Raw genomic sequence first — 72,089 nt, 5'->3', positions numbered from 1 at the left:
TGGTAGCTTCGAGAACACTGTCCAACCATCTCGTCCTCTGTCATCCCCTTCTCCTTGTGCCCTCAATCTTTCCCAACATCAAGGTCTTTTCTAGGGAGTCTTCTCTTCTCATGAGGTGGCCAAAGTATTGGAGCCTCAGCTTCAGGATCTGTCCTTCCAGTGAGCACTCAGGGCTGATTTCTTTGAGAATGGATAGGTTTGATCTTCTTGCAGTCCATGGGACTCTCAAGAGTCTCCTCCAGCACCATAATTCAAAAACATCAATTCTTCAGCGACCAGCCTTCTTTATGGTCCAGCTCTCACTTCCATACATCACTACTGGGAAAACCATAGCTTTAACTATACGGACCTTTGTCGGCAAGGTGATATCTCTGCTTTTTAAGGTGCTGTCTAGGTTTGTCATTGCTTTTCTCCCAAGAAGGAGGTGTCTTTTAATTTCATGACTGCTGTCACCATATGCAGTGATCATGGAACCCAAGAAAGTAAAATCTCTCACTGCCTCCATTTCTTCCCCTTCTCTTTGCCAGGAGGTGATGGGACCAGTGGCCATGATCTTAGTTTTTTTGATGTTGAGCTTCAGACCATATTTTGCGCTCTCCTCTTTCAGCCTCATTAAAAGGTTCTTTAATTCCTCCTCACTTTCTGCCATCAAGGTTGTGTCATCAGCATATCTGAGGTTGTTGATATTTCTTCCGGCAATCTTAATTCCATCTTGGGATTCATCCAGTCCAGCCTTTCGCATGATGAATTCTGTATATGTTAAATAAGCAGGGAGACAATATACAGCCTTGTCGTACTCCTTTCCCAATTTTGAACCAATCAGTTGTTCTATATCCAGTTCTAACTGTAGCTTCTTGTCCCACATAGAGATTTCTCAGGAGACGGATGAGGTGATCAGGCACTCCCATTTCTTTAAGAACTTGCCATAGTTTGGTGTGGTCAACACAGTCAGTCAAATGCTTTTGCATAGTCAATGAAGCAGAAGTAGATGTTTTTCTGGAACTCTCTAGCTTTCTCCATAACCCGGCTCATGTTTGCAATTTGGTCTCTGGTCAGGGGCAGAGGAAGCCGCCTGGCTAACCAGGGTGGCAAACCCGGAAGCACCGTGGGGGGGGGGTTTCGCTCCCAGCATGCATGCGCAGCGTGCGTTTGGCACATGCGTCGGACGCACGCTGCGCATGCGTGCTGGGAGAGGCGTGCCTGGCATTGGGTGAGCCACGGGCAGGGCGGCCTCGCTTTGCGGCTTGCTCAGTGCCCGCCAGCGGTGCACAGCTCTCTATAGCGGCGCGCTGCCAGCAGGAGAGCCCCGAGCAAGCCCATCTGGGGCTGGCCCGCCGGCAGCGCGCTGCTCCAGTGTGCAGGCGCATGAGCGGTGCACTGCCAGTGGGAGAGCCTGGGACAGGATTGTTCGGGGCCCACCAGTGGTACACAGCACTCCGTAGCGGCACGCTGCCAGCAGGCGAGCCCCTGCGCACTGGGAGTGACGAGCTGCCACTGGGTAAGCCTGGGATGGGTTTGCTTGGGGTCCTCCGGCAGCACGCAGTAATCTGTAGTAGTGCGCTGCCGGTGGGTGAGCCCCGAGCAAGCCCGTCCGGGCAGAGGCAAGCCAGGGAGGGGCGCCCAAAGTGTCACCATCTCCAGGGTGGTACCTGGGGCTCCCCGCCCCCTTCGCCCCCTCCCTACGCCACTGTCTCTGGTTCCTCTGCCCCTTCGAAATCCAGTTTGCACTTCTGGGAGTTTCTCGGTCCACATACTGCTTAAGATTTAAAAGATGCCAAATGCAAACCCCACTTTAAGAGGGCTCATCCATACTGCCGGTTAATCTGGATACTAAACTTCATGTAGCTCCATTAATTCTCTGTTGTTATGGAGTTGGGAGGTGAACCCAAGGGTCATCTAGTCCAACCCCCTGCAAGGCAGGAATCACAGCTAACAAATCCCTGACAGGTAGCCAATCAGGTGCTGCTTTAAAATCTCCAAGGAAAGAGAGTCTGCCACCTTCCGAGGGAGTCCATTCCACTGTTGCACAGCTCTCACCATCAGAAAGTTCTTCCTAATGTTTAGTTGTAATCTCTTTTCATGTCTTTTGAAACCATAGGTTCAGGTCCTACCCTCCAGTGCAGGAGAAAACCTTCATCCATCTTCCATGTGACAGCTCTTGAGATATCTGAAAATGGCTACCATATCTACTAGTCTCCTCTTTCCTAAGCTAAACATATCCAGCTCCTTCAACCGTTCCTCGTAAGACTTGGTTTCCAGACCCTTGGTTCCAGACCCTCCTCTGCACACATTGTAGCTTGTTCATATCCATCTTAAACTGTGGGACAAAGTACTCCAGATGCGGTCTGACCAAGGCAGAAGAGTGTGGTGTTATCTCTTCCCTTGAACTGGTCACTAGACTTCCATTGATGGCAGCCTAGATTAGCACTCACCATTTTGGCTGCAGCATCACACTCATGCTAAGTTTGTGGTCTACTATAACCCTTAGATCCTTCTCACATGTACTGTTTTCCACATGGTGCTCTCCTGCAAGTCACTGCCTTCCTATATGTTCCCCTCCCTTGGTCCCGATTCCCCCCCCCCATACCAGGGATACTCTGAAAAAGAGAGTAGTATGAGAAAATCTATATTGAAGGACAGGAAGGTGTGAGAACTAGAAGGCAGCAATTTGGAGGAGAATGTAACATCGACAACAGATGATTAATGGAGGTACAGAAAGCTTATTAGTTATATTAAATGAAAGTATGGAAGAGCTCTTAACACTCATGCCCCAAGCCTGTATACACACACACACACACACACACACACACACACACACGTATATATTTTTATGTGTACATTGAGATGAAATGTGGTTTTCAAGGTAGATAAAATTATGTGGGTTGCTATCCAGCTAAGTTCTACCCAGTGCAGACCTATTGAACTTGATGGACCTAAGTTAGCTGCTGCAATAAATTTATTCTGCATAGGACTAGCATTGCATACAACCCCAAATAATTAAGTACAAATTTTCATGTGGATTTTAAAACCCAGAACCTCAGATTAATGCAGAAACAAAACAGGTATATGAACCCATGTAAAATTAACACAGAGCAAGTGTGGTGTAGTAACGTGTTGGATTAGGGCCTAAGAGACCAGGGTTCAAATCCCCCACTCAGCCATGAAGCTCATTAGCTCAGTCACTGCCTCTCAGTCCAACCTACATCACAGGGTTTCTGTAAGGATAAACTGGGGAGAGGGAGAGCCATGTATGCCACCTTGAGCTCCTTGGAGAAAAGGTGGAGTATGAATGCAAAATAAATTAATTTTCCCATTGCTTCAAGTTTCTCCCCCTGAAATCTCCTCTTCTAGATGACTGTTAAAAATGCAGCAACTCTGCCTTCCTTTGCATCTTGCTGCTCAAGTCATGAAAGGGCAGCAGATTTTAAGTCCTTTAATTTATCATAATTGTCATGTTTACTCCCCAGGGAGAAGCGCTTGTGGGATTCTCTGCTTCAGGTGCCAAAATAATTCAGCCAGCCTTTAGTTAACTCCATGTACCTTGACTTGGCATGAGGGAGGAGAGGCATCATTTCCTGCTCTGCCTCAGCCAACAAAATGTGTTTAATTCTGTTCCATCTAGAAATTTGAGGCACTTTTCTCCGAAAAGACACATTTGTTTGTTTTTTAGCATGCCATTTCCTCTAACCTGCACATTTTTGCACATGAATTTCCACTAATGTAATACATTTTGTGTCTGCCATTTTAAGAACATACGGTGACCCTGGGTTCTGGATAAGGCCAGTGGCCCACCTCACCTGGCATCTTGTTCTCACAGTGGTCAGACAGATGCTTCAGGACAGGTACACAAGAGCATTCTCTCCTCCTGTGGTTTCCAGCAACTGGCATTCAGAACCATTACTCTTTTTAATTTTTTATTGATTTGCTAAGGAAAAAAAAGTTCAAACATAAGAAAAAGAAAGAAAACAAATAACCTTTCTCAAAAAGATATCTCATAAAACTAAAAGTATCTAAAGGGCAGAGCTTGAATGACTGTTTTTCAATACGTGACATGATTTTATTTCCTATACAAATGCTGAGGCGCATGGTCAATCAGTGCCATCTGTACATGCAAATATCTGGCTCATTTAAGGCTATATAGAACAATAATGATGGAAATCACAAGTGGACAATACATTTATTTTTTTATAAATATTTCTTATTTGTAAAAGAAATCTTTGGATGGGTTGATACTTTATTAACCCTTTGGAGCCACACTGTGTCTTGGTGCACAGTGGCTGCACCACTTTATAGTTTAAAAACTGAAAAGCCTCTGAGCATAGAGGCAGAGCATAACCATCGCAGCTAGTAGCAGTTGACAGCCTCACTGTCCATGAATTTGCAATATATTTCCAGTGCAAAGCAACCTAAATTTTCCCACTGAGAACTTCCTAGAAAAACCTGCCCGTTGTGTTGGAGCCTGCCTCATGAAGCCAGGCTACTCCAAGTCGTCAGAATTCCAGAGGCAAATATCTTGGAGAGAGTGAACCTGCCAAATACATCCTCCACATCTTTCAATGTCTGCTTCTGCATGAAAAGGGGAGCCTGCTCCGTGTTGCATGATACTGTTCAGGGATGCAATAGCTTGGTAAATGACATCACTGAAGTTAAAAATTTAAAGCAAGGGCATTTGTAACTTGATGCACTCTCCGTTGTGTAATGTGCTACTGTTCTGCTCCTTGTAATATCATAAGATTGGGAAGAGGAGAGCACTGCTGTGATATTTTAGTTGATCTAAGACAGGAAAAACATCAGAAAAACCCTGTTGCATCAGGCCACTGGCCCATGTAGTCCAGCACCCTATTCTTGCAGTAGCACACCAGATGCCCCAGTGGGAAGCTCACACGCAGCACCTGGGCACAAAAGCAACTCACTCATCACTTGTGATTCCCAGGAACTGGTATTCAGTGGCTGGCTGCCTCTGACAGTGGAAGTAGACCATCAGAAGAGCCTTGCTAGATCAGGCCCCTCCAGTCCAGCATTCTGTCCTCACAAAGTCCAGCCAGATGCCTGTGGAAACCCCACAAACAGGACCCAAGCATAAGAGCCCCCTCCCTTCCTGCTGCTTCCAGCAACTGTTTCCAGAAGCATGTGGAGAGCATGACCATCATGATAGTAGCAATCAACAGCCCTATACTTCATGAATTTGCCTAATCCTCTCTTAAAGTCAACTAAGCCATACCAGCCAACATTTATCTGATGAAAATAGGGATGTCCTAAGCAAAAGGAGAACATTCTGGGATCAATTCAGAAACCGGGATGGCTTCTGTAAATCTAGGACTGTCCCTGGAAAATAGGGGCACTTGGAGGGTCTTGCCTCCCCATTCTGAAGGAGGAGCCAGAGTGTCCAGCTTTAGTGGGGAGGCTGTTGTCAAGGCAACCATGACTCACCCCGTCCAGCCTATGTGACATCACTCACTGCTGGATTCAAAGGCACCAACTGCAACTAATCAGCAGTTGGGAGTGATGAGCAGAAGTGAAAGAGTTGGCAGTGAGTTTGAAGCCCTGGCCCCCAAGGCAATGATCAGGTCCATTGCTGCGGCCCTCCTCTGCCTCATTTGGACTTCCCTGAGGTGGACTGGGCAGAGAGAGGGGCTGGTCCAAGGTCAACTTGTGAGCATGGTGGTGGAAGGATGTCTTGAACCCTGGGCTCCAGTTTCTCAATTTCTCCCTGTTCTCTCCTAGCTTCAAGAGGCTGTGGAAGCTGCTGGGCAACTGCTGCAAGAGGAACAAGTTCCACCTCTTTGTCCCCAAGGAGGATCCAGCCCTTGTGAGTGGCCAGGGGGTGGAAACAGGAGAGTCTGGGGGTCCAGGTGAGCTATTGTGAGGCCTATAAGACTCTGACGATAATGGAGTCAGGAGGAGGCTGACCTCTGCTTCAAGGAAACTTGGAGGAAGGCAGAGGTGGTTAGTTTGTATTTTACTTTCTTTCCAACCTTTTCCCTTTGTTTCACATGCAGAGTTGCCAGCCCAGGGCTCACTGTTGGAGCTCCACTCTTTGAGGAGATTCACAGTGGAGCCCTTTGGGAAGATGATCTTCATGTGGCCGGGCGAACTTGGGAAGGGTACTTCAGCCTCCATCATCTTTTTCATTTAAAGCCAAGCTCTGGAAGGCAGGGGAGCAGTCCTTCGATAGGACATGCCAACGTGCCACCCAAGGGCACCCTGGGGAGACCGCCTCTGGCGCCCACAGGTCCACCTCTCACCCCCACCGAAATCAGGCTTGAAATAAATATCTTTTGGTAGCCAACAGAATAGGGGCAGTTTGGGCTTGGGAGGGTGGGATGTGGCATCTCCAGGGGTTTCCCATCCCTTAAGTGGTCGTTCTCTTCTTTCCCTTTCCCTTCCACCCAGGTGGAGTCATCATCAAAGACCTTGAGACAGGGGAGAGGGAGATTTTGCCAAGTTAAGTCTGGCCACAAAGAGTGACAACCATGGGCGTAGCCAAGATTTTGGTTAGGGGGGCAGGCCTTTCGGTTTTTTGGGGGGGCAGAACCTCAGTTTGCTATGTATTTTTATTGATGGGGTCAGCTTCCCGCCCTGCTATGACTATGGTGACAAGAGTCTTCCCAGGCAAGTTCAGATACAAGAATAAGATGGGAGAAAGTTCCACTCCCAAGGTCCCCACAGAGATCTCTTTTGGCTCAAACCAGGGACCTCTCCCTGCAAATAGCACATGGTTGCTATTTGACATCACAATGAATTTACTTTGTACACATAGGGGTGCCTCCTTGCCATGCCAGGATCCTGACCCCCACATGCATATCTGCACCAAACAAAGGCTCCTGGACCAAAGTATTTTCTGAGAGCTTTTTTGAAAGCTGGGCAAACAATTCAGCCTTCCCCTTGTCTGGCTCTTTTGAATTTGTATGTTTGGATTGTGACCTTAATAACAAAGAACTGATTTTGTATCTATTGACACTGGCTGGGACGACAACTGCCAAATTTTGGAAGACCTCAGCAGGGCAGATTCCTTTCTCCTTCCCAAAGATGAGACTGTCAAGGCCCTTCCTCTGTGGAGATCAGGAATGGGAACCGGAGTCCCTGGGACCAAACTGCCCTCCTGAGACAAATCAGCTTGTCTAAGCCACAAACATGTCTTGAGGAACTGGATTTCTTGAAGACTCCCTCCTCCCTCTGAAGCCCAACTGCCTTTAACTGCCACACACACACCTGTCCTGTCACCTGCCTGTCACACTCAATCCTCAGCCAATCAGCACATAGCACACCCCAAGGTTCCATCCTCCTCTCACGGCCCACCCACTGCTCTCAATTTACCTTATATCCCACAAATGTTTCTCTACACAACATTTTACCACATGTCTCTTAATATACAAGTCAGTTAACAATGACAAACACCACACACACACACACACACACACTCCTGATTTGGGTCTGGCACCTCCTCTTGCCTTGGAGGATTTTAAGCCGAGGGTGGATGGCCATCTGTCAGGGATTATTGCGGTGGGATTCCTGCATCGCAGGGGGTTGGACTAGATGACCGTTGGGGTTTCCTTCCAGCTCTATTATTCTGTGATCACGGATGCATAGAGACATTTGCAGAAGGGGGTGAGCCAGAGGAAGTGGGGCAAGCTGAGAAGCCCCCTTGCAAAGGGTTTAGGAGATCTAGCAGAAAGCAAGGAGGGTGGAGGGAAGAGAAACCAGGCAAGGGGAATCCTCTCTGGATCACAGGAGAACCATGCAGGGAACAGCTCAGTCCAAAATTGCCTGGCTCTGTGCAGGTCTGGAGCCATTGTGAGCCTAACAGGGGTTGACTTCCCTGAATAGCCTCTGTTTAGCGGTCACAAAGAATGGCATTGCCCAGACCTGGAGACTCTGTGGCTTATTGAGTCTGGGGTGGGGGACCTCAGGGACCCAAATGCACCCCTTGGGCTTCTCTGTCTGGTCCCAGACCCCAATTCTCCCATTCACTGGGTGTTGCTGTCCTTGACTCGGACAATGTCTCTCGCTGGCCTGCATGGAGGATCGAGAGCGGGGGGGGGGGTGCAGAACCTAGACGGTTGCACAGAGGTGACATTTTACATCCATTGTCCTACTCACTTTGCCTCTGGCTCCACCCATTGCTAGCATGTAGCCCCCAGAAGGTTTTGCAGACAGGAAAGCAGCCCTCAGCTGCAAAATGTTCCCCACATCCCTGTCCCATAACATCCAGAGGCGTAGGAAGGTCAGGTGGCACCCGGTGCAGAAAATTTCTTGTCACAAACACCCATTGACACCCCCCCCCCCCGCAAAAATGGTTTTACATTATTTCTTATTTTCTTACAAAGGAATAATAAGTAATAATAATAATAAACTTTTATTTATATCCCGCCCTCCCCGGCTGAAGTCGGGCTCAGGGTGGCTAACATCAGATACATAACATTGGTATAAAATCAAACAATAATTAAATTACCTCATAAAAACATCTCAAAATCAAATTAAAGTCTAATTAGATGGCTTTCCACAGGGTTAGGGTTGGGAACAGTAAGTGCCCCACTGAACTGAAATTTCAGCCTTCACAACATTGGAAAACAGCCAAGTAAACAGCTATTTTGGTGGAGGAGGGTCAAGATATTAACTGATATGCATGAAATTTCATATATAGCTATATAATCCCTAGTATAGTAAGCCTTTGGAGCAGGCATTTTAAAAAAAAAAGTTTTTGAACCGCCCTAGTAGGGCAGTAATTGTTCCTTGATAATTTGTCACCCCCTCCATTATGGAACCTGGAGCAATCTGCCCCCTACGCCCCCCTTGCTACGCCCCTGCATCCTTTCCCATCCCTTTCTCAGAGTCACCTCACCCCGCTCCTGATTTTTCAGTATCTCATTGTTGGTGAGGAATCTTCAGAGGCCACTCTGCAAGCAAGGACAGCCTTATTACCCTACCCATCTAACTGGGTTGCCCCAACTACTCTGAGTGGCTTCCAACATATAAAAAAACTCAATTAAACATTAAAAACTTCACTTTACAGGGCTGCCTTGAGATAGCTCGGGGGTAAGATAACTCCATACCTTCCAACATTTCTCCGATGAAAATAGGGATGCCCTAAGGAAAAAGGGGGGACATTCCAGTATCAAATAAGAAACTGGGACGACTTCTGTAAATCTGGGACTGTCCCTGGAAAATAGGGACACTTGGGGGGTCTACTGGCCATCACAGCCTCCTGTGGGAGGGAGTTCCATAGTTTGTGCTTCAGGAAGAAGCCCTGAATCATCTTAATTGGATGATCACAAGTTCTATTGTTACGAGAGAGTGATCAAAACTTTTCTCTATCTACTTTTTCAGTGCAATGCAAAATTTTATAAACTACCATAATGTCACCTCTTACTAGCCCTCAAAGAAGCATAGAGAACTCAAGGCCAATCCCCTAGCCCTAGTAGTCTAGAAATGGCTGAAGTTAGGGAAATAGGAGTCTAGATTTGTTTACCTTTAGAAAACTAGTTTCAAGAGCTGACCTCATCTATTCCACCCTTTGTGAGATGGAACACCCACTCGAGGAAAAATATTCCTTGACGAATGAATGACTGAATGAATGAATGAAAAAATGAATAAGCTTTCTTCTGAACACAGTAGCAGACTTTGGGCTCTCAAATTTCAATGTGACACTAAAATTCAACACACACACACACACACACACACACACACACCGCTACCTCTCATACTCCCTTCTACGGCACTGTTGTGGCACCCCCTGCAGTGTACCACCCAGTGCAGCCGAACCAGTCTTGCTACCCTAAAACCACCTCCGCTGAATGCGGCAACAGGTTTCCTTGAGTACTTACTTTTCTGCTTCTACTAGATTGACTGCTCCGTCCAGGTGGGAAAGTAGGATGTGCATGAGGTGCCCGTGTCTCCCTTTCTTTAAATAAGACCCCTCATTAAACGGACACCTTCCCCTCCCCTCTGATAAGATTATTGCTCTGCATTCCAGAGCCTAGGATTCCATTGTGGAGCCTGAAGCCTGGGGGGGGGGGGAACATGGATCTGACTGGGCTTCTTTGAGGGCAAAAGAGTCTTTTTGATTAGCTGTTCACACTCCCCCCTTTAAAAAGTGCATTTAATTCATTTGTTATTTTTCTTTAGATCCCAAAGCAGGCCCAGGACCATATCGTTAATTAGCACTGAGTCACCCGTGAGTGACGGGGAAGATGGTGATGCTGATTATCATAGTATAGCATCATAGAGTTGGAAGAGATCCCTAAGGGTCCTCTAGTCCAACCCCCTGCGACCACAGCTAAGGGGCCCCCTAAGGAGTTCAGCAATGTAATAAAAAAGTAGTTAGTGCTGAAGACACATATAGTGGATGAGGACATTGTGAAGCCAAAGGAGGGAAGGAAGAGGTGAAGATAATTGCTTTTAATGACCATGTGCTGGAGCTAATAGGTAAGGTGAGTCGTCTTTCGATATTTTGGACAAGTAACTAAACCAACCACCATTTGACTTAGGCAGCAGCTAATTGGCTGCTTCAGAAGAACCGTGTGAGCAGAAAGCTGTTAATGAAAGGGGCAAGAGCCCTCAATATATACAATGGATGGCTTCAAGAGAAAGGGCCTTCTCCATATGATCCCTACCTCAATTTATGCCTGCAGGCACGAGGAATACTAGGCTTCAGTGCTTTTATGCATGCATGATATCTGATATGAGTATTTTCATCTTGGGCTCCCTACTGAGCACTTATTTGCTTTATCCTTTATACTGATTTATATACAGTTATATCGATATTTCTTTTCCTGGTAGTGTTTGTATGGTTTTGTCATGGCCTTTGGCTAGTACAATAAAGCATATCTTGCTTTGATTTGCTTTATAATACTCTTGTCTTCAAAGCTGGCACTCAAACACAGACACTTTGTCAAGAGAAGAGCTGGACACTACAAGGAGAGTGATCCTGTTAAATGTTGATTTGAAGTTCTACATCTGCCCAACCCCTGCAGGCAATAACCATTTTTAGAAAAAAAAACCAGACACAATGTTGTTCCTGGATAAGGGAGACATAACAACACATATAGAGAGGAGGGTATTGGTTTGTGGTGTTTGTTTTTGTTTTGTTCTTGTTTTTATAATGTATTTTGTGCTTTGACGTTGCATTTTTATGTTGTGAACTGCCCTAAGATCTGCAGATGAAAGGCAGTATACAAATTTAATAATTAATAATAATAATAATAATAATAATAATAATAATAATAATAATAGCCTTGCTGGCTAGATGCCCCAATAGGAAACCAGAAAGCAAAACATGAGCACAAGAGGACTCTCCTCTTCTGATGTTTCCAGCAACTGGGATTCAGACGCATTACTGTCTCTGACTGTGGAGGAAGAGCATAGCCATTATGGCTACCAGTTATTGATGACCTAAGCCATCCTAGTAGGTGACCTTCACTGCCTCCTGTGGAAGCAAGTTCCACAGTTCATGCACTACGTGAATGTCCTTTTGTTTATCTCTCCTGAATCTTCCAACATTCAGCTTCATTGGATGTCCACACTCTAGTGCTATGTGGGAGGAAGAAAAAACTTCCCTCTGCCCACTCTTTCCAGGCCATGCATAATTGTATAATCTTTTATCATGTCGCCTCTTAATTGCCTGTCTCTGAACTAAAAAGTCCCAAATGCTGCAACCTTTCCTCAGAGGAGAGTTGCTCCATTGTCTCTGATGGTGCATGACAACTCACTTGAGGATCTTGGGCAAGCCACCCACTCCTTCCCGAGCCTAATCTACCTCACAGGGTTGTTTTGAATTGGGGCAGTAGCCTTCATGTTCACCTTTGAGGAAAAGCAGTAAACCAAACAACGCATAATAATGAGTTCCTTTTTATTAAGGTTTTGCAAGTCCACACATTATGTTTTTGGACACCAATCACACACTAGTAATCTACTTCACTGGGATGGCGGATGGGCACATGATCTGCCCAGCAGTTCAGACATGAATAGGCAGTATCCTATACCCAGCTCCCTTGCTGACCTTCACACACCCTTAACTGACCCATGCAAAATACATGAAAGTCACGTCTCTCTTCCCCCACCCTTCCTTTATCACTGAACTTCCAGATCAATGAAATGCAGAAGTGGCAAACTCTCCCTGCTTTGTATAATTCCTTCCTTGTCATTGTCAAGATCAAACAGTGCATGAAAGTGAATTGATGGCTCACTGGAAAGCATCGTTGGAAAGGTCAGGCCAGCCACTGTTCAAGTAGTTGTTCAGAGCAGCATCTAACCATCAAGGATCAGCCTTTGAAGGAGCACATCTTAGATCCAGAAACACCCATGTCAAGTAGCTGCCTTGTTCATCTTCTGTAGCATCCTGCCCTGGCTTCTTGTGCACAGAAAACCCAGAAATACATCACACAATACATTTTAATAAGCCATACAGTGTTAAGAATTGCAAGACTGTAACACCTTTAAGTTGGAGGAACATAAGAGAAGCCAAAGACCCATCTAGTCCAGCATCTTGTTCTCACAGTGGCCAACCAGATGCCCCAAAGGAAACCCCAAGCAGGACCTGAGCACAACAGCACTCTCCCCTCCTGTGGTTCTCAGCAACTGGTATTCAGAAGGATTGCTGCCTCCAGAAGTGGAGGCAGAACATAGCTATTGTGGCTGGCAGCCATCTATAGTTTCTCCATGAGAGCCATCTTCAAATATCTTAAGGGAAAGCTTGTTTTCTTCTGCTCTGAAGGGTAGGACCAAAACAAGGAGATTCCAACTAAACATCAGGAAGAACTTTCTGGAAAAGCTGTTCGACAGTGGAACAGACGCCCTTGGGAGGTGATGGACTCTCCTTCATTGGAGGCTTTTAAGCAGAGGTTGGATGGTCATCTGTCATGGATTCTTTAGTTGAGACTCCTGCATTGCAGAGGGTTGGACTAGATGGGTGTCTCTTCCAACTCTATGATTGTATGATTCCCATCAGCCTTAGCTGCTGTGACCAGTGATCATGGATGATGGGGATTGTGGTAGATACAGAGAAAGTGAGTCATGTTTATGTCCCACTGCTGTGAACAGAACTTCAACCAATTTCTACTAACATATCTCAGTAATTTTACTGGGACTTAACATCACAATTTTTCTCTAGATTGGAAAATATTAAAACTTGCATTGGCTCCTCTGATTCATCTTTAACCACCCATGTTTCTTATACTTTAAATTCTTACCTCTCTTCACACCCCCCCCCCCAAAGTGGAGTTAAAATCTGCTCTGTGAGCACTTTTCATTGCAGGACTTACACTGGGGTAGACCTGCAACATAGTCCTCCTTGATGACCATCACCTGTGTAGTAGCAAACAATGTCCCTGAATTTCAACAGCTTGCCATTTATCATTTTTGTTCTGTAAACAAAAAATGCTAAAGGTTCCAAAATAGCCAACATAACCTATTCAGTTTTGCCATTTTGTTGTTTTTTCATCTCAGCAAAAGTATTGGGTTTAAAAAGAAGTTTCATATGGTTTTTCAAATGAAAACTGATCCAGGGAAAATGGTTAAAGTGCTCTTCTCCTGATGCAATACACTCAGCTTTATTTTGGAACATTTTACCACCCTGAGATGCACTGTAATTCTGCTCAGGGTATAAAGATGCCCAATAAAATTGCCCCCCCCCCAAAATGCTTGGTTTCTGACTAGGAGGGCTAAGGTGCGACAAGACTCTTCCTTGTTCTTGGTGGAAGAGGCTAACCTGGCTGGCTGCCCCTCTAAGATTAATCTGCCTTGAGCATCACATCAGACATGTTTTAGCCTAAGCCTGAGAAACAGATGAACACACAAAACAAAATAAAAAATTAAAAAAAATCCTTCCCGTAGCACCTTAGAGACCAAGAACAAACTTAGTTGGCCTCTAAGGTGCTACTGGAAGGAATTTTTTTTATTTTTTGTTTTGTTTTGACTATGGCAGACCAACATGGCTACCTACCTGTAAGATGAAACAAAATAGAAAATTCTTTCCAGTAGCACCTTAGAGACCAACTGAGTTTGTTCTTGGTACGAGCTTTCGTGTGCATGCACACTTCTTCAGATACACACGAAAGCTCATACCAAGAACAAACTCAGTTGGTCTCTAAGGTGCTACTGGAAATAATTTTCTATTTTGTTTCGACTATGGCAGACCAACACGGCTACCCACCTGTAACTGTACCTGTAAGATGAACACACAGACTCTTCAGGAGTTAATCCTTGTATCCAACCTAGAAACTCCAAATTTCAGCCAGCCCCTCCTTTTCATTGAAATAAACTCACTAGGGGAAAGCAGTGGAGGCTGGTGCTCTTTGGGACTGAAGGGACAGAAGGCAAAGGAGCCCAGCAGTAGGTGGGCTAATGACAAGTAAAGCCAATTAAGTCTAGTTTTGTCCCCATCCTCCTCTTTGCTGAGTTCTGCTGGCTGGGCAGCACTGAGACTAAGGAGGAAGAAGTTGACATTCAGCAACCCTTAGACTGGGACTAAGCAGGTGGGCGAGGGGCTGGCTGAGGCCAGCCTGAGGTTGGTAGAGCTGTGCCCCATCTGCTCCAGTGGAACAGGCACTCCTGGGGTGAGGCTTTCAGGATGACAGAGGAAATTTTTCACAAGCCAACAACAGCCCATTTTTCATTATTTTTTTTCACCGGGCAAGAAAGCAGTTTCTCAAAGATCCAAAATGGGGTGGGAGTGCAGAGATGAAGATGACCGCTTAATCCCTTATCTCCTCCCCGATCCAACAGAATTAGAAAATATTCCACCTAAAGCAAAAGAAACCAGGGCGAAAACAATGGACTTGTTGTCTAGCATCACAAAGGCAAACACCATAAAATCTATTTCCACATCACTTGGGTGAATTATATAAAAGCAGAATGTCCCATTCATTTGTGGGAGTCTTCGTCTTCACTGAATGTCCTCTGAGGTGGAGCACATGCACCAATATCTATGGAATCTTCAAATTGAACAAATCAAACTATTAAAAAAAACAGTTCCAAATCTTGAAGTCTTAGATCCTGCAGATACAGGAGCAATAACAAACAAACAAACAAACTCCTAACCTTCCAGTATCAACAAGAAGCAGATTTCTCCTGCCTTCACTTGATTGCAGGTATTGTTTGGCTTTGAGTGTAAATCAAATTACTTAATTAGGCTGGAAGAAACAGCAGGAGTGGGATTTGTCAAATGGGCTTTAATTCCTCAACCGAATATTTCCTCCAGGTGTAAGATAAAGATAACAGCTGCTCCTCCCCCCTTTGTTTTCAAGCACACCCTTGTGAAAGCAGGACAAGTTTCTGTTCCTGGGATGGAAGCTGAGAAGGGGCTGTCTTATGTAGGGAAGGCCCTACAGGACTGGTCCAGGTTCTTTGGGTGCCTGAATGAATATGAACATAAGAACATAAAATGAGCCCATCTAGTCTAGCATCCTGCCACCTGATGCCCCAATAGGAAACCCCCAAGCAGGACCTGAGTACAATGGCAACACTCTCTCCACCTAAAATTCCCAGCAGCTGGTATTCAGAGGCACAATGCCTCCCAAAGTGGAAGGTGAATCTAAGAAGCACCTGCTGGATCAGGCCAAAGGCCCACCTTGTCAAGCATCCTGTTCTCTCATTGGCCAACCAGAAACCCCAATGGGAAACCTGAAAGCAGAACCCGAGTCCAAGAGCCCTCTCCCCTCCTGTGGTTTCCAGCAACTGGTACTCAGAAGCATGACTGTCTCTGACCATGGAGGAAGTGCAGAGCCAGCTCTACCATTAGGTAAACTGTGGTCCCCAAGGTAGCCCTGAGCCCCCCCCCCCCCACGTGCTCTGCTGCCTGTTTAGAAGCTGAATTGGTGCTGAATTCAGTCAAAATGTCTGAAATTGTGCAAGATCTTGCAAGTGCACATGATTTCAGCAAGATCTCGCCTGAAATTAGTGGTGATGTTGGTGCTGCTTCTCTGCCAGTGGTGGCGGCAGGGCAGAGAGATGTGTGGCATTGGTGGGAGCAGGTATGGTGGCGATGGGAGCAGCAGGACAGGGCAAGGGGACACTTCCCCTTTTGCTTCAAGCGGTGAAATGGGACACACTACCCCCAAGGCAGTGCACAGCTATCATGGTTACTAGCCATTGATAGCCCTCTCCTCCATGAATTGGTCCACTGCTCTTTTCCAGCCTTCCATGTTGGTGGCCATCACCACTCCCGTGGGAGGGAGTTCCATAGTTGAACTCTGTGCTGAATGCAGAAGTTCTTTATCTTCCAATGTTCAACTTCATTGGATACCCACAAGTCCTAGTGTTAGTAGAGAACTTGTGGACATCTCATGAAGCTGAACGCTGGCAGTGTCTCCCACCACCCCTGGGCACAGCAGGGTAGATAAGCCTGACAAGGAGAATTAAAAACAAACAAAACAAAACCTCCCAATATGAGGCACAACTAATGGTGTTTGGAATGCAGCTATATAAATGGTTAATGGCCAATTATGACTCTGATACACCACTCCCTGTGTGTTTAGAGGAACATTTATTTGTCTGTCATACTTTTTGTGTTTACTGTGGGGAATTAACAGGGATGGACACTCACCTGGGGGTGGGGGGTGGGGCAGCTGGAATACCTGGAGGCTAATCAGATCTAGCAACCTTCCCTGTGAATGAGAAAGGATGCATGCCCTCCCTTCACCATCAATGTGAATAAATCTTCATGTAACATTTTGTGCACTCTCCACAACAACCAGTATCAATCTTAAATGAATTAATGTTGAGGGAATTGGCCCTTGGTAGCAGTTAATTGATGTTGTGCCTACTTTGCAAATATAAGATGTGGGACACTTGGCTTGCCAGTAGTACATGTGAAAAGGATCTGGTCTTAGTAGACCACAAGCTTAATATGAGTCAACAGTGCGATGCAGCAGCAAAAAAAGTGAATACTACTCCAGGATGCATCAACAGAAGTCTAGTGTCCTGATCATGGGAAACCACAGTACTGCTCTAATCTGCCTTCATCAGACCACACCTGGAATAAATACTGCATCCAGTTCTGGGTGTCACAATTTATGAAGGATACTGACAAGCTGGAAGGTGTGCAGAGGAGGGCAACCAAGATGATCAAGGGTCTGGAAAGCAAGACTTATGAGGAATGGTTGAGGGAGTTGAAAAAGAGGAGACTGGGAGGAGATATGAAAGCCATCTTCAAATAAGGGCTGCCTCATGGAAGATGGAGCAAGCTTGTTTTCTGCTGCTCCAGAGCATAGGATGCAAACCAATGAATTAAAATGATAAGAAAGAAGATTCTGATTTAACATTAGGATGACCTTCTGACAACAACAGCTGTTGGACATTGGAACAGACTCCCTTGGAAGGTGGTGGGGTCTCCTTCGTTGGAAGTTTTCTAATGGAGCTTGGAGGGCAACCTGTCAGGGATTCTTTAGCTATGCTTCCTGCATTGCAAGAGGTTGAGCTAGATGATGCTTGGGGTACATTCCAACAATTCTACGATTCTATGCTCAGATAGCATTTGCAGATTTTTTTTAAAGACTGCCAGAAGCAGTGAACAGAGACTGTATAGCAGGCAAACAATGCTTTTTTCATACAACTTCCAATTCTCCAGTGCACAGAGATGATGGTCTCCACTTTCTATTTTTCAAGCCCCAGTTGGCTGTGATATTAACAGCCTTAATAACCTCTCCCTGCAAAAGTGTACCACAGTAAATTTGAAGACCTTAAGGAATTGGTGCCTGTTAACTGGACACAGGCTCCCCATAACCTGCTGATATAAGATGCATTATGCCGCCAATTGTATTATTTATCAATTTGTATCTCTATGTACAAATTAACATGTGGACAGTTCATCTGGATCTCTGTCCTCTCCCCTACTCCCCAAAGTCTTATTGCCCACCAATAGGTTTTGACAGGCCTTGCTCTGTCAATCAGACAAAGCAGGACACCCTGTCTGCTTTAAATGTCTGGTGCGGATCTGCCCCAAAGCTCCCTTTCTTTTAAGTTTGGTATTTTACATGGCATGGAAGTTGGCTCTTAATCTTGGCTCCTCTCACGCCAAGCTCAAGACACCAGCCAGGTAATGCTGGCAGAACAATTGTGTTCTCCAGGGATTCCTAGGGAACTTTGCCCATGCATGGATTGTTCCAATACCCTTCAAAATGTTTCTGTAGGCAAATTCAGGTGGCAGTTCAGAGCTGTGTGGAACTGCTTACCTACCTCACCTGAGAAATATTCTGTTATTGAAAGGAAAAACTTCCTTTGCAATTCCTTGAGTGTTTCCCCCTCTGCAAGAATCTCCAGATTCATTTCTCTTGAGAAGGAATCTCTCAGCAACTCATAGCAAAATTCTTTCTCCCATTCCTGCAGGGCAGAGACAATGGGAGATCTCCTGGACCACCATATCTAACCAGGCTCCATTGTAAGAAATTGCTGGCCTGTTTAGTCAGCTTCCTGTTCTCAGTGGCCAACTAGATGCCCCAATGGAAAGCCTACAAGCCAGGCCCAAGCACAAGAGCACTCTCCCCTCCTGTGCCTCCAGCAACTGGTATTCAGAGGCATATGGCCTCCAACAGAGGGAGCAGAACATAAGGTGAACCTTGCTGGATGAGGACAAATGAGGTCCATCTTGTCCATCATTCTGTTCTTGCAGATGCCCTAATGGGAGACCCAAAAGCAGAAGCTGAACAATTCTCCCTACTTGTGATTCTCAGCAACTGGGAGAACACAAAAAAGAGCCTGCCTGCTGGATCAGGCCAAAAGCGGTGCATCTAATCCAACATTCTGTTCCCACAGTGGCCAACTAGATGCCCCAATGGGAAACCTGCAAGCAGGATTTGAGCACAAGAGCTCTTTCCCCTCCTGAGGTTTCTGCCAACTGGCATTCAGAAGCATTATTGCCTCCATCTGTGGAGATGGAGCATGACTAGTAGTTGTTGATAGCCTTCTCCTCCATGAATTTCTCCAACCCACTTTTAAAACCACCATTTGCCTCCCTGTTAGTGCCAAGAACACACCCACTTCCTCTGTCTTGCCTCTTCTCTCTACCAGTCCTTCAGCATCAAACTGCTAAAGAGTTTGCTGCAAAACCGTTGCCAGATCTGTCCCATAAGTGCTTGGAAGTGAGTGAAATTGCCCACAGCAAACTAAGGCAGACACCCCATTTTTGAACATCTGGGCTTGATGGAGAACAGCTTGCTCTGCTAACCATCTTTCTTATGAGCTGCCACCCCCCTCAATTGCAGTTGCTTTGCCAACTAAGCACCACAGCTGGGGTTGTGACATTTGCTTAAAGCTCCTTTGGCAATCCTGTTTTCTGTTGTTTGCTGTGAAAGCCTGAGATGACAAACAAAATAAAATAAAAGACATACATATTCACCAAGCTTTTCTACCTAGACATGATTTCTGCCATGCAACAGCAGCTGAGGTATGGAGGGCTTGAGGACAGGTGGGAAGCAATTTCTGAAGTTATCAGTGACCCACAGATAATAAGCCCTCTCTGATTGCTTCTGCAAGACCTTAATGGGATTGGAAGAAATGAGAGGCTTGAGGGAATCTTGAAAGGTGCACAGCTTCTGTCTGATGGAAAATGAGCCCATAGCCTTCTGTCCTCCCTGGGCAATACACACTGCTGGAGCAAGGGGAATGTGGCAACCACCACTATTGTTATAAGGTTGGGGGTCATTTTAGATTATCTCCATGGGTACCTTTCAAACTTGTGACTCCATGACTGTGAGGTTAAGATCTACAAGAGGAAACCTGGTGAACTGGTTGGACCAGTCCAAAGAGGCCACCATAGAGACATATGGATGGGCTTTCCCCTACCTCACCTAGTTGGATGCCACATAATCCTAGGATGGGGAACAACAGGATAAGGAGGTTTTTTTGTGTAAGACAGAGTTTTGGCTGATGCTGGAAGCTGGTGACAGAGAGGCATGCCTGTTTTGTGCTAGACTCAAAGCTGTGACTCAGGGGTTTCCCTGGAAACCCAATGGGGAAGCAAGATCTGTCTGAGTGTTAAGGCTGTAAGACCCTTCATCCTAAACTCAGGTTGTATGTATGTAGAAGTAAAACCATATATTCTAAAGACACCACAGTCTCCATTGACGTTCATTCCAAGGAAACTGAACCCTGTGTAAGCACCCTGAAATCTCTCACCACTAAAGAGACGGTGGTGTGCACAACATTTTATTCTACCACAGATGGAAGGGGGAAGTCATCCGCTCCTCAGCAAGCCAGGTGATAAAAATCATAGGCTAGACATGTGGTTTGTACCCACTATTCAGCTGGGAGCAGGCTAGAACTTAGCTTTTCCAGTGCCACCCAAAATATGGGAGCTGTCTCATACACATACACCTTACCAATATTTCCCAAGCTGATGTATCCAAGCGCAGGGTTGAACAGTGTCTGATATAAACTTCCCATTCTACCTCAAAGATAAACTCAACTCAACCAAACTCAACTCAATCCAATGCAACCCAAACTCAACTTGACTCTGGATTCCTCCTCAGTTTTGGGAACCGACAATAGATAGGTTAACAGAAATGAAGGTGCTGAATGACAGTGAGAGGGGGCAGTGAGAAAGAATAATAGGGTGAGTTGTTCCCCCCTCTGATCCTGATAGTCTATTGAAAGTTCAATCCTCACGAAATGTGGGAGCTGTGGAGCCCATATTTTCCTGGTAAGGAGAAGGTAAGTAGACCAATAGCCACCCTTGGGGTTGCTTCACACATGATGCATTTCCTACAGGACCATGGAAGTTGTGATAGTGAAGCTGAGTTAGATCATTGCTCGCTCTAACAAATAATGGGCTATTCTGACTGGCAGCCAGTCTCTCCAAAGAACTTGGGGTATAGGCCATTCTCGTCTCTGTTGTCCATGATTCACTTTTAATGGGAGGTGCTGGTAGTGGAACCTGGGACCTTCTGTATGCAAAGCAGGTCCTCTCCCACTGAGTGACACCCCATGTGCCTGTTTGGACATGTGGACAGTGGTGTGTCCCCCCCCCCCCATATTTACAGAAGCATGATGTGTGAAGCACTTGCAAGCATTTGTGCCAGTGGGAATCCCAGATTCTGCAATCGGGTGGCAGTGCAGTTATTGATTATCAAGAGCCAAGTCGAATGGTCTTTGGGGAGGCTTTGAGGAACAAAGGAAGCTGCCTTATACGAAGTCATTGGTCCACCTAGCTCAGTATTGTCTACACTGGCTGGCAGCAGCTCTCAAGGGGTTTCAGGAAAGAGTCTCTTCAAGCCCTACCTGAAGATGCCATTAAGGATTGAACCTGGGACCTTTTGCATGACACTCAGATGCTCTACTACTAAGCTAGAGCCCTACATTTGTCAAGATCCTGGTCCTCATGGTTCTGAAAAAACCTCACGGTCTTTTTTAACCTCATGGTTAAATAGGAGCATAGGAAGCTGCCCTATATTGTGTCAGATCATTGGCCCACCTAGTTTGGTATTATCTACCCTGATTGAACGTGGTTCTCCAGGGGGTACAGGCAGGAGGTCTCCCAGATCTACCTGGAAATGGCAGGGGCTGAATCTGGGACCTTCTGCATCTCAAGAAGATGCTCTATGACTAGGCTGAGCTTTCCCCATTTAAAACTTTTTTTTTCTAGATACATGGACCACAGAGAATTTGATAGTCACCATGTGAAATGTGAGCCTCATTTGCTTGCGTGCGTGCATGCGTGCGTGCGTGCAGGGAAGCACTGAGTGCTCAGGATTTGCTGGATTTTGGGGCATGCATTAATTCTGCCTTTATTACATCACAGCCTGCTCCCTCATCTGAAGGCATTGTGATTCTTCAGAGGTGCCTGCCCTTTTTGCTTTCTGCAGAACTGAGACACAAGGGCAAATTCCTCCATAGGAACACAGGATGCTACCTTATACAAAGTCCGACGGTTGGTCCATCTAGCCTAGTACAGTCAAAACTAACTAGCAGAGGTTCTCCAGGGTTTCAAATAGGGAGTCAACCCAGCCCTGTCTGGGGGTGCCAGATATTGAACCTCGGGCCTTCTCTGTGCTCCCCCCACCCCACCTACAAGAAAAATAGGTGCTGGAACTCACCACAAAGTTGTTACAGTAAGTTGTTGGGCAACTCAGGGCAACCCTGAACAATTGCTGGTTTGACAACAAACCCACGGAGGTGCTAAAAACTACTGCAAGCTGTCTCCCTAACCGGTTTGGAGGTCAACCCTGGTTCTGGTGCAAGTCAGATAAATGCACCCCTGCTTCCCTTGTTCTATTAGATTCAGGCAGGTAGCTATGGCAGCTTGGAAAGGCCCTTGCAGAAACACACATGTGTAGAGGCCTTGCTGGAAAGCTTAAAGCCTGCCGCTGCTACACCAGAGACTGATCGAAGAAAATGGAATATGAATTGGCCCCACCCCATAGCTTGACCAATCATGGCTAGGAGCTAGGTGGAGTCATAGTTCTAAAAAAAAATGTAGACTCACACATGCTGACCAGTTTCCATTTTGACTTGAAATGTTTGCTTTGGGCTTCTCAGAAGTACATAAAGGCAAGAAGCAGGTGGGAGGATCGCCAGCCCACAATGGCACCCACCTGAGAAGTGCCAGAACTCTGCTTTGACACAACTCCGACTGGAAAAAAGCAGGTACTCTGGCACTGAGTTGTGGATGCTCTTGATGAACATAGGAAGCTGCCTTATTATGCTGAGACAGACCATTAGTCCATCTAGCTCAGTATTGTTTAGTTTTCCAGGGTTTCAGACAGTGGGTCCCTGCCCTACTTGGAGAGAGATGCTAGGGATTGAACCTGGGATCTTCTGCATCTTCTGCTTTACCGCTGAGCTCTGCCCCCATTGAAAATACAGCCACCTCCTTGCTTGTGGCTCTTTCTCTAAACCTCCAGTGTGTTTTCCTGCTCAGAATCTTTTGGATCAGGGCCTGTGGTTGCCTTGTTACCTCTGTCACTCCCAGCTTCAAAAGGATTCGCAAACAAATGTGGCTGATTCCTGTGGCTTTGAATTAGTTAGGCTGAGAGAAGATAGAGGAGTCCAGCTATGCCCGAAGGCTGGCCATTCTTGGTTTGCATGTCCTGGTGCAAATCATTACTCCTGAGGTGTTGATTCCATCCTTCACCCTGGTGCTTAGTTTGTCCTTCTGTCCATAAGAACAGTGGGGCACCCTCCAGTCTTCATGCAGCAACACAAAGAAAGTGTTGTGACTAGAGGTGTGAGAAGATATCCCTTTTGGTTCTGCCCTGTAGCTGTCACATGTAACACCGTTTCCATTCCGCTCCTTTTTGTCTTCCACCAAAACTACTCATCTCGTCTGCTGTGATGAAATAATGTAACTTTACACAATAAATTACGCAGGTGACATATGCTGTCATTACATTATCCCACCGCATTTATTTAATGCAAAGGAAATGCAGTGCAGATCGGGTGTGTGTGTGTGTGTGTGTAGCATAATCGGTTACAGATCATCGGCAGACTGGAAGCAACAACAAAGGAAAATACTGATAATAATCACTGGGATGATTTCTGTTCCAGACAAGAAGGCGAATAAGCAAACTGTTTCACCAATTCCTGCTCCTGTTTCCTTCAAAATTCTCTTGACGTCCCTGGTTGTGACAGCGAGGCAAGCTCACACCAAATGAACAGAGGTTGGATATGTCAGGGATTCTTGAGTTGTGATTCCTGCTTTGCAGAGGACTAGAGTAGATTACGGTACTCTTTGAGTCCCTCCAACTCTATGATTCTATGATCCAGGAGTCCTTTTCAGTGCAGTCCATGACGTATGATTTCCTGACAGAACAACAATATTTTCCTTTGGCTTTGCTTTGAATCACTGCCAGTCATTCTCTGCACTGGCACAAAGCCTTCCTTCCTTGCCGTGGGTCTATTTCATCTCCCTCATCCTGGCCGTGCATGTGAGCTCACCTTGCCTAAAGATCAGGCTGTTGTTATAAATAGCACGATTACATCTCTACTATGGGGTGGGATGCTGGATATGCTTGGACCACTAAGAGATTCACACATTCTAGGGGCCAGGTTCTTTGGCTATCAAAGCATCTCTCTTTTTTTCATAATAAGAATAAGAGTAATAAGTAGCCGTCACGGTCGTCGGGGTGGGGGGTGGGGTGAGTAAGATGGCTTCCATTGTGCAGCTGGGAAATCCTTCTTGCTTGTGTTTATATGGGAGACTTGTGGACTTAAGACAACCCTTGCTTTGGAAGAGGTAGAGCTGGTGCCTTTGCTTCCAGGAACCGGCTGTGCACATCACGGGGAACTCTTGAAGTATTAAAACATTGGTTGGTGGGAAGGGGGCTCTTTTGGGTCCTGCTGCCCCAGACTCAGACAAAAAACAACACTGAGCTACGGGGGACTGGGGGTGTGGGTGTGGGTGGGGTGGGGATACAGAACAAGTAGGGTGATGTGGGAAGGGGACTTAGCTAATTCTCATCTCTAACAGGCCGGATCTTCATCTCGGTGAACTTGAGGGAGTACTGCCAGCCTGTCCACGAGGACCACTCGATGCCATCGGCGTAGGAGCTGTGGTGGCCCTTCAGGTACTGCCCGTTCAGGTTAGAGGTGTGGCAATTGCGGTACCACCAGGCCCCATGGTAGAAGGAGGCACAGTTGTTCTCTGAGTGGTCGTTGTCCAAGTCTTTGGTGGTGAACTTCATGCCGTTGTGCTTCAGGAACGAGTCACCTGCAGGGGGAAAGAGTCATTTGTCAAGGTGGGGGGAGGTCTTTGGAAAGGGCAACTTGGTGGACAGGGAAATCTGCCACCCCAATTCCACAGACAGCCTGTTGAAATTTGCTCCAAAAGCTCTGAGCAGGTCCGTAAGAACATAAGAAGAGTTTGCTGAAGGAGGCCAATGGCCCATCTAGTCCAGCATCCTGTCCTCACAGTGGCCAACCAGATGCCTGTAGGAAACTCACAAGCAGGATTCTGGCACAAGCACACTCTCCTTTCCTGAGGTTTCCAGCAACTGGTATTCAGAAGCATTACTGCCTCCAGCTAAAAGGTGGCGCCAGATCTGCGCTAGGGGTATTAATGTCAACATTCTGGGACAAAGTAATGGAAGGCTGAAAAACTAAAGGTGCAGGTTTTGGTGAGGCTAAACGAATGAACAGAACTGTAGTTCTACATTTTAGAAAGGGTTTTGCAATTCAGTTGAAATAATATTTTGTTTTGTTTTGTTTTACGTCAATAAAACTAAAAATATTTGCTTTCTGAGTTAGTCCCTGACAGCTGAGATCTAAATTCTTCCTTGCAAATTGGACGTTCCGACCTAAATGTTCTTTCTGTCAGGGTGAAATGTCAATTTCTGACCTGAAGTTTCAATTCTGAGCAGCTGTTTTGAAGTGGAAATTTGCCGTTCTGACAGGCCTGATTGCTCCAATGCTGTTAGCACCGGTGCTGTTCTGGATATAATGCATGGTATTTTGAGCACAGAGCAAATGGCCTTCCTTCCTCCCTTCCTTCTTTCCTGGTGATCCACAAAGAGGTATATATCCCAAACCTCCACAGCTATTCACACACAAACATCCTCAGTGCACAAATATCCACTGCACATACGTATCTGTTTCCCCTCTCACACATATCCCCTCTGCCCTAGGCACCAGGCACTTACCTGCTGTCCCAGAATAGTCAGCAATAGTAACTGGATAGCCATCTTCCTCAGGGTCGACAGAGAACAAACCCACCGAAAATGTTCCATAATGTGCATAAGCTGTGCCATTATCAAAGTCCTCTAGGTCAATGCGCAGCTCATAGCTGGCTTGCGTGGTCAAGGCATGGATCCTCTTCAACCCTATTAAATGAGTTTCAAATCAGTTTATATGTGGGACATAGATGTGTCCTTCAATACATACATTACTGTTTGTCAGACACTGCATTTTATAAACGAGGAAACACAAACTTTGGAACTCCATGCCTATTGACATCAGACAGGTGCCTTTGCTGCACTCTTTTCAGCACTGGCTATAAACATTTTTTTGTTTAAGCAAGCCTATCCAGACATGTAGAATGCTGACATGTTTTAATCTCGGTTTAAACTTATTGATTTTAATTGTATTTTGAAGACTTTTAAATAGCTGTTTTGTACTTTTTTTACTGGCAATTTCATTGTTTTATTTCTTTGTATACCATTTTGAGAGTTTGATATCATTGGTTTTTGGTTTTTTGCAATCAAGCAGTACAGTGTTGCCTCTGGTTGCAGACAGGATCTGTTTTGGAGCTCCGGTTGGATCCTGAGGTTTCCACAACCGGAGGGACCGCTTCTGCATATGTGTGCAGGGCACTAGCTGGAAAAATACTTCTGGGTTTGCCGCGTTCGCATCCTGAAGGATATGCAACCAGATGTGTGTGTATCCAGAGGTACCACTGTATATGCATTTTATGAAATACATAATTTGCTACGTTCTTCTTAGATGGTTCAGCCTTTTCAGAAAGCAGCTTTCTAAAGGCTACCAAAACTATAAAAAATCAGACCTGCCTAAATTTGTGATTGGACGCGGGTTGCGCTGTGGTCTAAACCACTGGGCCTAGGGCTTGCCAATCAGAAGGTCAGCGGTTCGAATCCCCGCGACGGGGTGAGCTCCCATTGCTCAGTCCCAGCTCCTGCCAACCTAGCAGTTCAAAAACACGTCGAAGTGCACGTAGATCAATAGGTTTTTTTTAAATTTACTTTATTACATCTATACAAAAGAAAAAAGAACATGGAATAAAAAAAGAAACAAACAATAACCAAAGAATAACAATGTTAAAAAATTACATGTTGAATTCTTCCTTAAAAAAACCACAAAATGCATTCAATTAATGCCTTCCTATATTCCAATAATTCAGTTGCAAATAATACAAAGCAAAACATAACATCCAATTCTATATTTCATATAAATCAATTCTATTAACCTTTAGTAATACTTCTTTCTTCCTTACTTCTGTCCATACTTGTCTATTTCTACTATCTGTTACTTCCCCTTCCCTTACGGCTTCCACTTGTCTTCATCCTAGGTTGTCAGTCTGTCTCTTCTAGTTTACTACTTTAGTACTCTTGTATAATTCTTCTATTTTATTTTCTTGTATTTTCCTTGCTAACTTTAGCTCCCAATACAGAGTACTTAGAAATGGAGCCAGCATTTCACAGTGGGGCATTGCTTTTTCACGTAGATCAATAGTTACTGCTCTGGCGGGAAGGTAAATGGCGTTTCCGTGTGCTGCTCTGGTTTCGCCAGAAGTGGCTTAGTCATGCTGGCCACATGACCCGGAAAAACTGTCTGTGGGCAAACACTGACTCCCTCGGCCTGTAAAGCGAGATGAGCACCGCAACCCCAGGTGTCCTTTACCTTTACCTTTTAAAATGTGTGATGTACAGTTACTGGAGATTCAAGATTCTGCACTGGGTAGTTACCCTTAAGTTACAAGTAAGGAGATTCTGACACAACGCCAGAAAGAACTTTCTGATGGTAAGAGCTGTTCGACTGTGGAACCAACTTCCTCAGAAAGTGGTGGACTGTACTTCATTGGAGGTTTTTAAGCAGAGGTTGGATGGTCACCTGTCATGGATGCTTTAGTGGAGATTCCTGCATTGCAGCGGGTTGGACTGGATGACTCTCAGAGTCCCTTCCAACTATACAATTCTATGATTCTAAGGATGTACGAACATAAGAAAAGCCCTGCTGGATCTGGCCAATGGCCCATCTAGTCCAGCATCCTGTTCTCACAGTAAACAACCAGGTGCCCCATTGGGAAACCCACAAGCAGGATTCGAGCAAAAGAGCAGCACATTCCCCTCCTGTGGTTCCCTAGCAAGTGGTATTCAGAAACTGGTATTCCTGTCTCTGACATAGCCATTATGACTAGTAGCTATTGATAGCCTTCTCCTCCCTGAATTTGTCCACTCTTTAAAATCCATACAAGCTGGTGGTCATCACTGCATCCAGTGGGAGGAAGTGAAGAAGTCCTTTCTGTGATCTGTCCTGAATCTTCCAACACTCAGCTTCATTGCATGTCCACAAGTTCCACTGTTATGAGAGAGGGAGAAAAACTATCCACTTTCTCCATGTCATGCACCAATTGGAGGTGGGGGTGGAAGAGGCCATGGGATATTAAGAGCCCAGCCAACACAACAAGGCCCTTATCCACAATTTAGTCCCACTTCTCAGTCCAAACCTTCTCAGCCTCTGTTTAATGCAGCTTTTAGTGTGGGCCTTCAGAGGCTGAGAGATGGGATTTCTTTCTTTTTTTAATAAGAATTTTATTGCATTTTCCATACAAACAACATAAAACAAACAACAAAAACATCACAAATTATACAAAAACAATCAAATAACACACACACACACAAAAGAAAACACATCAATCTACTTACTGTAACCTCATTTCTAATCTTATTTAGGGGACTTCCCCCGTTCCCTCTTCTGCGTACAGTTTAAGTTAACTTTAGTAACTTCTTGACTATTTTAATAAACCTTCACCATAATGCTTCATCTTAACCTTAACTCATCTTATCTCTATCACTATTTCTTAATCTTATCACATTAATCTTAACATCTTATATTTCTATCTTATACTAACTTCTAAAATTTTCTTCAATCTTTGAGAGATGGGATTTCACTGCCTATCAATTAGGACTTGCCAAAAGCACCTCTCCAGAGGTGGGTGCTGGGTGGGGAGAAGGAGTCCCGCTGATCATTTCTCAATTAAGAGGGGGAAGTTGTCATTTGCTGTGAGTGATGACTCCTTATCTCCCTTTTTCAAACCTCTCCTCCATCACACCTGGTGTTCTTTTTAATTACCAGTATTTTAAGTTATACTTGCAGGCTGCAGGCTCTTTAGGTAGAAATCATCTCCACAACATGACACAGCAGCCAACAGCAGCTTTCTTTGCAAACCCTAACAGTTTTGATTCAGAGGTTTCTGCTCGCTGGCGTGCGGCTCATCTAGGAATGGGTCAAGGCTGGCGTAACAGGGAAATTCCAAAGTGAACAGGTGGTTGCAGCATTTGGGACTTTTTGGTTTTGAGAAAAAAAGCAGTAAGAGGCAACATGATAGAAGTTTGTAAAATTATGCATGACCTGGAGAGAGTGGGCATTTCTTCCTTTCTCATAGCACTGGAACTCATGGGTATCAAGTGAAGCGGAATGATGGAAGGTTTGGGACAGATAAAAGAAAGTCCTTCTCCATGCAGCACACAGTTAAACTATGGAACTCCCTCCCACAGGAGGCAATGAGGACCACCATCTTCAGTGAGCCAGTCACTCCCTCTCTGCCTAACCTACCTCACAGGGTTATTGTGGGGATTAAATGAGGACAAGGACCTGGGAGTAGGGACGTGGGTGGCGCTGTGGTCTAAACCACAGAGCCCAAGGCTTGCCGATCAGAAGGTCGGCGGTTCGAATCCCTGCAACGGGGTGAGCTCCCGTTGTTTGGTCCCAGCTCCTGCCCACCTAGCAGTTCAAAAGCACGTCAAGTGCAAGTAGATAAATAGGTACCTCTCTGGCGGGAAGGTAAGCGGCATTACCTGGTTCACCAGAAGCAGCATAGTCATGCTGGCCACGCCGGCTCCCTCGGCCTATATAGCAAGATGAGTGCTGCAACCACAGAGTCGTCCGTGACTGAACCTAATGATCAGGGGTACCTTTACCTTTACCTAGGACCTGGGAGACCTGGGTTCAAATCCCCCACTTGGCCATGAAGCTCACGGGGTGGGGCCAGTCACTGCCTCTCAGCCTATAACCTACCTCATAGGGCTGTTGTAAGAAAAAGGATGAAAAGGAGGAGGAGAATCATGTGCACCACATTGAGCAACTTGGTGCAAAAGGTGGGATGAAAATAAAACCACCACTCTGCTTCTTCCCCAAAGCTGTGATGCACATACCGAGCCAGTGTTCTCCAGTCAGTTTCCCGAATCCATCCCTGTAAGCTTCCCACCCGCGGAAGAAATTCACCGAGCCATCCTCACGCCGCTGGAAGACCTGTGGTGGGAGAAATCAGTGTGGGATTAATAAGAACGAGTGTGTGTGTGTGTGTTTTCATTGGGGCAGGAGGCAGGGGCAAGCCTCCGTCAGCTTTGTCTCTGCCTCCCCCATTCACAGTCCAGTTTGAAGAGTGATGGTGCCGCTTTATCAGATGAAAGAGCCGAGATGCAAACTAAAAACCCCCGTTAAATTGGCTAATTATGTTGGAGTGGTTCAGTGAAAGGGACTCTGAAGAGGCTTCCTGTCAGGATTAATAGGGAGGTTGACACTGAAACCAGAAATGTTATGTTACAGATATGGCGGCTATTAATTATCGCATTCTAAGCTATCACCCAGGGAACTTTCTTCCAGCCCGAGGGCTGCATTCTCTCCTGGGCAACCTCCTGGGGGCTGCAAGCCAGGCTGGGAGAGAGGCAAGGGTTAGGGTAGTATAGGTAGTATGGAGCGTGGCCTATGGAAAGAAGGAATGGATGAGGAAGAGGTAAAGCCCGGCAGGAGTCCCAAGGGTTGGATCGAGAGGTCTCCAGGGATGCACTTGGTCCCTGGGACTGAGGTTTCCCAACACTGTTGTGTGGTTGTTGTTGTTTTAAGTAATGTGCAAACCAGGCATAAGAATATAAAACAATCCCTCCTGGATTAGTCCAGTGGCCCTTCTAGTCCAGTCTCCTCTTCTCACAGTGTTCACTCAAATGCCTGTGGGAAACCAGCAAGCAAGATTTGAGCACAAGAGCCCTCTCCCCTCCTGGGGTCTCCTGCATCTAGTCTTCAGAAGCATGCCTGCAACCCGTGGAGATTGCCGTATTTTTTGCTCCACAAGACTCACCTTTTTCTCCTTAAAAGTAAGGGGAAATATCTGTGCGTCTTATGGAATGAATGGTGGTCCCTGGAGCTGAACTGCCCAGGGGCCAAAAGAGGATCATGCTTTTTATTTTACAAAGAGAAAAGGGGGTGTTGAAAGGACCCCACTCAGCAGCTGATCAGCAAGAGATCGGGAGAGAGATAAGAGTCCCCAGCTCCCTTTCAGCCCCGCCCCCTTGCCCAGGCCTCCATTGTTGAATGTGCTGCAGAGGGAGGTTGTTTGTTTCCCCAGCGACATGTGACTGGCTGATTAGATTATCTGTCTGGAAACTGTAGAAAAGGCTCCCTTTCCTTTAGAAGCTGCAGAAATGTGAGTTGAACCCCATAAAAACAGGGCTTTTGCTCTTTGCTTTTCCCCCTTTGCAAAAAAAGCTGCAAAACGTTTAGCGGATCCTTGAAAAAAAACAGGGTTTTTCCATTTGCAAAAAAGCTGCAAAACTTTTAGTTGAACCTCAAAAAACCCAGGGCTTTTCCCTTTGCAAAAAAAGCAGCAAAACTTTTAGCTGATCCTCAAAAAAACAGGGCTTTTAGAGGATGAAAACCAGAAAAATATTTTTTCCCTTGTTTCCTCCTCTAAAAACGAGGTGCACCCTATGGTCCGGTGTGCCCTATGGAGCGAAAAATACGGTAAGCATAGCCATTGCAGCTAGTAGCACAGCCCTCTCCTCAATGCATTTTTCTAATCCTCTTTTAAAGCCATCCAAGTTGGTGGCCACCACTGCTTCCTGTGGGAGTGAATTCCATTTTTTTTAAACTATCCTCTGCGCAAAGAACTACTGAATTGTATTCTGCCTTTTGGATTGCCAGCAGATCTCCCCTTAGCCATGTGTTACCTCATGATTCAGTGTTTTATAACTCGCTAAACTTGCTGTGGGGCACATGACCTCCCTTCAGGTGCCCACGGTCTGGTATTTGTGAGTGGTGTGCCAAGTGATAGGGAAGCCCTGCTGTGTTGCATTTGAACCACGGCGTCTTATAGGCAAACCCTATATAGTGGTGAACATGGACATTTCAAGCTGGCTTTCATTTCTGGGCAACAAAAGAGTTTTTTATTAAAGATTAAGCAACAACGAACTGTGCATTTACTGGTTCGCCTTACCCCCTTCTGCTGTGGTTCTCAAATTAGCCAAGTGAAATGTCCTCCTTTTGGTACTTTTCTTGCTTAATTAAACTTTGACCAATTGGTGGGAGAATCAAGAAAATACCTCCTGTGTCTGCCACTCACCATTAATTAAGCGTCCATCCCCTGATTTAATTACACTGAACGAAGCAGGGGCACATTTTGACTGGAAAGGCACCAAAAGGAAAGTTTACTTTCAGAACAGCTGAGTTCTCAGATCACTGGATTTTCAGCCGTGACCTAAAAGGCCTTTCAAAGTTGCCCATACAAGTACAATTCCATTTACTTTAAAGCAACACTCTGGTGATGGTAACCCTATTTGGTGACATACTGTATTATAACCCAATACAGTCTGCCACCATTACCCTCAGGCTAAAAATGGTTGGAGGGTTGGGACTGGGGTATTATTTCTAACAGTGGCAGGGAACCCCTTTTCAGCCTGATATTACAGGCAACCTTCCAGGTGCCAGATGTAAAAGCAGGCAGGGTAACAGACGTGAACTTTACCTGCATAAACTAAGCTAGTTTCATAGCCACATTGAAAGCTGCTTATACCGAGAGTCAGGCCAGTGGTCCATCTAGCTCAGAATTGTCTACACTGACTGGCAGCAGCTCTCCTTCTTCATATGTGTTACTTCAAGACTGGATTACTTCCATGTGTTCTATGTGGGGCTTCCCTTGCATTGATCCAAAAGATGGAGTTGGTGCAGAATTCTGCAGCCTGGTTGCTGACAGGACTGAGACATTGTCAGCATGTCACACCTGAGCTCAGAGATCTGCACTGGCTGCTGTTTTGCTACCAGGCCAAGTTCAGTGTGTTATTATTATATAAAACCCTTAACAACTTTGGACCAATTTGCCTGGTCAAGTGCCCATTTATGCCCATTTGACCATTTCATTTGGCAGAACAGGTGCTCTTACAGGTGCCGCATAATACCTATCCTGCATTTTTAAGTAGTGTGGCAGCACCAGCACTTTGAAACTCCCTGCCTATTCATATCAGGCAACTGGCTCCATTGTATTCCTTTTAGCACCGGCTAAAAACATTTTTGTTTAGACAAAGATGTCCAGATGCTTAGAAAGTTGGTGTGGGTTTCAATCCGTTTTCAGTCTGTTGTTATTCTCACCCTTTCGAAATTATTTTCCTTTCTTGTTTTATCCTTTCTGTAACCTGCTTTGAGATTTCCTCCCCCTCCCCCATTTTATTTTGTTTACAATCAAGCAGTTATACATTTTATGAAACAAATAAATAAATAAGTGGAAAGGCAGTATTTAGAGTATAGGGATCTAGCTTAAAACCAGCAGTGGCGGAATCCAACTGGCATCAAGGGAAGTTGGCAGGTTCACACGTTCTCATTCTATCCGTCACTGCATTCTGTGCTGGACTCAAGTTTCCAAACCAAGAAGCAAACAGCTTCTGACCAGCTTACTCTCTGTGCATTTGTCCAAGCCTCTCTTTAAAACAACAACAACAACAGCAACACCCACCTAAGCCAGGGACTGCCACCATTTCTGTAGTTAATTTTACAAGTGTGTGAAATATTTACAGTCAATTGTATTGTGTGATAGGGAGTTGTAGTGTTCTGTGGAAGAGTGTGGGGGGGGGAGGGGAGGGGGAGAATTATCTCTGACTGATGTCCTCCCTCTCCTGTTTTCTTCCCATGAGCTGCACAAACATCCCCCCCCCCACCAAACCCTTTTGCTATGGATGATTCTTCCTGAAACAGATTCGGGCAATTTCATGCTGCATAAACTGCCCATGATTACATTATTGCAGTATCTGGAGGTTGAGCACCACCGCGGCCAGCATATGCTTCAAAATCCTGATGTGTTTCTGTTGCATCACAATGGAACATTGTTAAGGGGCAGCCAGGAACTGGGCTCGCCACAGTCTTAGCCTGGGGTTGTGCGCTAACCTGGACAGACAGGAAAACATGGATGGATTTATTTATTTTTTAAGGTGAAAAAACCCCCAGGATTTTTCTTTTCTTTTGAAAGGGCTGTACTTCAGTGGGGGAGCACATGCTTTGTACGAAAAAGATCTCCGGGTCCATCCTCTGCATCCTCAGATGGGGCTAGGAATGTCCCTTTCCTGAAATCCTGGAAAGCTGTTGCCAGTCAGTGTGGACTGAGCTTGATGGATGAATGGTCTGACTCAGTATATGACAGCTTCAGATGTTCCTACTTAATTCAATCAATACTTAAGAACATAAGAAGACCCTCACAGGATCAGGCCAATGGTCCATCTAGTCCAGCATCCTGTCCTCACAGTGGCCAACCAGATGCCTATGGGAAACCGACAAGCAGGATCCAAGCACAAGAGCACCACCCTCCCCTCCTTAAGTTTCCAGCAACATATTCAGAAAACTTTGCTGTCTCCAACTGTGGAGGTGGAATATAGCCACCGTAGCTAACAGCCATCAGCTGCCCTCCCCTCCATAATTTCGTCTAACCCTCTTTTAAAACCATCTAAGTTGATGGCCACCAGTGCCTCTTGTGGGAGCAAGCTCCATAGTTGAACTATGCGCTGCGTGATTCTTCAGAACAATGACTAGAATCTTGTTTTTTGTGGCTAGGGGAAGGAGATAGCTCAGTGGTAGAGTGTACCATTTGCATGTAGAGAGCCCCAGAAGAGGCAGATTTTTTGGGGAGGGGGGCATAACGGATTCAGTCACACAGCATGCAGAGCATCAGGAGCACTGCAGGAAGTACTGCAGCTGCGTTGTAGAATGGAGAGAGGTTGGGTGTGTGCGCTGAATTTTGGTGTTGAGCAGGATGCTGCTGAAATTTGAGGCCCCGAAGTTTGCCACTGGTCCCAGGTTCAATCCCCAGTGGCATCTCTAGGTAGGGCTGTGGGAGAGCCCTGCTCAAATCCCACCTATGCACCGTTAACATACCAAATACCTTCAGAATCGCTAGCCCAGTGTCCCTGAACTCTGAAAATGTTTCCCTCTTGCCTGGATGGAGGATAGAGAGGGGCATGTGAGTAAATTGACACTCATTCCAGCAACTTTTGCTTATTGGCCTGCCCAGTCCTGGTCTGTGGCCCCCAGAAGGCTGCTTAGAAGGAAACATGGCCCTTGAGGCTGGGAAGAATTGCCTAGCCCTCCATTAGATGCCCTGCCACAGCTCCGACCAACCTTGCGCAAGCCCTAGTTTGGAGGCTGCGACGTGATGCTCACTCATCAGCCTCGCCTCTCATCCAAGCAGTACTTACCTTCTAGAATTAGAACCCTTAATTTTTATCCCTGCATTGAGCGCTTGAGAAGCTGCCTTCACTAAGCCCCTTTGAAAGGGGCTTTGGGCCTGAACAGTTTGACGGCTGAAGGACACTTTTGCTGGAAAGGGGCCCAAAGCTGATTGCTAATGGAGAGCTTTTCTTGGCTCCCACATCAGTGGGGCATGGGGAAGGAGGGAAGGTTATGGGAGCACGAGATAATGCAAGCTCCTTCATTAAGCTGCTTTGACCTCAGGCTGCAAAGTAGGCCAGTTGTCCACGGCACTGATGGAGGAGGGTTGGAGGGGCTTGAGTTGCATTAGCAGAGAGCTCTCCCTCGCTCTCATTCTCCTCTCTGCAACCGTCCATGTAAAGGCCTGATTACACAAATGCCTTGAGAGATTAGTGGCCCGCACAGCTTTGCTGATAAATGCCTCTTTGCTGATTATCCCCCTTTGTGGAGGTGCAGAGACAGCCATGCATGGACCCCGAAGTGGCGTGCAAAGCCACAGCCACAGTTCCTTATAACTTGTTATTTTTCCTCCTCCAGAGCTGATTTCTCTGTGGCCATGGGGGCTAGAAACCTGAATCTGAAATCAGGGGAATTTGCCATCCCTTTTAATCTTGCCATCAGTACGTAATATAAGAAGGTCTAACAGGATCAAAATATGTCTGGTCACAGCCAGGGAGTCCCAAGCAGATTAACACAGCCATCAGGAGGAGAAGGGGCTGTGACGGTTTTGCTAATAGCTAAGGTGCTGCAGTTGGGTCTGTATCCCTGAGGACTTAGTTTTAATGCTGGATCACAAAGGGAAAGCATTCATAGCTTCAAAGACAAGGGTCAAGAACTCAATACTCAAGTGTTCTATTCCAGGGTCAGAAAAGAAATTGAAGTTGTTTGGTAAGGCTGCCAAGCTATGATTGCAAAACCAATGGCTCCTTAGGCAGTTCAGAGACAGGCTGTGCTGGGTGGATCTGGGGAATGGTGGCTGAATACTACTAGGGTATCAGATTCCAACATCATTTTCATGATAAAAGATGGCTTTACACACAGGTTCATGTCTGCCCACCCCTGGCATGGCCACAAAGAGGAGATCGGAATTTTCTGTTTTAAATTGAACACTCTTTAGCATGCCATCCCAAACTTAACCATAACAGTGGTTAGTCTTAACTATGGTTTGTCAAAAGAAGCCAACCTTGTAAACCACAGTTTGAAGTCATACAAATCATCAAGATTAACCACAGATTATCCATGTTCAGGCATCGCAGCAACCAGTCAGTGGTACAAAATGGACACAAAGCTTTTGAAATTTTTGCAAGCTGTGCCAGGCGGTGGGAGGATTCAAGCGCCCAAGATCACTGCAACTTGTTTTTGTTTAGCGTTGCACCTGGTTGAAGCCACAAGACGGTTGGCAATAGTACTGTACTTACTGGAGGCAGACTACAGGAATCCTGACTACAGGGCTTACTTGTCTCCCGATTCAGCCCAAAAATTTACGCGTGTGGGTTTCCTGCCCCCCACTCCCCCCAGAAGTGATCGGTTGTGACCTTCCTGGAGGTGCTTGCAGTGCATTTGAGTAATTGGCCTCAATGCCCCACCCACACCCACCCCACACTGCCCACAAATCATCCAGAGGGTGACAGCAACAGTTTTAATAACCAGGGACCACTCAAGAGTGTATTGCTCTGGTACTGCATTAACTTTGCTGGAATCAAGGACTTTCACTTATGCATCACTGCAAAAGAGGTGCACATATATTCATAAACTGTACATCTGCTCTTTTATATGCATAGGTCCAGATTTAGACATAATTGCTATAATTGAAATAGACTGCATTTCACCCTAATGGAGAAGGCTGTGACCAGGTGGCCTCTCTGCCTGCCAGGTGCTCACCATTGATGGTCAACCACAAAGGCCCCTCCTGCTCTCCCCTCTTAGGGTCTGTTAACTTTACAGCCCTTCACAGCCCTTCAAAACAGAGCAGTGTCCTTCAGCCTTCAGTCCCCAGACGTTGCTGGACCAATTCAGCTCCCAGCATCCTCCAAGCAAGTAGAGAGAGAGAGAGAGACATTTTTCAGCCTCTCTCACAGCACTAGAACTTGTGGGCAGCTGATTCAGGAAGGATAAAAGAAAAGACTTTTTCCACACAGCACATAGGTAAACTATGGAACTTGCTCCCACCGGAGACATTGATGGCCACCAATTTGGATGACTTTAAAAAAGGATTAGACATGGCTATCAAAGATTAATAGCCATGATGACTATAGCTCTGCCTCCGTGGTTGGAGGTGGTAATGCTTCTGAATAAAAGTTGCTGGAAACCTAAGCAGGGGAGATTGCTCTTGTGCTCAGGTCCTGCTTGTGGGTTTACAATTGGGGCACCTGTTTGGGATGACATACGGGTCTTTGTTCTGATCCAGCAGCCAAGTTCTTCTGTTCTTAATTTTGGGGAAAGCTGATCTGGGTACTGTACATCCTCACCCCAGAAGCTAGTTATTTGTTTATTTCATAAGATTTATACACTGCTTGATTGTTTTTTAAAAAAAGCCTCAGACTGCTCTACAAAAGATAAAACAGAAAAATCAATAAAAACATCACACCCATACAAAAGTTAAAATACTAAAACAGATGAAAATCACCTCAACATTCTAAGCATCTGGCTAGGCTAGGCTTCCCTAAACAGGGATGTTTTTAGCTGGTGCTGAAAAGAGTACAGTGAAGGCACCTGCATGATCTCAATAGGCAGGGAGTTCCAAAGTGCAGGTGCTGCCACACTAATTCACTGAGTTGTAATGAATGTGGAATTGGTATTATGTGGCACCTTCAGCAGTGTCAATTCTGCCAAAGCAGTTGAGTGCGCACATGTTAGGAGCACTCCAGAGTCAGGTGAGAAAAGATGGTTTTCTCATTGTTAGATTCTATGCAACAGGTATGCAGCAACTTTTTTGTGGAACATTTGATGGACAAAGCCTGTTCTTGCTTTTACTTACTAGATTAAATGGGTTGTACCCAGTACTATTATCCTAGAAAAAGAGGTGCTGGAACTCACAATGAACACCTCGCTTGGAAGGGCATATTGTAAAAGTTTAACAACCAATATTTCCATCCTTTACTACATATTTTGAGACTTTAAAACTATGCTGGGGTTCTCTCAACAAAGAGTATGGGCCTCAAACTTGGATCTTGGCACCTAGGAATTCTCCTTTTCTCTCACTTTTGCACCAGTAAATATGCAAGTCAGTCCATATGCCAATGTTTGTCAAGTTCAATATACTGATGGGCTTAACATACAAGGTAAATAGAACCAACTCTCTTCCTTGCTTTGCTGCCTGGGGGCAATTCTTACTCGCTGCAGGCGAGTAGCTATTTCAGAGCCTCAAAGAATCATGAACGTTCTGTACATAATTTTGTTGTTGTTACACATCTCCCCTTCTCTTTTCACTTGGCTTTCAAGCTGCAGGTGAATTTTGTAAAAAAATTGACCAGTAACTAGAGCTTTTAGAGTGTCATTGAAACAAGAGTTGGGGTAAAAATACAAGTCAAAACCAAAACAGAAAATATAAATGGCCATGTCTGGGGGGATATTGCAATCCACTAGTTAAACACTAGTGTCACTTCTGAAAAAGAGAGAGAGAGAGAGAGAGAGAGAGAGAGAGAGAGAGAGAGAGAAAGAAAAGGTGGCATGACAGTGCAGTCAAAACAGAATTGACTCAGAGGGTCAAAGGAACGAACCCTAAGTTTGTCTCTTAACGTGTAGTGATGTGTAAGAGGTTCTATCAGAAGCCTACCTTGATTTCTTCTACACGAAGAAAATTATATCTCCTTCACTCATGAGGTTCTGGCTATCCTCAAGAGTCCATGTTGGGATTGAGAGAGCTGGATTGGACTTGGTCACCTGAGGGGCATAATGTAGAATCATAGAACTGCAGAGTTGGAAGGAGGACCCAAGGGTCATCTAGTCCAGCCCACTGCAATGCAGGAACCACAGCTAAATAATCCCTGACAGACGACTACCCAACCTATGTTTAAAGACTTCAAATGAAGAAGAGCCCACCACCTTCCAGAGTAGTCCTTTCCATTGTCAAACAGCTCTTACATCAAAAGGTTCTTCCTAATATTTCTTCAGAATCCTGTCATTTGAATCCATTGGTTGGAGTCATACCCTCTGGAGCAGCAGAAAACAAGCTTGCTCCATCAGACATCTTTATAAACAACTAGGATGAAGGAATTGAGGGCATCCAATTTGCAGATGACACCTAACTGGGAGAGGTAGCTAATGTCACAGAAGACAGAATCAGAATTCAAAGTGACTTTAACAGATTGGAGAACTGGGCACAAGCTAAAAATAAGGGCATTTCAAAAGGGACAAATGTAAGATTCTGCACTTAGTCAGGAAGAAGAAGCTGCACAAATATAAGATGGGTGACACCTGGCTTACTAGCAGTACATGTGAAAAGGGGTCTTGGGATACCATATGCTTAACATGAATCAAAGTGTGATGCAGCAGCAAAAAGGTGCCGGTACTCATCATGAAGTTGTTACAGTAAGCGCCACACATTTAACCAGTGCTTTACATCTAGGAAAACGGTGCCGGTATTGCAGAGGATGTTGACAAGCTGGAATATATACAATGGGGGGCAACCAAGATGATCAGGGGGCTGGGAACCAAGCCTTATGAGGACCGGCTGAAGGAGCTGGGTATGTTTAGCATGGAGAAAAGAAGATCTGAAGTGTTGTCACATGGAAAACTGAGCAAGCTTGTTTTCTGCTGCTCCAGGGGGTAGGAACTGAACCAAAGGATTAAACATTACAAAGAAGTTTCTGATGGTAAGTGCTGTTGGACATTGATGGCTCTCCTTCATTGGAGGTTTCCAAACAGAGATTGGATGGTCATCTGTCAAGGATTCTTTAGCTGTGATCCCTGCATTGCAAGGGTTGGACTAGAACTAGATTATCCTTTGGATCCCTTCCAACTCTACAATTCTATGACTCTATGGTCAAACACACTGGGACCCTGCCGGAGAAGGGCAGGAAATAAACAATGAACAATGGGATAAGTGAAGGCTATCATGGAATGGTCCAAAGGCATGGAGAAAGAGTTTCTGCAGGATATGGAAGAGGACAGCAAACCAATGCAGGGATTTGAAATAGGATTGTGGGTGGGAACAATTATGGCAAAGAACTATTTGATATTGCCATGACCAAGGAAGACTAGCAAGCAATAATGCAGCAGAAGGCAAACAGAGTTCTAAAAGATGGAGAGGAGATGGGTTTTTGCAAAAGTGTGTAATTTATGTAAAAAGTTCACACAAAATGCTCACAACAGGACCAAATGAGATGGAACAGACCTTGGCTTGAGTGCCATCGAGACCAAAATGGAGCATAATTTGCAGCTTGTCCTACCATAAGTCTGAAGCCCTGACATGCATTTATTTGGGCCCTCTTTCACATCTATTCCCTGCGTGGTCCGTCTGATGCTCAAGGTCTGGATTTAGCCATGACATGTCTAACATGCTGACAGACTTGTTGAGGCATTTTGCTGCCAGCGTGTTGCCTTGATGTTAAAACTATTTTCTCCTCAAAGCTGAGAGTATCCTGCTGACTGGGCTGGCTTTAAATAGGCACATAAGTATTGGAGTTATCATCTCCCACTGCCCTTTGAGAAGTCGCTGTTCCAGTCCTTGGAGCACTTTTGAAGCTGTGAGAAGGTACGGAGGAAGGTGGCCTTTGTTAACCTTTTCATGAGTGACTCCATCCTTTTCTCCTTCAACTCTTTTTCTCCAACCCAGATAGCGGTGAGGGGGAAACAGGGGCGAGGTTGCCATTTAATTTTAATAATTTTATTAAGGTTATGTTATTACAATTCATTGTCAAAACTATTATATATAAAACATTCTTGTTTTCTAAGAAGAAAAAGAATGAAATATAAAGGGAAAGAAGGAAGTGTATATGTTGTGTATTGATTCAAGGGTTATCATATCTGTATTATTATTGTCTGTATTCACATTAGGGGAAAGTAACTGCCTTCCTGTTCCAGAAGGAACAGCTATTATTGGTTCATTTAAGTTGCTGCATTTGGATCCTCAGTCTTATTGGTTCCCACCAAAAGGCAGCTTTGTGATTGCTTGAGATTGTTCCCTCCAAAATGTATCCTTTTTAGCCATTATTTCTGTTCCTATAAATGTACCATCCCTCTCCTCAGTTCCCCAGTCTTGTTTGTCTGAATAAAGAGTGTTACATGAAGAAGCTGTCTCCTGCCTGCTATGTCAGAGCTGAAATCACTTGCTGAATCATGATCCCCACGTTACAACAGTATATGGAGGGAAAGAGATCAGGGGTTTCTCCCCAGCCAGAACTCGCCAGAACTCTTCCAACACCTCTCAAGTGGGCAATACTGCTATTATAAGAGAACAAGGGAGGTGCTGATGGTGAGTTCCAGCACCACTTTCTCTTGAAAAATAGCACTGGATGGGATTACAGAACAAACAACAAAAATTCTATAGTACTGTGAATAAGTTAAGAGGAAATATATATATAATCATTTACATTGGCATTCCAGAAATGTAAGAATAAGGCCCAACACGGCTTAATAAATTTGCTTTCTTGATTATTATGTATTGCCTTTTTATATATATTGTTATGAGGGGGTGTGGCAGACTCCCCATAGTCTCTACATTCAGTGGAGTGGCAGAATCTGAGCAAAATCATAAAATCCTGAATTTAGCAACGGTTGGGAATAACACCAGCAAACTTCTTCATGAAGCCAGCCTGGTGATGCCTCACATGGGGTGGGTCATTGAAGAAACGATGGTGCTGATAGCCAGCTATCAGCCTCTCAATGGAAGTCATCAACCAGGCAGAAGGCTCTGCCAGGCACAGAAGGAAGTTGCCAGGGTAACAAGGGATGTGATGCCACCACAGGAAGAGAGGGTGTCCTTTTACAACCGATGTTTGGGGAGCAGGGGTTTCTAGGAAGAAGGAGCAGGAAGTGGGCAGAACTCTGCGAGGGGACTGAAGGGCAGCAGACTAAAGGGCTGGGCTGGGCTGGAGCAGGCTGCTAACAGAGAGACACAGGGGTGGTGCTTAAGGTGCCTCTGAATCCAGTGCTGCACTGCTTGGAAGGACAAGCCCCTCTTGGAATGTCTCTCTCTCTCTCTCTCTCTCTCTCTAACTCAGGTGTAAACATGTGTGAATAAACCATATTCCTAAGACACTGCAGTCTCCGTTGTGCCTGATTTCTTCCCAAGGAAATGCAAACCTTGGTTAATTTCAAAGAAACTTGAAATCTCTTGCTACCACTCAGTAGATGTTGGGGTGGCCGGTAACAATATGTAAGTTTTATAATTAAGACAGTTTGCCAGGTTTTCCTTAACTGATCAGGATATGGCAAGAGGGTCATTATGTTTGTACTTTGGGGCAATACACTGTTTCGCTGTTGTTAGCAGTGTAGTAGTCAGCTGGAAATAAGTACTAATTACTTTAGAGTGAAGCATCAACAGGAGAGTTATTTTAAGGTTTCTCAGGAGACATTGTCGTTTAATTTGAAAAAGCATGTGGCAGGGGCAAAATGGCTGCCTTCGCTAATTACAAGTGCATCAGAAAACCATTTTCTCTTGAGCATCATATATTTTGTCAGAAGGGAAAACTCTATAAACATATGAAGTTGCTTTATACCGAGTGAGACCCATGAACTCAGTCCTGTATGGGCAGACTGGCAGCAACTCACCAGGAATGCAGGCAGGAATCTTTCTCCTGCTCTACCTGGAGATGCCACTGGGGATTAAACTTCGGATGCTTTACTACTAAGCTACCACCTGTCCCCTAAAAATAAAGTAAAATTCTAGTCCTCATGGTTCTGACTAAAGGGCTGAATTAAATAAGAACACAGGTCCATCTAGTGTGCTGTTGTTTGCACTCACTGGCCACAGCTCTCCAGGGCTTCAGACAGCCCTAGCTGGAGATGTCAATCATAATCATAATTTATTTATACCCCGTCCACCTGGCTGGATTTCCCCAGCCACTGGGTTGCTCCCAACAGAATATTTAAAATACAATACAGTGTTGGGGATTGAACCCAGGGCATGCTTTACTCCTGAGTTACAGACATTCCTGTTGAACATAGGAAGCTGCCTTATATTGAGTCCATCTGCCTTAGTATTATCTACACTGACCGGCAGCAGCTCTCCAGGATTTCAGGCAGGGAGTCGTATCCCAGTCTTACCTGGGGATGCCAGGGATCGAACCTGAGAACTTCTGCATGCAAAGGAGATGCTCTACTACGGAGCTACAGCTACCCCCCTGCTCTGTAGCAGTGTGGTCACACAGATTGAATCTCAGGTGCTCCTTTTCGCACGTGGCACTACATGTGGATTTATGTGGCTTGTGCCATTCTTTGAATCCATACAAAGCTTGCATCCAGTTTGCGCTCAGTTTATTTGTCAGAGGAGGAAACCAGCAAGCCCCCAAGAAGCTGAGTGAATCTCCTTCCTCAGCATGTCATGGGCTTCGCTGGCAACCTGAGCTGTAGATGGAGAAATTATATGATCTCATCCAAATGGGATTTATAGAGCAGCATGAGCAATTTAACCTATGTCATGGCTCCCAGTAGGCTTTCAGAAACTGTGGAGTGGGGAGCATGTTGACACAGTGTGAGAGAAACAACCTGTTTATATCCTGATCTGGTTCAGACAAATTGATTTGACTGTCCTGGAGTAAGCATGGGTTAAAAGAGAGAGAAAATAGCCACACATTTATCAGAGCAGTACCACAAGTAGGGCTACTGGAGTAATTGTATTCGGTTCAAATTTAAAGATCCACCTACCTAATTTGCAATATGCGAGCCAGTGTGATGTAGTGGTTGAAGTGCCAGATTAGGACCTAGGAGACCCAGGTTTGAATCCCCACTTGCTCATGAAGCTCATTTGAATGACCCTAGGCCAGTCTCTCAGCCTAACCTACCTCACAGGGTTGTTGTGGGGATTAAATAAGGAGGGGGGGGAGAACCATGTATGTCACCTTGAGATCCTTGGAAAAGAATGTGGGATAGAAATACAACAAATAAACACAGTCATTGATCAGCATTCACAGTTAAATTTTGCAACACACTTCTCTGGCCAAATATTGTGTACAAAAATGCATGTAATAGGGTAGTTGTGGATATGGCACACCCAAGTGCATTTTATTGTAATGTGTGTGGATTCAAATGGAGGTACAAATAAATAAATCTACAAATATACATATAAATAAATGTTAAATAAATAAATAGCTATTTTTTAATAGCTAGCAAGCTGTGTATGTGCATAAAAATTTATGTTTTGGGGGAAATCCAAACTTGGCAGCAGAGAGGTTGGGAAAATGAGAAAGCGAGAGAAACAAAAACTGACATCATCATGCATAAGTTTCCTTCCTTTTTAATTTTTCTTGAAGAGCTCCAGAGCGCCTTCAAAACCCACCTTTCAATTCCTCCCTCTGCTCATTTGGGCTCACTTCATTTACCTCACAGAATTGCCTTAGTGAAACTCAGGTTTCCCGCCTTAAGATTATATATTAAGAAAATACTGTAGCTTTAAAGCTGTTAAGAACTACATCTGCTCATATGATCCCATTTCGTTTCCCTACATGTTCCTGAGGATCTGAGTTCAGTTTCTCACCATTTTTTATTTTTTATTTTTTTAAAAAGAGCATCAGGGTGTTCAACAATTGCAGGCAAAATTTGAGCATGCATAATTTCCCCCTCCAGCAGAGAGAGGAATTTCTGGTATTTAAGTAACTGTTAAACACAGAGAGAAGCTCTGACAGGCAAACAATAAAGCTGGTCACCAACAGGGACTGTTCCTCTTATGGACACAAAATTGCAGCCCTCTCCCCTCATCCACAAGGACCCAGTTCTTGCTCTCAGCTGAAACTGGAGTTCCCTAGGCCCCGTCATCCATTCCTTCACACAGCTCTCTGATTCCTTAAGCCATGACTTAAAGAGACACTGGGTAATTTGCTTTTCTGGAAAGGTGCCATTCACAGCCAAGCAACCGCCTTTTCTAACTCATGTCCTCATTTTCTAGGGTAACAAAGAGCCTACAGGTTATATAACTGCAACCATCAGGATTATCAAGTCAGCTTTGTATACTTGGTTTGTTTTTGTTTTTTTATGTTGACATCCTCCAGTTTCACCTTCTTAGAAACGGAGGTGAGGCCTGGCTTGGCCTGGCCTAGTCTGACCGATGAGGGATTCCCTTAGTCCTCTCACAAAGCACCAGCATGCTGACTCTGCACAAACAACTTGCTGCCTTATTTATTGGCACTTACGGACTACTTGTCTTCCTACAGATATAAAAATGTAAGGCTGCCAACGTGCAACCCCACTGGAGGATTTGTAGTGCCACATCACAATTCTGGATTTGTGTGAAGTTGGTGGGCAGGGGAGCAAAAGAGGAGGCAAGTTTTTAAATGGTGGTTTTAAACAGCAGCATGGGTTTAAATAAAGCTGTTTAATGTGGTATCGTTGCGCTTTAAATGTATGGTGTGAATGTGATCTTAAGTCAGTCACTTTCAAGGTGATCAATGGCCTTGAAACCAAATATTATGAGCAACAGTTAAGGGAGTTGGGTATGTTTAGAGGAGACAAAGTGGAGATAGGACAGTCATTTTCAAATATCTAAGCTAAAGGGCTGTCACATGGAAGATGGAACGAGCTTGTTTTCTCCTGCTCCAAAGGGCAGAACCCGAACCAATGGCTTCAAGTTACAAGAAAGGAGATTCTGAATAAACATCAGGAAGAACTTCCTGGTAGTAAGAGCTGTTCAAGAGTGGAATCGTCTCCCTTGGGAGGTTGTGGACTCTCCTTCCTTGGGGTTTTTTAAGCAAAGGTTGGGTGGCCATCTGTCATGGAAGCTTTAGTGGAGATTCTTGCATTGCATGGAATTGGGCTAGATGACCCTGAGAGTGCCTTCCAACTCTACAATTCCATGAAATGCAAAGTGAACAAAATTTATCCCTATCCCTATCTGGCAGGAGGAAAGATAGCAAAACAAAAATGTTATGTTGCTTATTCAGATAAGCCAAGCTATCCCAGGCTTTATTTTCTCACCTCGGGGTAACCTGGCTGCCCGTAATATCATGCCCATGTGATTTTACCACACACCAGGTGCAGAAGGTGTGATAAAATGGTTTGCCTCTCTGGCAGCTCTTAATTTTACAATCAACTCTCATTTTCAAACCCAAACGCTTCCATCGCCACTAGCCACAGTGTTGATGGCAAAGATTGTGTCTGCAAGTCAAGAAAAATGGATGGGTCCCAAGTGACACCCTCTGCTTCTCCTCTTAACTAACGAGCTGCGATTGAGTCCCCAAACAATTTGTTCCGACAGGCCTTTTGCTCCTGACCAGTGTCTGTAATAGATGTGTGCGAGATTGGCTTGAGAAAGAGCAGGGAGAAGATATTATTCACATCCCTCATTTCCTCATGAAAAGGGTGCTGGGCAAATCGTACATGATGTTTTGTCAGGGATCTGGATTGGAGGCGCCGCCGTGAATCAGGCCTCTGACCTGGCGATCGTAGTGTATGCTTGTAGACATCTGCCAAGCTGTCACCAGCATCACACTGTCTCTTGGCCCTGATTTCAATAGAAAGACATATGCAGATGACTCTGTCATGTCTCCATGGCTACTGAAGTGTAGGTGGGTTCAGGCATGACCCAAAGACCAGATTTCAGCTGAAAAGGATTTATTGTACCAACAGGAACAAGACCGAAAGGGCACTTGGCCCAGTATATATATCTTAAGACAGCTCAGGCAAAACACCCACCCCACCTGTGATAGGTTGCCTTAATGCTGCAATTAGTGAATCAACACTGGCCTATCTCAGCAGGGATTGGTTGCCTGCCAGCTATTAACAATGTAATAGGGTTTTAGACTCCTCTCTGTCTTTTGTTATGCAGATGAAGCTCCTGAGCTCTAGGCCTGTATTGCATGCATACAGCCTGGCTTTGGTCTACAGTGTCTGGATACATAACAGCTTCTTAACTGCCCACCTTCCCTGTAGGCCCCAGTAAACAAAATATGACCCCTCACTCAGTTTTCGCTATCCAATCATTTAACATGTAGAGTTGGGAAAGTTTCAGAAAAGGGCGAGCAAAATGATCAAGGAAGGAGATGGAGTGCCTCTCTGATGAGGAAAAGTTGCAGCGCTGGGGACTTTTTAGGGGAAAGACATGAGAGGTGGCATGATAGAACTTTATAAAATTATGCATGGCGTGGAGAAAGCGGAGAGATAAAATAGAATTCTCCCTCTGGAAACTGGAAGATTCAGGACAGATAAAAGGAAGACATTCCACATGAAATGCAGAGTTAAACTATGAAACTCACTCCCACAGGAGGCAGTGACGGCCACGAACTTGGATAGCTCTAGACAAATTCATGGAGGATAATTTTATCAGTCTGACTCTACTTCCACTGCTGGAGGCAGCATGCCTCTGAATGCTGGGTGCTGGAAATCACAAGGGGGAAGAATGTTGTTGTGTTCAGGTCCTGCATGCAGGCTACCCACAGGTCTCTGATATTGCTGACACACACAATGTCCCTTTACGGATACGCCACCACGATGCATGAAAATAAAAAGAGCCAGAGGCCCAGCTAACCCAGCATCTTGTTCTCACAATGGCCAACCTCTGGGAAACCTGCAAGAGAACCTGAGTTGCAATGGCAACCCTCCCCTCTTACGCTTCCCAGCTACTGGTATTCAGAACAAAGGAGGTAGAAATCAAAATAGCTGTGCTGGGTTAGGTATGTGCCATCTAGCCCAACATCCTGTTCTCACAGTGGCCAACCAGTGGTCCCATTCCCCCCATCTTGATTCTGTAAGACCATAAGAAGAGCATGGTTGCTGGATCAGGCCAAAGAGGGGCCATTTAGTCCAGCATCCTGTTCTCACAGGGGCCAACAAGGTGACTCAATGGGAGAAAGCCTGCAAGCAGGACCCAGGCACAACAGCACTCTCCCCTCCTGTAGCTTCCAGCAACTGGCATACAGAAGCATTGCTGCCTCTAACATTTGAAGTAGAACACGCCCAATGTTACCATTATGGGTAGTAGCAGCAATGCTCCTTCCATGGCTGTGTGTATTCCTTGTACACCGTTTTGAGATCTGAATAAAAACTAATAAAAAATTCCTTCCAGTAGCACCACACCTATCAGCCAATCACCCATTCCCACCACCCTTCTGAGTAATACCCCTCCCCACTCCCTCACTATATTTAAGGGTCTGGTGACTTCTGTTTCAGTGTATCTGAAGAAGTGTGCATGCACACGAAAGCTCATACCAAGAACAAACTTAGTTGGTCTCTAAGGTGCTACTGGAAAATTTTTATTATTATTATTTTGTTTCGACTATGGCAGACCAACACGGCTACCTACCTGTAACTTGAGATCTGAAGAGTGCCAACCTGATTGTTTGACAAGAGTGATTTTTCTACCACTTCTTAAAGCCGGTTCTCAGTATCAGCCTGTCCGTAGGTATCTCCTACTTCTGACTTTTCGAGTTCTCATATGAAGCTGCCCTGGTCACGATTAGTGATTTTTTTCTGCTCCTGTCTCGTTGCTTCACTGTTTTGGCATTTCTTCAGCCTCGTTCATTAATTTCTCCAGGCTGGCATTGTTGACACAATCTAGCCCCCAATCTAGCATCTTTGCCATAGACATGAATTGCTGTGATGACCCCAGCACTCCCTGGGAAGGTCACATCTATGACTCTCCTCCCAGAGGGGAAACTTGTTAAATTTCTGCCAATGACTTCATCTTGCCTTTAGAAAATGGCAGGTCAGGAGATGGAATTGCGTGTTAAGAGCCATTGATCAACCTTCAGTCACTCTGTTGTGTCTTTAAGTTCAAACACCCTTAGGGCACATGCCCCGAAACTACTTCATGTGGATCAGTTACTCCTTAATATCACACAGCCACCCTGTTATGTTCCTGGGTACTTCTGCCAATGAACTCTTTAGCCCAGATGAGAGTTTTGCTTTCTTGCCATTTGCTGAAAGTGGAATGAAAACCCCACTACTTCATTATCCAGTAATGATTATCTAGTTCTGAACTTTTAAGAAATCAAGCTTTTTGTTTGGCAGCACCCATGGTTTGGAACTCCCTGCCTATTGACATCAGGCATGCACCTTCACTTGTACATTTTTCAGCACCTGCTAAAAACATATTTGTTCTAACAATCCTGTCCAGACATTTAGAAGCTGACATGTGTTTAAATGTGGTTTTGGCTTAAACTGTTGGTTTTAATAATACTTTGATTTTTTTTTAACATGCCTGTTTTCAATTTTTAATGATCGTTTTAATGTTTGTCTGCAAACCACATAGAGGTTCTACCTACAATCAAGTGGCACTTATATTTGGAAGGGTTGAGCACCTGCTTTGCATGGAGAATTCCCAATGCAATTTTCCAGGTAAGGCTGGGAGTGTCCCCTGCCTCAAACCCTGGAGGTGGTTTGCGGAGAGTCAGTGTAGACAATACTGAGGTAGATGGACCAATGTTTTGACTCAATATAAGGCATCACTTCCTATGTTTTTATTTCAATCAGCTCCTTATTCAGAACCACGAGGATTAGGACCTTAATTCTAGGAAAGGGCTGCACCTCAAGGACAGGGCCATGTTCAATCCCCGATGAAATCTCTAGGTACAGCTGTTGTTAAAACTGAGCCAGATTAATCGATAGTCTGAATCCAAATCTAAAGCGACTTCTTATGTACACGGTTGCTGTGCAGGAGATAAACCAGAGAACTCTCCAAGGCTGGGCTCTTCTTTCTGGGGAATCACATTTCTCCCCTGAGCTCAAAATGCAAGTCAGAGCCACAGGCAAAATTAGGATATGGTCTTGATTATAAGAGTGTTGTGGGTATCTAAGTTCCTAATGAACTGTGAGAGTCTTTCTCCATGCACAGCTCTGCCCCCACCTTCTTGGCTGTCTGCTTGTCACACCAAGCAGCAATGAAATCTAGAAACTAATTTTATGCCTAGAGATAAACAAACAGAACATCTAACCATGCTGGCATACAGACCATCAAGTTTAGTACACAAACCCTGCTTTTTATGTGTGCTCCATTAATAATAAAGTCGGCATTATCACAATATTTTGCATTTACTCTTGTATAGATTTATTTCCCATCTGCTCCTCTCCAGAAATGAGTTTATTTTACATCGGTGTTATAATGCCAGGGAAGGTTTGTTTTATGTATATTATTTCAGAACCCCAAAACATAGAACCAAGTACAGTGATAGCAAATACTGTTTGTTTTTTGTTAAGTCCTACCTACTAATAAAAAATAAAAAATAAAAAAATCGAAATCTCATTCCATCTGTGTCTTCCCCAAAATGTTATTGTTGAATCCAACTAAGTTCTAGGCAGAGTAGACCCAGTGAAATTAATTAATGGTGGAATCCAACTCCCTTCAGCCCCAGCCAACATGGCCAACAATCCAGGTTGATTGAAGTTGTTGGCAACATTCATTCACAGCACACATTTAAAGCATTATGATACCACTTAAGACAGCTGTGCCTTCTCCAAATAATTCTAGGAGCTATAGTTCATTAAGGGTGCTGAGGGTTGTTAGGAGACTCCCCTTTCCCCTCACAGAGCTAGAATTTCTAGGGTGGTTTAACAATCTATGAGGGAGATAGGGGATCTCCAAACAACTCAGCACTCTTAATGAACTACAGCTCCCAGAATTCCTTGGGGGAGGCCATGACAGTTTAAAGTGCCATCACTGCACTTTAAATTTATGGCATGAATGTGGCTGTCATCTAGCAACAACTGGAAAGATACAGCATGCTGGTCCTAGCCACAGGGTGCTGAAAGTCTGGAAGCTGAGCTGCTATCCCATTTCCGACTTAAACCAAAACTGTGCTGATCAGATGCTGTTAAATTGCTCATATCTGAAAGCACCCTCGGCATTTGCCCTGGCACTGACTGGTCCTGTGCTCTTGCTGCAGTGAGGCCCACGGTGTCTCCATGCCCAGAAGGCCCTGCCCATCAACCCACGAAGGATGCCAGCTTCTCTGGTCTCCTCCGTAGGCTCCCAGATTCTGTTCCCCTTCATTGCCTCTCTGCTTCAACCTTGACGGAAGGTCACATGCTTTGACCAGCTAAGCCAAGGGGTCTATTCCTCAAACCAATGCGTCAAAGAGACTTAAACAGGCAACAGACCCTTACCGTCCACCCGCCGCCATCCGTCGTCATGTCACAGTAAACCTGGAAGCCTTCAGGGTAGTGAGTGGGGAAGACAGAAAAAACACCGTCCTCTTGTTGTCCACTTGCATAGATGTCAAAGCAGTCCCTAGGCCGAGAGCCTGCAGTGAAGTGTGGGGCAGAAGTGAGTTGGGGGGGGGGAAGAGAAACAAGTGAGGTCTAATTAATAGACTAAATTACAACATCACTGTTTGAGCCCTTGGCTCTGGATTCTCGCCTATTCCAACTGGTTGCTGTCACTAAAAGAGACTTTGTTCTGTTTCCTTCTAAGCTCTGGGCAAGTGGAGTTCTGGCAGAACTCTTGTTTCATAGAATCATAAAATCCTAGAGTTGGAAGGGACCCAAACGGTCATCTAGTTCAACCTCCTGCAATACAGTCTCTCTCTCTCTCTCTCTCTCTCTCTCTCTCTCTCTCTCTCTCTCTCTGATTTTAGGGGGTTCATTTGCACAGAAACAAAGCAGAAAGCTACACCTGGGACTGTGCATGTTTTTGCTAAGAAGAATCATAGCTGAGTGGTAGAGCATCTGCCTTGTGTGCAATGGTTCCCAGATTCAACCCCTGATGTCTCCAGATAGGGCTGGGAAAGACTCCCTGCCTGAAACAGTAGAGAGCTGCTGCCAGTCAGTGTGTAGAGATAATACTGAGCCACACGGATAAATGAGCTGACTCACTATAAGGCAGCTCCCTATGTTCCTACAAAAAAAGCAAAATGCAGTTCTATCTTACCACTGAGCTCTCACTCGTGCATTTGGGACGGAATTCCCACAATTCCCTGTGAAGAGGGACTGATTGCTAAACCCATCTAGGAATTTTAGCTCTGTGAAAGCAATTGGGGGTCACCGAACAACTCTCAGCACCTTAACAAGCTACAGTTCCCAGGATTCTTTGGGGGAAGCTATGGCTATTTAAAGGGACCCAGGTGGCGCTGTGGGTTAAACCACAGAGCCTAGGGCTTGCTGATCAGAAGGTCGGCGGTTCGAATCCCTGCGACGGGGTGAGCTCCCGTTGCTCGGTCCCAGCTCCTGCCCACCTAGCAATTCGAAAGCACGTCAAAGTGCAAGTAGATAAATAGGTACCACTCCGGCGGGAAGGTAAACGGCGTTTCTGTGCGCTGCTCTGGTTTGCCAGAAGTGGCTTTGTCATATTGGCCACATGACCCGGAAGCTGTCTGTGGACAAACACTGGCTCCCTCGGCCTATAGAGCGAGATGAGCACCGCAACCCCAGAGTCGGACACGACTGGACCTAATGGTCAGGGGCCCCTTTACCTTTATGGCTATTTAAAGTGGCATGAAACTGCTTTAAATGTGAAGTGCAGATGGGGCCCAGCATATATATTTTACATTCTCTAACTTCTTATTTGTGGTTGGTGGAGTGTGAATAAATTTTATTCATAATTGCCCCAAGAAGGAGAAGAGAAGGAAGCAGATCTCCTACCGTTGGAGCATCCTTTTGGCCGGGCACTCCGAGCTGGAGCCTTCTGGAGGTCAGCTTTGAGCCGAGGTCGGACCACACTGCGGTCCTTCTGCAAGGTGTCCAGGATGTCACTGACAGAGCTCACTAGTCTCGCCATGTTGGTCTGGCTCTCTGAGAGCAGCTGTGTGGAAAAAGTCCAAATTCGTTATGACTCAGTTCAGGGGGTTTGCCAACACACCACCCACAGGCACCAACCTGTCCACTACTAGCTTTATAACAGCCTGTGAAAGGTCTCAACCAGGGCCAGCCCCAAGACATTATATTTTATATATTTTTTATTTCATAAAATTTATATACCACTTGATTGTAAAAAAAAAAAACCCTCGAAGAGATTTATGAAAGTTAGAATGGTAAAAGCAATTTTAAAAATACAACCCTATTTTAAAACATGAAAAAGTTAAACTACTAAAATAGATTCAAATTACTTCAAGTATCTGGGTAGGCTTGTGTAACCAGGAATGTTTTTAACAGGTGCTGAGAAGAGTACAGTGAAGGTGCCTTCTTGAACTCAAGAGGCAGGGAGTTCCAAAGTGCAGGTGCTGCCACACTAAATGATCACGTTCTTACAAATGCAGAATGGGTATTATGTGGCACTTGTAGTAGTGCCAATTTTGCTGCATGAGGCAAACCAGACAATGGTGCCGCCGCCACCCTGTCCATGCATTCTGACTAGGTGATATCCCCTATGATCTTAGACGCAACCTCTGAATAATGTCTCTTTTTTTGCTTGGTTCTTTCAAAAGCACTGCTACAGAGTTCAGTGGGACTCACAGCCTAATCTTATGAATGCTTTCCTAGCTGCTAGCCTTACTGAGTTAAAGGGGATTTGCAACCCAATCCTACTAAGCGAGGCTTTGCTCTGTTCTACAGCTCCCTCCTCTAAACTGTCCCTTCAACTTCCTGCCCCTTCCCTCAGCGGCTGTTCCTTCCAGCCTCTACAATTCTATGACGATTATGAAGCATCCTTTCAGCCGCAGGTACAGACTATTGGATAAGTGACATTAGGCATGGCCTTTTGGAATGGTTGGAGGATTTGAAACGTCTTTCAGGTGTAGGTAGTCTTGGCGGCGAGACTGCGAGTTTGCGGTCTCGGGTGGCGGATTCAGGCCTTGGGCGGAATCCTTTAGTCATCTTCCTAAATGGGAGGGGGCATGGGGTGGGGACTCCACGCCCCCAGTGTGGCGGCGATACCAGGGTTCCCCGTTAAAGGGGTATTGGGGGAGGCATTGTCCATACGCCGAGATGTTGTCATTGCTCTCCCCCACCAGTGGCGGCAAATAGGGGGTGGGCTATCTGCTTGAACATATGTTCTCCAGAGCTAGCCCAATCCCCACATATTCTGGATAACCCTGCAGTTTCCCAGATCCCCGGCTGGGGGGCTGAAAAGGATAAATGCCCAATGCCTGAGCCAAGGTCTCCCTACACCTGAATCTTAATAAAATTGTGGCCAATTTTAATCCCATAGCACGTTGTCTTGTGTCATTATTCCGCTCGGGGGGTTGCCTGGGGTTTGGGGGACTCCGCCTATCCACGCAGTTCTATGATGCTATGATTCTAATACTGATTTCCATTCTGCCCTGTATTTGTCACACACAGGACCATTTCCATTCTGTCACAGTTCATCTTCCACCAAAAGCCACATTATTCATCTCAGTTGTCCGCTGAGGCAAAATTATATAACTTACATAACCACGGTGTGGTACGCTGGTTTGACAGCCATAGACAGAAAGTCCCTACAGAGGGTGGTGAAGACAGCAGAAGACATCATGGGCTCTCTCCCCTGAGTCCGCCAGATGTTATTGCAGAAGACCCGTTGCCTCAGAAGAGCGAGGAACATTCTCAGGGATGACTCACACCCTGGCCAGCACCTTTTTAATCTCCTGCCCTCGGGATGGAGATATAGTAGCACGATAAACCGAACCAACAGGTTAAAGAACAGTTTCTACCTGTGGGCCGTGAGGCTGCTGAATGGAAGACAGCAACATTGCAGCTGACGTTCAGAGTCAGTGGTTGTACAACAGCACATAGAGTATAACAAGGACTCAGAGATTAGGGGGGGAGGGGGCTTGTTTAAACTCACTGTAAATATGTGGTACAGTGACAATAAAGTATTTCTTCTATTTCTATTAAATGAGATTTCTCTTCCATTATGGCACCCCATTCATTTCAGTCATTTATGAACTGAAAAGAATAACAACAGTGAATACTGATTCTACTCACTGGATTGATTTCTGTTCTGGACATGGTGGTGCATAAGCCAGAACCTGCAATTTCCAGACCCATTTCCAGTTTTGCCAGAATCTTCCGACATCCCTAATGGATCCTGACTTCCTTGCTTCATTCCTTCTCTCTCCCTCCCTCCCCCCAAAAACAGTCTGCCTTTATTAAATTTATATAAGAGGGTTTACATTCAAAAATTAAAGCACAAGATGCTTTTCATTTACGTTGAGAAGGAAAATGTGTCAAGGGAACTGCATTGCATCTTTGCTTTTTATAATATGGAAGAAATACAAATTTAATAACTAATGATTTCTCATTGCCCGTTGGTTTGTCTGGGAGCTAAAGTTGCTGAGCTAATGGGAAAGGTTGCAGATTTTTGCTCTGGCCATTTCTAAAATTAGACCCAGGCAACCACAGTGACCAAAAGCAATCTTGTCATTTCTGTCAAAGTATCAATTGGGTTTTATTTTATTCTAACTCTTCCTCCTCCTCTTCCTCCTCCTCCTCCTCCTCCTCCTCCTCCTCTTCTGTATATAGCACTTTTGGGTATTAATGGTGGTTTATTACATTAGTCCCAATGCTAAGATTTTTTTAATGTAGTGTTCATTTTAGAGTTCAAAACCGTAAGTGGTTTAGGCCCCATAGGTATTTCCCACAGACTCTCCTGGGTGTTAAGATCAGCAGAGGAAAGACACCTTGGTAGTTTCACCTTCCTTAGAAGTTTGGGGTGGTGGCAGGCCTGGAAGAGACAGTCCCTTGTGGGATCCCTTAAGTTGTGAAGTTTCCTCTCTACAGAAGTGGCTCTGGCTTCTTCACTATACAGCTTCTGGCAAATGCTGAAGTCACACCTCTTTACCCTGACCTTTGACACCCAAAGTGTGTATTCAGGGCCCATCCTATTCCTGAGACTGTAATCTGTTTTTAAACATTTTAAATTCTAAATTGTTGTAACTTGCCCTGGGACCTTGCTGGTAAAGGATGGGTAATACATTTAATGCTAATGCTAATAACAGTGTGCTGGGGTGTGTGTGTGTGTAATTTTTTTAAATATACATATTGCATTACTCATTATTGTTTTAGACAAGCCTACCCAGATACGTAGAATGTTTACATGTGTCTTAATACGTTTTTAGCTTAGTTCTGTTTTTAATTATTATTTGAATGTTTACATAGCAGTTTAAACTGCTTTTATTGTTTTATTCTTTTTGTAAAGCATTCTGAAGGTGGTTTTTTTAAAAAAATAAAATAATGCCGTGGTAAATGAATCATATGGGGAAGAAAACATGATCATTATTATTGTTATTCCTATGTTAATATCCCAACTTTCCTTCAAGAAGCTCAAGGTAGCATATACAGTTCCTCCCTTTTCCTATTTTATCCTCACAACAACTCTGTGAGGTAGTTTAAGCCGAAATACAGTAATTGGCCCAAGGTCATCCACTGAGCTTCTTGGCTGACTGGGGGTTTGAACCCTGATCTCCCAGGACCTAGCCGAACACTACAGCATACTGGTTCTCAGTATCAGGAGTATGCAACATAATAGTATGAAATGATTCCCCACTCCTTTCACAGTGGACCTAGTAATGTATATGGTAACATTTTAAACAAATGCTATCTGGGCCCCCATTGTGGAAAGCTTTATCTTATTGAGCTGCAAATTGATTCCGTTTCTCTGCCAAAACATCGAGTTTTATGTTGCATTCTGCTGTGTTTGTTGATGCTTTTAATGATCGTGTATTTTATTCCCTTTGCCCTGTAGACTTGCCCAGGGAACACTGTTGATGGGAGGCTATGTAAATCTTGTCATAAAACAACAAAAATGCGATTTAAAATTGGGCTGCTATAGGTGATCAACTCTACAAAGCTGACTTCTGCAGCTGCAGTGCATGGGGGTGGCAGGCTGTGCACTGCGTAATGGCTGGTACACATGCATTTGTGTTTGCGCATCCGCTAGAGGCAAGGAGCAATTGCCCATTACTCTTCCTTAAAGGTGGAGAGCTTTTTCTGACTGGTGATTCAGATCTCTATCACCCCCAACCCTGGAGAGCCCAGCTGCTATCAGGTGATACTGAGCTTTGATGCCCCAACTGCCAGGACTTCAAAGCATGGTGAGGAACTGTTTGAAAGCCCTTTTGCAAACAGCCTCACACTGCCATTCAAACTTCTGAAAATCAGGGGTCTAAAGAGCTGTTTGCAAAATGGCTTTCAAACAGCCCTACACTGTGCTTTGACTATATGAGCCTTCTCCCAGCAAGGGAACAGGTAAACTGAGCAGAATTGAAACTTCTGCTCACCAGGTTCGGTCCTTGTGGATGCAGCAGTCTCCTTTGCCAAGGGAATATATTAGTGAAGCAGACCCCAGCAGGATTGAACCTAATTCTCCCACCCATCAGTGATGTCAGAGGATTGACAGGTGGGCCATGGTTTGGGAGAAATGACTTTGTGGGCCAACTTGAACTCCCTGGCAGGGAGGCTAGAGACTTCCCACTCTAGCAGTACTTGAAGATAAGACTTCTGGAGACTTCTGGAGAGGCTGCTGAGCTCCACAAAAGGACAACTGTAGCAGCTCAAACTAAAAATGTTAACAAGGCATACCCAAAAGACCAAAGCCAGGCCCAGAAAATAAAAGTAATGGACATATCATGGCATGGACTAAGAACCTAGAAAATATCAGAGGAGTAATAAGACTTGCTTTGTGGTTCTTCCTATATAGGACACTTTGCCTGGGATCCTGTGCTGTCTGAGGAAACTACCGCTGTCCTCAGACTCTGATGACTGGACCTTGTAGTGACCAGGGATTTCCCCCCAACCAGGTCATCACTATCCTGACCTTCACCCGCTAGGAGACAGAAACTGTGGAATGATACGTGTGTGTGTGTGTGTGTGTGTGTGTGTAGTTTCCCAAAGGACTATACAGTATAACCCTGGTGTTTGCTCCAGGCTGCTGCTGAGGTAATTCTGAAATCATTCCACTGTGGTTTTGCATACCGGCAGAACTATCCAAGGTTCTGAACGTTCTCTGCACCAGAACAGCACTAGCAAATCAACTTACCCCTGTACCCTCCTGACCAAGTTGTTGCTTTCCTGGGATGACTAATCATTGGTAAACAAGAACAGCACGTGGAAAATATTAAATAACAATTAACACTTAGATGCACTCAGGGAACCTTTTCGTCTTGGAGGGTCAGAAGTTTATCTGCCACTGGCCCCCATGGGCCAAGTTTAACAGGCGGGCAGGGCAGCCTACCTGTCAGTCATCATCAAGGAATGAACCAGCAAAGCAGGATCGTACTCTTCATTCATAAGCTGATGAGCAGAAAGTTAGGTTCTGCTGGCTGTGGGGGTCGGCTGATGGGCAGTTGGATGTGCTTGGGGGGGGGAATGGCCTTGCAGACCCCTTGCAGAGCCAATATTGGCGCACTGCCCACAGATTCCCTACCCATGGCCTAAGGTAATGCCATTTCATTGTGAGTGTGCTGCCAAAGTTTTGTGTGGCTGTTGGGGGGGCATGTGTGTTGCATGCGTCCATGTGCTTGCATGTGTGTGTGTAATCCGTGTGCACTGGGGGCTCATGCTACTCACAACAGCATTAAAAACAACATTGTAATTGCTATACATAGTATCAAACACAGTAGCATATAATTAAAGCAAACAATAACTAATTCATCAAAGTAATTGATACAATTCAGTGAGGCTTGCTGAATTATTGAGTTCAAAAAATAAAGATCCCTTGGCAGAAGTGATGGGTTGTTTTTAAAAGCAGATTTTCCAACACCACAATTTTCCATTAAACACCCTACACTGGGGTAGAGGGAGGGTGGGGGTGAAAATGCGAACAGCTTTTCTCCTTGCTCACACCTTTTATCAGACTTCTCCATAAGTCAGCAGTTCTTATCTAATATACAGTGATGATTCATTGAGGAATTGCCTTACTTCAGCAAGAAACAGGTGCAAAACCAGGAGGGTTTATAAAGGTTTTTACAAGGATGTGATGATGATGTCTTACCTAACTGAAGATGCAGGCGAAGAAGAGGATTTAGAACTACAGGGAGCTGGTTCATACTGAATCAGGTCATTGTTCTATCAAACTCAGTACTGTCCACACTGACTAGCAGTGGCTCTCCAGGGTTTCTGACAGAGAGTCTCTCCCTGACCTATCTGGCAATACCATTGGGGACTGAACCTGGGGCCTTCTGCATGCAAAGCAGGTGCTCTACCACTGCACCTTCACTCCTAGGAATATAGGAAGCTGCCTCCTTAGTCCAAGTTGGGGCATTTAGTTCAGTATTGTCCACACTGACTGCAGTGTCTCTCCAGGATTCCAGGCAGGATTCTGGACCTACCTGGAGATGTTGGGGACTGAAAGGGCCTCTTGCGTGCAAACCATGTGCTTTTCCTGAACATAAGAAGAGCCCTGCAGGATCAGGCCAACAACCCACCCAGTCCAGCATCCTGTTCTTCCTCAGTGGCCAACCAGATGCCAACTATGGGAAACCCACAAGCAGGGCCTGAACACAAAAGCACCCTTCCCCTCCTGCAGTTTCCAGCAATTAGTATTCAGAAGCATTAATGGCTTCCGAATATGGAGGTAGATCACAGACATGTTCAGAGGCATCCCTGTTGCCCTAGCCCAGTCTCAAGGTTTATGGGACTGAACCCCTTCCCCCTGCCCAGACAATTAAACCTCACTTGAAAGCAGAGTTGAAATGGTCAGCCATTTTGTTTCCAGGTGATGCACTTTCCCTTTCACTATAGGGATGTAATGGCTGTTCTTTCCACCACCCCCTCTAACCTTGCCTTAGGCATCAGCACTGAATTTGCAGAAGCCTCCTTTGATGACTTCAATCAAAATGCAACAGAGTTCACTGAGGTAAGCCAACATCCTCAGGGCTCGCCAGCATTTAGCTACCTGTCTGGCAAATGAGCTCTCAAACGCTACGTGCAAAACATGCACAGACTCCCCTCCCCTGCCTTCTGTAACCTTCCCAGTTTTCCTCCTATGAGAAACTATGGCTGCAACTCTCCTCCTCCTCCTCCTCATTAATTAATTAATTGAACTTTTATACCACCCTCTATCCATAGATCTCAGGGCAGTTCTGTGGCATCCCAGACCAGTGTTGCGGGAGTAAATTTGGAAGTGCAGAAACTCATTGTGAGAGCCCCTATGCAGCCACATCACCAAAGAAAGTCTACCAGGGGCAAAGGGCCATATTCCCTTTGGGGCAACCTTCTGGGGGGGCCATATGCCTGTGGTGGGTGGGGTCAGAGCCAAAAGCGGGCTGAGCAATTTGGCTGGTAGCCTAGTTTCTACCCTAATAATTATCTTCCTTGTTATTGGCTTTTTGTATTTAATCTGTGGTGTTTTAACTTGTATAAGCTGCCTTGAGTCTTGGTCTCGGAAAAAGGTGGGATATAAGTAAATATTGTTGCATGCCACCCCAATCTCTGAGCGGTGTGAGATTCCAGGGGTTCCAGGCACTTACCCAGGGTTCGGTGTCCTCGGAATGAGGGACAGCAGAGACGGTGGTGTCACAGAATCACAGAATCGTAGAGTTGGAAGGGACCACGAGGATCATCTAGTCCCACCACCTGTAATTCAGGAATCTTTTTGCCCAAACATGGGACTTGAACCCACAACCCTGAGATTAAGAACCTAATGCTCTACCAACTGAGCTATCCCAGGTTGACAATATGTTATATGGTTTATTTACATCTATATATTGTACAACCTGAGCCTGTGATGGAGGGGCTCACAGTCTTGCTTCTCCCATGGCCTCAGCACTGGATTCAAGCAGAGATCAGGCATGGCTCTTTCTCTCATCTGCCCAGTCTGCCTCCAGCTTCCAGCTTCTCGCTCACGCAACTCTGGCCTTTGTCTTTCTAACTACCAGACAGTTTCTAACTACCCTGCCCATTTGTCTTCTGGCACAGAGCCACCAAGAGTCACCAAGAAACTTGCCTGGCTACTCCAGCAATTGAATCCTTATTGGATCCAGGAATTAGAAGGGACTGTATACAGGTACACAGCCTACCTCCCCAATTCACAACACTATAACAAATGCAACCACAACAACAACACATCCTTATCTATCCTCCATCCAGATAAGGAGGAGTCTTGAGCAAAGTTCAAGGACACATCCCAGGCAGGCAGAAACCCTCAAGAAGGATGCAAAGCAGGGCTGGTAAGGGCTGTGGTCCTGGGAAAAGTTCTGAGAGCTAGGCAGTTAGCTAGAGAGCTATAGGGCAGCATCCAGCCCCCAATCCTGAGGGTCCCCATCCTAGTCACAGCTCTGAGTTCAGAAATGCAGACCACTGTGTGATCCATTACATCCGGTGTGATACAGTGGCCAGGACCTGAGAAACCAGGGTTCAAATTTGCGCTCCCCCATGAAGCTTGCTGGGTGACTTTGGGCCAGTCCCCGCCTCTCAGTTTAAAATATCCCATAGGGTTGTCATGAGGCTGAGAACTATGTAAGTCAACTTGAGCTCCTTGGAGAAAAAGGTGGGGTACAATAAACAGATTATAAATAAATGTTTATACATGCATGTATCAAAAAGGAGCAGCACACAGAATGAACAAGACTTTAGTCCTTTGCATTGGGAGTAAGCGCCATTGAATTCAGTGGCTGGTTCCATGGGGACTGGTAGAGAAGAATGCAAGGAGCCCAACAGCAGGTGGTGCCTCTGCCAATGACAGGTAGAGCCACACCCTGATTAGTTGATTGGTTGGTTGGTTGATTGATTGATTGATTGTATGCATGAAGATGGTCAGGTAGGGGGTGGCCAAGGGCAGACTAATGTTGGTGGGGCAGCAACCTCCATATGGCCTAACCTCCACCACTTGCAACCACAACTGTTTTTATAGAGGCTATGGAATGCTCCCTCCTGCCTTCTTCTGTTCTTTCTGTAAGAAAAGCACACTTCCTGCAAACCCGTTAAGAGAGTTAACGTCCTGTAAACCAGGGAGCCCGGGTAAGTAATGGTGTATATTCAGGGGGAGATAGTGAATATTTTAACATCTGTTTCTAAAATAATAATTAAAAAACCAAAAGTTTGCACTGCACCTAACAGCAACAGAACTTAACATTTTCCATATAATTTGATTTTGGTTTTTTTTTTTTTACATGGATGGAAGTGACTTAAATAAAATATTTTAAAACCCTCCAATCTAGAGGACAGCCTGCAGTTCACGAAAATGAACTGGTCAGCCACTATTTTATAAATTCTGGTCAGCCACTATTTTATTTATTTAAACTGAGCTGGGTTTTTTTTTTTAAAGAGACCCCACATTTTTAATTGAATGAGGGCCAAGCAGTCAGCAGCAATGGAACACAGGAAGCTGCCTTATCCTGAGTCAGGCCATTGTTTCATCCAATTCAGTACTGTCAACACTGGCTGACAGTGACTCTCCAGGGTTTCAAGCAGGAGTTCTTCCCAAAACTAACCTTTCCCCTGAAAATAAGGATGCTAGACCTCTGGCTATGACCCTTCAAATGGCTTTAACTTGCTCCTGGAACACAAGCCAAAAGTTATTGCGGATGAGAGGGGGGGCACACTGCAGTTCTGCTAGCTGCCTGTCCATAACGTATGAAAATCATCTCAATCTATATCGGTCCCTAACTTATACTTTGCATGACTTGTGTGTTTGTGGGCAAGTGTTCACAGGAACTAGCCTCTTGCCCCTCTGCTCCCATCCATCACCTGTATGAGACGGCCTTGCTCGTTCTGCAGAGCGTTCAGCTCCTGCCCCATGGTGCTGTGCCCTTTCTTCAGGCCGTCACAGTCTGCCCTCAGCTGGGTGGCATGGCTGAGAACTTTGGACACCTCATCCGACAGGCCCACCAGCAACGCCCTCTCCTGCCCCTTCGACGACTTCGTCTCGGCATCAAGATCCGTCACAGCCCTCAAGACGGACGACTGTAGGCCCTCCAGGCGGGTGAAACCGGTGCCCTGGTCCGGGCAATTGGGGTCGATGAATATGTTGACGCGAGAGCCATCCGCTTTCTCGATGGTGACCAAGGCGTTGGCTTCATCAGGATTGGTGCTGATGATGGGTGGGGATTCCGTGACGGGCGTGTGGTAGTGGTTCATGAAGAGGATGGCGCCGGTGACAGTGACGGCGAGGAGAACCGCCACAGACAGGAGGACAGTGCAAAGGATATAACCGCAACTCATTCTCTAGAAAGCAGAAGCAGAGAGAAGGTTATGGCCACTTTGTGGGCCAGCATAGCAATGGCAAGGGGTGGGGAGTGAGGGGAGAGAAAGTCAGTTCATGTCAGGGACCAGAAGCTGGGTTCCTCTTTGTTTTATTTGTTTTTTCAACAATATATATATACATATATATATATATATATATATATATATATATATATATATATATACATACATACATACATACTAGCCACTGTGACTATGCTCTTCCTCCTTGATTGGAGGCAGTTATGCTTCCGAATAATAGTTGTTGGAAACCACAGAAGGGGAGAGGGCTCTTGTGCTCAGGTCCTACCATTGGGCTTCCCATTCAAGCAACTGGTCATCCACTGTTAGAAGATGATGCTGTACTAGGTGGGCCATTGGTCTGACCAGTGAGACTTTCTAATATTCTTACTCTTACATCCTTCATATCTTGTTCACTCTCTCGCCATCCATTTACAAGATGCAGTGACAGCCACCAACTTCAATAGCTTTTGAAATAGGCTAGACAAATTTATGGAGGTTATCAACAGCTATCATTCATGATGGCTATGTTATCTCTCCTCTGTCAGAGGCAGTATGCTGGGAATCACAAGTGCAGTGAGTTGCTGTTGCACTTGGGTCTTGCTTATGGGCTTCCCCCACAGTTGGCCTCTGTGAGAAGAGGATGGTGGGCTAGATGACCCATTGGCCTGATCCAGCAGGCTCTTCTTGTCTTCTTATATACCATTTGATAGGGTTCTTTTTAATCTCAAATGGGTTCACAAAAAAGAATAAAACAATGAAATTGTGAGTTTGAAATAGTTAAAAAACAACTGTTTAAAACATTAAGAAAAATAATTAAGATGATAAACTGACAACCACATTGAAACACATGTCAATGTTCTCTGTGCCTAAGCAGAAATGTTTTTAGGAGGCACAGTGAAGACACCTGCCAAATGTCAATTGGCAGGGAATTCCAAGGTGTAGGTGCTTCATCAGGTGATGGAGGCAAGGACTGTGAACCTGAAGGAAAAGGTGATGCAAGTCCAACCCCAGAGGCATTGCTACCAGATGAATCTGTGGGGCCAATACACACACACACCCCCGGCCAGAGGATCTGCCTTCCTCTGATGACCCCACTGTGCAAAACCCTGGGAGATCTGAGCCTCCCCCACAGTGTGAACTATGACATCAAAGTCTCATCTCCCTCCCATTTAGGGTATGCTGCAGAGGTGTGGTAGTCTGTGGATACAGTAGGTTAAAGGCCCATTACTATTTCTGCAGAGGGGTCCCAAGCAGGGTCTGTTGTCTCCAGCATCCTAGAACTGCCCCATCAGCATGAAAGGAAAGCTCCTTAGCCACTATGAAAAAGCCTCCTCTGAATGGAGCACAATCAGAGTGAAAGGAGGTGAGTCAGCTACTGAGGATGTTCTCCTAAGGTCCCTCTGGAGAAGATACACTGGAAGGACACCAAGGAGTTGTTGTTCTGTCTGCTCCAAAGCTAAGCCTTTAGGAACACAGACAGCCAGAGGCATAGTGGGGGCGGGAGGGGCAGGGGAGTGGGGCACACCATGGGGGTGGCACTTACCGTAGGCTGGGGCCTGCAGCGGACCCGAGCCACACATCTCTCTTGGGAGTGACACAGTGGCTCGGGCGCCGGCAGGCTCTGCGTTGCCCGAAACGGCAGCATGGGGCTTGCATCTGCCCGTCGCCTCCCAGCTGGGCGCAAGCTGCACACTGCCCTGGGTGCCTGAGCAGCTAGCTACACCACTGCTGACAGCACTGGGGGCTTCTGTTTCCATAGAATGGGGTACAAGTTCTGTTATATATGCTCAAGGAGAACACAAGCTACGTCACTCCAAAAAAGGATGCTGGAGCATTCCAAATCATTTGGCCATGTATGTGAACAGACAATAGTATATCTAGCTGAAGGGCAACATAGATAGATTGGCATTGAGTGTTGCAGTGCATCCTTAATTAAAATTATTGCACGATTATAAGTTTATTGTATCATCTTAATTGGGGTGTATCTGTGAGGGGCCATGGCCATGACTATCATGAAAGGACCCTGTGCCTCTGAACTGGCCACTACACCACCGGTTAGCTGCAATGCTCCCCTACCCCCAAGCCCACTGATATCCCCCAGGATATCTCAGCTCACTGGGATTTCAGAAAGTTTCCTCTTTGTTTAAGCAATCCTTATTCCATTGCCAAAGGGTCGTGTTGAAGGGCACTTTCAAAATAAGAATATAAGCACTTGCTGAGTGCCTTTCAAGGGTACAAAAAGTACTCAAGATATATAGCCTCAATAAACCTTTGTAACAGCCGCTATGTCCCCCGTACTGTAGTTGCCAATATGTGTGTGTGTGTGTGTGTTGAAGCCGGAGGAAAATAATAGCTTGTCTAAAGTAGGGTTGTCACCTTTGGTTGGGCAAAAGGACAGGTCGGGGGTGGTAGGAACGGGGGGGGGGGGACAGGACAAAAATTACTTTACCTGGTGCAGAAATGACTTCAAAGCAATCCATTAGAATCTGCCGCCCCCCTACTCTCCACCAGAGCCTTGCAAAAAAAACCCTCTTATGTTCTCTGACCCACCCCACCCACTCTGTCTGCAAAAAAATTCTATCTCCTGCACTGGACCAGGCCCCTGTAAACCCACTCTCTGACCCACCCACAACCACCCCTGCTAGCACAAAACCTGAGACTCCACCATAGAAGGCCTGTGCACTGCAACTCCCCCCCCCTCTCTCTGCAACCCACCCTCTGCCCATGCAAAAGCTCTGTTTCAAATTCCTCCTCTCAGCTCCATCCCACCCTCTGCCCATGTCCCTCTGGCTCTCACTCTCGGCTGTCCTCTTCATGGACCCACCCTTTCCTGCATAAACTCTTTGCTTGGGCTCTCGATCTCCTCCTCCCACAGAACCAACCCTCTACCATGCAGTTTGAGGAGGAGTCGTCCAAACAGGACAGGGGACACTTTTCTCAAAGAGAGAGAGAGAGTGAGGAATGAATGATCATGCTTTTCTAGGGACAGGTGGCATTGCAACCCTAGAGTCATCTAGAGATATTGTGGCCAACAGCAGGTTTCAAACAAGGGCCTTCTGGCTTGTGTTTGTAGCTGTTGTGATTGACCACCTCAGTTTGCATTGGAAAGCATATTTTGAACCAAGTAAAAGAAGTGGGAAGTAGGTTAGGCTGAGAGACAGGGACTGTGACCCAAAGTCGCCCAGTGAGCTTCATGACTGATATAAATCCTGGTCTGACAGTCACAGACCAACATTCTAACCACTATACCACACTGCTCCAATATAATTATAGGTTATTAATTATTTAATATACTTATTCCATAAATTTCTACACCACTTGATTGTGTTTTTCTTTTGTTGTTTAAAAACACACACTCAAATCAGTTATTCGAAGAAGAAGAAGAAGAAGAAGAAGAAGAAGAAGAAGAGGAGGAAGAGTTTGGATTTGATATCCCGCTTTTCACTACCCGAAGGAGTCTCAAAGCGGCTAACATTCTCCTTTCCCTTCCTCCCCCACAACAAACACTCTGTGAGCTGAGTGAGGCTGAGAGACTTCAGAGAAGTGTGACTAGCCCAAGGTCACCCAGCAGCTGCATGTAGAGGAGCGGGGAAGCAAACTGGGTTCACCAGATTACGAGTCTACCGCTCTTAACCACTACACCACACTGGCTCTTAGCATAAATGTGGTGCTGTATCCAATGTTTCTCCTACTCAGAGTAGTAATGGGCATGGCTATCGTAAATCCATTAATGTCAATAGGTCTACTCTGATGAGAACTTAGTTGGATGCATCTGTATTTATTATTATTATTATTATTATTATTATTATTCACCTCCCCTATCCTAAGATACCTGGCTGTGTCAGATCAAACAGAGCGGGGGTCGTTCTCTGAAGGTGAACAGATAAATGTTCACTCCTCAGAGACATCTTTCTACCAGGCAGTTAGTTAGACAGAAGGGCGCAGTTGATATATGGCTCGCTTGGGTGCCTGCTCTATGAAATAATAACGACGGAGGGGTCACGGAACAGATGCGCTTCTGCGGTTGGATTCGTTTTTATTTAGTGTGACAATAAGCAGTCCCCGCTTCCAGCAGGGCCAAATGGCGAGACCTGGTTCCGGTCAGGAATTCCTTCCACCATGACTCTGGAGTCACCCCAGCGCTTCTCCTACCGAAGAGGTTGACGGACCTCATGACTCTTTAATGAGTCTGGCGGTTTGCAGTGAGAAAACATCTCATTGCTGCATGAATCATGAATCTCTTTCGTTAATAAAAAAAGCAAGGAGATGGGACCAGGAGAGAGGGGAGGTGAAGGCAGGGGCAGTGTTCTTAAAGCAGGGAATCTTATTTGGAAATGGCCCAGGGCACCAATTCCTTTCCAGAGCCACGCTCTCCGAGGTGTGCGGTTGATTCTGCAAAGTTTGCAGGAAAAGGATGCTGGTTGGGGGATAGCTCTGACCTTTGGGACCTTGTAATGTCTTGTCGCTAATAATAACACCATCACCCCCAAAAAAACCAGCCTGCCTGGAGCATTTTTGCACTCCCCCCCCCTAAAGTTTCCATTTTCTTTTAATAATAAATGATACAAATGAACAGACAGATCATGGTGAAAACTCACACAGAATCCAAAAGATCAGAGTGGTTTCTGATGCCAGCCCCACTCAAGAGTAGACCTGCTGAAATTTATGGATCTAAATTAGCCATTTCTGATAACTTCAGTGGGTCTACTCTGAGCAGGACTAGCATTGGATGCAACACATTGTTTCCAGTGCAGTTTCACATGTGCTCATTCACAAGTCCATCATTTTTCTATGAAGATTTTTGTGGAAGATGCAGTTTGTGCAGAATGCTGCAGCATGATTGCTGACAGGAGTGAAGCCGTGTGAGCATATAACAACCTGTGCTCAGAGATCTGCACTGGTTGCCTATCTGCTACTAGGCCAAGTTCAATGTGTTTGCCTGTGAGATCTCGCCTTACCCCATATCTGCCCACTTGACTGCTTTGTCTTGTAGACCTGGCACTGTTACAGGTGCCACATGATACCAGTTCTGCATTTGTAAGAAATTGATCCTTCAATTTGACAGCACCTACACTTTGGAACTCCCTGCCTATTGACTTCAGGCAGCTGCCTTCGTTGTACTCTTTTTAGCGCCTGCTAAAAATGTTATTGCTTAGACATGCCTAACCAGTCTATATTTTTAGTTGTTTTTAGTTTATTTCTGATTTTGTTTCTTGGAATGTTTTAAATAGTTGTTTTTAACTGTTTTTTTAACCAATACTTTTATTGTTTTATTCTCTTTGAAAACCAGTGTGTGTGTGTGTGTGGATAAATAAGTTAAACCAGTTTACAGTACTTGTGAGATTCTCTTAACCCATATACACCCATTCCACGAGGGCTACTAGCCATGATTTATCAAAGAGGTATCAGAAGCTACAAGCCATGATGGTTGTGTTCTGCCTCCACAGTTGGAGGCAGCAAGTACTTCTGAATGCCAGAGCTTCCTAATGCAGGAGGGAGAGGGCTCAGGAGAACAGGATTCTGGACCAGATGGGCCCCCTTTGGCCTAATCCAGCGGGCTTTCTTACATTCTTATGTTCTTATGACCGCTGTGATCTGCAGAACTGGATCATGAGCACCTCAGAGGGAGCCGGACCAGAGGTTTGTATCTGCAATGAGCTGGTGCTTGAACACCAGTGTGCAATTTTGTAGTGGTTACTTTGGATGCCGGAGAAACAGAAAGAAGCTTAGCAGAGCAGGCTAGTGTACTAAAGCTTGCTGGACTCTGGGGGCCTGTCCTGATTTTGCCTTTGGTGGATGCTGCATCTATTCCTTCCACTTATTTTCAACCACTTATGGTTGAAAAGGCCTCCTAAGTCTCCAGTGCTGTGCTCCATGAGCACAATCCTCTTAAAATCACACTCCTTTGTTCACTTGCTTCTTATGGAGAATCCTGATGATGCCTTGTCAATCTGCTGTGCTCTAGTGCAGAAATTTGGTGGTGGTGGGATGTTCTCCTGATGTTTTTCAGGGCTGATCCACTGTAATCTTCTTCTTTTTTGGGGGGTGGGGGCATGTGCAATCCAATCCAGTTGCATCACCAACCCGTCCAGTAAAGCCAGCCCAAGAGGTAGGGAATCTCTGTAGGCCCGAAGGCCACATTCTCTCCAGGGCAGCCTTCCAGGGGCAATATGCCAGTGGTGGGCAGGGCCAGAGGAAAAGGTGATCAGAGAAAGAAATGTAAAATTTACCTTTGTATAGTAGGCTGGCTTCTACATTCACAAAGCCCTCTCTATCCTCCACCCAGTCAACCACGTGGCATTATCCGAGTTTAAGGTCATATTCCAACCAATCAAAAAACACTCAAGCAGATTGAAAAGGAAGGCCAGTGAGGGGTGTGGTGTGGGGAGAGTCCCAAGGGCCAGGCAGACTAGTTGGGGAGGCAGCATTCAGCCCCCTGGGGCCAAGATGGTGCCTCCCACTATTCCTTTATGGACTCTAGCATACATTAGTTGAGGGCAACAGCAGGTTAGCTTAGAGGGTTACAGAGCAAGTCACACAGCACACTCTGCTGCCTGAGGTAACCGCCTCAAACTACAATGGCAAGGCCGGCCCTTACATTCATTGCAGACAAGCCAAGTGCTGTTGAGGCTTTCCGAGGCTAGGGCATCCATTTTTCTTTCTCTCTGTGTCGAACGTGGCTGAGGGATTGTCCTCTGAAGACCCTTCCCCCTTCCTTGCTTGCCGCTAGATCAGTTTCTGTTCACACAGCAATGGCCGGGGGAGGGGGGGTGTTAGTTTCTTTCAACTACATTTTGCTTTTCAACTTTTTTTCCTAGCAAAATCACCTCCTTCTGCTATAAAAATGAAAAGCAGAACAATAACGCAAAGAAACCAGGAGGCCCGTAACCTGTCCGCCCCTCCCTGCATAACAAATCGTTTCACAAACGCAACACCTTCTCTTTATTTCAGGGCTTACCCAAAACACTCTCCCCCCAAATCAGGCAAACTCAGGAGAAAGGAGACCTGTGAGCTGTACTGCTTACGTTGGCTTAAGTGGATATTGATTGATTTTACTTTTTAATCTTATATGAAGCTCCTGAGAGAGTGCTTTTTGGGCTGAGTATGAAAGAAGCAGGTATGAGTAATACATAAATGAAAGGCAAACAAATATAAGGGTTTTTGGAGAGGGAGGTTTATAGAGGGTTGCATTCAACAATAGTCCTACTAAGCACAGACCCATTGAAATGAATGGGCATTATTTTTAACAGGTCAACCCATATCTTATCATGGTCTTCCTTTAGCACCATTATGCCTTATATGAATATACTGAACTTGTCCCATACAACAATTAGCCAATATAGTGCCCCATAGATGTTTTGGACTACAATTCCCATCATCCCTTGCCATGCTTTCGAGGATGATGGGAGCTGTAAATCACATCCACACCATACATTTAAAGCAAATGGGTTCCCCCAAAGAATAGTGGGAATTGTAGTTTAAGGGATCTGGGAACTGTACAACTGTGAGGTGGTAAACTACAGTTCCCAGGTTCTTTGGAGGAAACCACAGAACCTCAATATGCATTCAATATATGCCATCAATGTGACCATAGTCAACATAAACCCCACTGGTGAGGGGTATCAGAGAATCCTGATGAAACAAAAAATGTGTCCAGGAACTGCTCACTAATTCACCCTGTGTCCAGACTAGAATTCAGTCAAGTGGATTCACCATTGGCTATTGTTGCTACTTTCAGTCTCCAAATGATATGTAATGATGTTTTTCTGCAGGTGCATTGCATTTCCTTTGTGTTGAGAGAGTGGAACAGCATAATGACATGTGTCCCTTACATGCACTGGCATAGGAAGGGCGGGGCGTAGGGGGCGGGGCACCCCGGGCAGCGGGATCCCGATAGGGTTCCATCTCGGTGTGCCATGCCCCCAGAACGCGCGCCACGCCCCTGCAGGCGGTGCACCACACCCCCAGAATGTGCGGCAGCCCCGCCCCTGCCTGCTTCCCGCCCCCGGTGCCGAAGCATGAAGCTCTGTCACTGCTTACATGGTTAATTACATAAGTTACGTAAGCTACAGCTTAGGCCCAGGCTTTCTGAAGGACTCTGTCCTCCCATATGAACCTGCCCTGGCTCTGAGATCTTTTGGGGAGGCCCTTCTCTCTGTCCTGCCACCCTCACAGGTAGGCTTGGTGGGGACATAGGAGAAGGCCTTCTTGGTGGCTGCACCAAACTTTAGAACACCCTCCCTGGAAAAAGCTAGACTGGCTCTCTCCTTTATGCCCTTCTGCCAGCAGTATTTGGGTGGGGGGGCTGACTGTTTTTTTGTGCTTTTAATAGTGCTGTGCTGTTCTTCTTATCTGTATTTCTAGATTTGGTTGTTGTTTTCTAAAATGTTTTGATTCTATTAGAATATAAGCACTTTTTAACGATTACCTTTTATACATTTTGAGCTTTTCGTATTTCATCTGTGTTGTTTTAAATTGTATAAGCTGCCTTGAGTCCCGGTCTGTGAAAAGGTGGGATATTGATGATGATGATGATGATGATGATGATAACGTGAGCTCGCCAATGTGGACAATGGGACAAATAACATAGTTCTGGGCAGAGGGTGAACTGCTGTAGAACAGAAACAGCGCTTCCTGCACCAAAAAAGAAGGCAGAAGGGAAAACAGTGCCTTATCACACCCCTACCAGTGGCTACCCCTGCCATACTCTGAGACCAGTGTGGTATAGTGCTTAAGAGTGTTGGACTAGTACCTGGGAGACCAGGGTTAAAAAAAACCCTTGGCCATGAAGCTCACTGGGTGACCTTGGGCAAGTCACTGCCTCT

The 72,089-nt window shown here is 45.5% G+C and overlaps 1 protein-coding gene across 1 annotated transcript; it reads right to left on the bottom strand.

The window, feature by feature from the left end:
• Positions 1–24,061: 24,061 nt before the first annotated feature.
• On the bottom strand, positions 24,062–63,219 carry FIBCD1 (fibrinogen C domain containing 1). Its single transcript, XM_033138001.1, has 6 exons — positions 62,746–63,219; positions 52,786–52,945; positions 51,313–51,449; positions 29,814–29,910; positions 25,566–25,745; positions 24,062–24,637 (listed from the first exon to the last, which is right to left on the bottom strand). Exons 1-6 carry the CDS (start codon positions 63,217–63,219, stop codon positions 24,378–24,380), a joined length of 1,308 nt encoding a protein of 435 aa, XP_032993892.1. The 3' UTR covers positions 24,062–24,377.
• Positions 63,220–72,089: the final 8,870 nt, after the last annotated feature.

This window comes from Lacerta agilis, chromosome Z (assembly GCF_009819535.1).
Source record: "Lacerta agilis isolate rLacAgi1 chromosome Z, rLacAgi1.pri, whole genome shotgun sequence".
Classification (NCBI taxonomy): domain Eukaryota; kingdom Metazoa; phylum Chordata; class Lepidosauria; order Squamata; family Lacertidae; genus Lacerta; species Lacerta agilis.
Note: the sequence above shows the minus strand (reverse complement) of the source record. Positions and strands in the feature narration are given on the sequence as shown.

What these genes read in the sequence shown, in the direction of transcription:
- FIBCD1 (XM_033138001.1), bottom strand. Translation starts at nt 63,219, where the DNA reads ATGAGTTGCGGTTATATCCTTTGCACTGTCCTCCTGTCTGTGGCGGTT. An exon ending in AGCAAGGCCGTCTCATACAG is followed by an intron (nt 52,946 to 62,745) that starts GTGATGGATGGG and finishes TTTTCCACACAG; the next exon opens with CTGCTCTCAGAGAGCCAGAC. An exon ending in TGACTATTCTGGGACAGCAG is followed by an intron (nt 24,638 to 25,565) that starts GTAAGTGCCTGG and finishes TTCCCCCTGCAG; the next exon opens with GTGACTCGTTCCTGAAGCAC.